The 66,616-nt window shown below is 33.3% G+C and overlaps 8 protein-coding genes across 10 annotated transcripts; 4 read left to right on the top strand and 4 right to left on the bottom strand.

Annotated features, from left to right (window-relative positions):
- Positions 1-6,027: 6,027 nt before the first annotated feature.
- LOC109789767 (ethylene-responsive transcription factor ERF003) lies at positions 6,028-7,276 on the top strand. Its single transcript, XM_020348799.3, has 2 exons — positions 6,028-6,293; positions 6,388-7,276. Exons 1-2 carry the CDS (start codon positions 6,148-6,150, stop codon positions 6,854-6,856), a joined length of 615 nt encoding a protein of 204 aa, XP_020204388.1. The 5' UTR covers positions 6,028-6,147; the 3' UTR covers positions 6,857-7,276.
- Positions 7,277-12,053: 4,777 nt separating this feature from the next.
- On the top strand, positions 12,054-16,665 carry HA9 (H[+]-ATPase 9). The gene is made up of 14 exons (XM_020348798.3): positions 12,054-12,205; positions 12,291-12,410; positions 12,528-12,626; positions 12,718-12,855; positions 12,951-13,265; positions 13,441-13,767; positions 13,856-13,975; positions 14,085-14,207; positions 14,281-14,385; positions 14,478-14,787; positions 14,885-15,399; positions 15,494-15,667; positions 15,749-15,931; positions 16,023-16,665. The coding sequence occupies exons 1-14, from the start codon at positions 12,164-12,166 to the stop codon at positions 16,299-16,301; spliced, it is 2,850 nt and encodes a 949-aa protein (XP_020204387.3). The 5' UTR covers positions 12,054-12,163; the 3' UTR covers positions 16,302-16,665.
- A 4,274-nt stretch (positions 16,666-20,939) lies between these two features.
- RTL1 (RNAse THREE-like protein 1) lies at positions 20,940-23,734 on the top strand. 3 transcript variants are annotated; one of them, XR_014430088.1, is made up of 5 exons: positions 20,940-21,215; positions 21,285-21,438; positions 21,733-21,844; positions 22,513-22,869; positions 23,184-23,734. XR_014430088.1 is itself a non-coding variant. In XM_083065380.1 (4 exons), the coding sequence occupies exons 1-4, from the start codon at positions 21,129-21,131 to the stop codon at positions 22,676-22,678; spliced, it is 519 nt and encodes a 172-aa protein (XP_082921506.1). In that variant the 5' UTR covers positions 20,940-21,128; the 3' UTR covers positions 22,679-23,267. The 3 variants fall into 3 exon arrangements, 1 of the variants encoding a protein (XP_082921506.1); XR_014430089.1 differs by having other exon boundaries at positions 23,084-23,267; XM_083065380.1 differs by having other exon boundaries at positions 22,513-23,267.
- A 2,289-nt stretch (positions 23,735-26,023) lies between these two features.
- Positions 26,024-29,737, bottom strand: LOC109789773 (putative receptor-like protein kinase At1g80640). The gene is made up of 10 exons (XM_020348805.3): positions 29,321-29,737; positions 28,481-28,651; positions 28,122-28,363; positions 27,894-28,026; positions 27,731-27,794; positions 27,548-27,644; positions 27,359-27,458; positions 26,689-26,807; positions 26,511-26,600; positions 26,024-26,414 (listed from the first exon to the last, which is right to left on the bottom strand). Exons 1-10 carry the CDS (start codon positions 29,418-29,420, stop codon positions 26,262-26,264), a joined length of 1,269 nt encoding a protein of 422 aa, XP_020204394.1. The 5' UTR covers positions 29,421-29,737; the 3' UTR covers positions 26,024-26,261.
- A 6,055-nt stretch (positions 29,738-35,792) lies between these two features.
- LOC109789769 (uncharacterized) lies at positions 35,793-40,174 on the top strand. Its single transcript, XM_020348800.3, has 5 exons — positions 35,793-36,130; positions 37,985-38,035; positions 39,039-39,101; positions 39,223-39,291; positions 39,495-40,174. The coding sequence occupies exons 1-5, from the start codon at positions 35,891-35,893 to the stop codon at positions 39,777-39,779; spliced, it is 708 nt and encodes a 235-aa protein (XP_020204389.1). The 5' UTR covers positions 35,793-35,890; the 3' UTR covers positions 39,780-40,174.
- A 2,345-nt stretch (positions 40,175-42,519) lies between these two features.
- LOC109789770 (RNI-like superfamily protein) lies at positions 42,520-44,882 on the bottom strand. The gene is made up of 2 exons (XM_020348801.3): positions 44,791-44,882; positions 42,520-44,421 (listed from the first exon to the last, which is right to left on the bottom strand). The coding sequence occupies exon 2, from the start codon at positions 44,419-44,421 to the stop codon at positions 43,018-43,020; it is 1,404 nt and encodes a 467-aa protein (XP_020204390.1). The 5' UTR covers positions 44,791-44,882; the 3' UTR covers positions 42,520-43,017.
- Positions 44,883-52,930: 8,048 nt separating this feature from the next.
- On the bottom strand, positions 52,931-54,133 carry LOC109789765 (uncharacterized). Its single transcript, XM_083064933.1, has one exon. The coding sequence runs from the start codon at positions 54,131-54,133 to the stop codon at positions 52,931-52,933; it is 1,203 nt and encodes a 400-aa protein (XP_082921059.1).
- A 4,557-nt stretch (positions 54,134-58,690) lies between these two features.
- On the bottom strand, positions 58,691-60,824 carry LOC109789772 (transcription factor bHLH18). Its single transcript, XM_020348804.3, has 4 exons — positions 60,660-60,824; positions 60,100-60,564; positions 59,171-59,554; positions 58,691-58,909 (listed from the first exon to the last, which is right to left on the bottom strand). The coding sequence occupies exons 1-4, from the start codon at positions 60,693-60,695 to the stop codon at positions 58,814-58,816; spliced, it is 981 nt and encodes a 326-aa protein (XP_020204393.1). The 5' UTR covers positions 60,696-60,824; the 3' UTR covers positions 58,691-58,813.
- Between the last annotated feature and the right edge of the window lie 5,792 nt (positions 60,825-66,616).

Here is a 66,616-nt window from a genome sequence, read left to right as displayed (position 1 = left end):
TGTGGGAGCCTTAGAAGAGAAGGGTTTCACGGTGCACGCAGAAGGTGGAGTAATGAAGATAATCTCTGGAGCTCTGGTGGTAATGAAAGGAGTTCGGAAAAATAATAGGTTGTACTATTACCAAGGTACTACTATTATTGGAACTGCAGTAGTGGCATCCAGTGACGAGAAGGAGTTGGAGTCGGCCAAGTTATGGCATATGCGGCAGGAACAAGATGGTCAAAATGTGGTTGGATATTGTGATTCCAACTATGCTGGAGATCTGGATAATCGTCGATCAACTACTGGCTATGTTTTTACTTTGGCAAAAGCACCGGTATGTTGGAGGTCTACTTTACAGTCAATTGTAGCTTTGTCTACAACAGAGGCAGAGTATATGGCTTTGACAGAGGCTGTGAAGGAAGCAATTTGGCTTCAAGGGTTGCTTGGTGAATTAGGAATTCTACAAAAGCATGTGAAGGTGCATTGTGATAGTCAAAGTGCAATCATGTTGGCAAAGAATCAAACTTACCATGCAAGGACGAAGCATATTGATGTTCGTTACCACTTCATAAGAGAGATTATCGAAGAAGGTGGAGTGGCTATCCAGAAGATAAGGACCACAGAGAATCCAGCTGATATGTTGACAAAGGTAGTAGATTCAATCAAGTTCCAACACTATTTGGACTTGATTAATATTATCAAAATTTGAAGACTGCATTGGTAGACACTATCAAAGATGAGAGATTTGAAAATATGAAATTTGCCAAGGTGGAGATTTGTTGAATATGGTGTGGCAAATTTAGTCCCACATCGAATAAGTTTTTTTTGATGTGGCCAAATTAGTCCCACATTGGATAGGTTTGGGAATGTGTAGTGCCTTAGGTTCTATATATAGAAACCCTTCCCTTCACTTTGAGATCATCCCAACTACAAGTTCATTTGTAACTTCTAAGGCTTGTAGTTTTCTCTTCTCTCTCTATTGTAATATTTCTTAGTGAAATATATTTGGTAGTGTCCGAGGAAGTAGGCATAATTGGCTGAACCTCGTTAAATTCTTGGTGTTCTTTTTTTCTTGTTTTGCTTTTGGTTTAAAATTTGCTAGACGTTTCCGCAACACTCTATGTCTCCATGAAACTTTTAAAAATAATAAAAATTATATAATAATGAATGATTAATTAAAAATATGAATGATTATGAGACGCCATTTATAAAAGAGGATAAAAAAAATTTGATTTATAAAAGAGTAATACTAGAAGTAAAATTGGATCAAAATTGTGTACACCAAAAAATTCAACCTCCTCTATTATAATTATGAAATTAAAAATTGAGATGTTACCGAATTATAAGAGAATCCAAATCCGTCGATAGAATATTGTACGTAGCAATATATAAACTATCACTTTTTATGACAGAATATTGAATGGAGCAATATATAAAGTATGACGTTTTATGATTAGGAACTTGATTTGTGACTTCATATTTTGGTTCTTGTGATTATTGATATTATGCATACTCTATGGGTAAGAGCATTCGGCTACTATGTAGCCGAAATCTCATCGGCCACCGAATGACCGAACCTGATGGTCGACACCCAATCGGCTACCAGGATCAGCCTACACTCAAGGATTACCCGTAATCAAGAATTAAGGGTTAATCACACTAATAAACCGATTAGGGACATATTACCTAATACGGTAATCATGTTGCAGGGTCCATGGAGATCAGGGTTCATAAATGTCAGTATAAATAGTTTATGTCACGAGGTAACGTCACTGTTCATTAATTACTATCGATATTTGTGTTTATCCTAACTTGAGCGTCGGAGTGACTTTTGCAGGTACCTTCCCTCTCACCAGAATATTCGTTTGGAATTCTCGTTCAGTCCTTAGAGACAAGAAGATTACTAGTGTGTCCTTAAAACAGGTGCAAATACTAATTTTGAATAATGGGGTGCTAGCTAATGTAAGATTTGGCGAGATCATGTAAAAATAAAATCACCATTATAAATCCTCACCCCAAAATCCTAAAAAATTAGAGAAACTTGACTTCTGGCCTCTTTCTCTTTCTCTCTCTTATTCATTTATCATTCTGTTTTTCACATGATCTGCGGTTCTTCCCCTGTTTCTGTCATTCACTTTTCTTTTCATTTCCAACTCGCAATGCTTGACGTTAAATTGAGTAGCCTATTTGTATGACACGTACATATTGAAATGATGACGATGTTATTTTGCTATAGATCATTGGTGAATTTCTTTGACAGAATACAGGTGCGTTCATTTATCCCTGCTATTTGTATCACATGTGAAGATTCAAATGATGCCAATTGCCAAGGATAATATTTTGCTATAGATCATTGGTGAATTTCTTGTATAATTATTGTAGGAGGCTTACCCGTTCATAACACGATCACTGCATGCGTTATCATCATATTTTAATGATGAAGTTACAAGTTTATGTTTTTGGTCATATACATCTTGTTTATCAAATTAATCCCACGAATGGAAAAGCAGAAGAGGTTTAGTTGGTGGGGTGTGTTTTGCGTAATTTTATGTTTATGTGTTCATTCCTACTCAAATTACCACGCCCCTTCGAAGCAGTGTTTGGCTTAAAAAAGAAAATAACATATGATAATTTAACACAAATTAATTAGCATTAATTTATAGCCTAACATGAATTAGATTATATTTAGAAGATAATACTTATTTTCCGTCTAGTTATTATTTTAAGTACAGATAAATTTATGCTTTTACTAATAAATACTTGGAATTAATAACACATTGAATTTTTGTTGAGATCTTTTAACAGCAGGGGAAACGAAAATGTGCAACACATGCATATTAATAGTTAATAGCTCCTAAAATCTTGCAATGAATTACTTTATGCTATGTTGAGTCGATGATATTTTAGGATGGACATTAAAGTTGAAAGTGAAAGGCACTAGTACTACGTACATAAGAAAAGACTAATTCAAAACCTTGGAAGGGGCCTTAATGCATGCATGGACATTTGATGATCGAACAATTTATCTTTGAGTAGATGTGAAGAAAGGAACATACATCATACATTTCCATGGAAAGTCTATTTTCATTGAAAATCATCACTAGCTGCTTATTTATGATTTCTATGCATAATTATAAAAGCACGCGTAATATTTGCTTTTTCGCTTCGTTGCTCTAATGCTGCCACTCTAAATCACTTTTTGCCCATCTAGTATCTAGATTCTAGAAGTAGAAGTCAAGTATAAAATAATGATAAAAAAAACACTAATAAGAGGTTTGTTAAGAAATAAAACTCAGCCTCAAAGGGACAGGCAATTTTTTATATATAATTATTTAAATATTTAATTTCCAATAAATAATGATTTCCACAAAAGTATTTGCTGGTTTTGTACATAAAACTAAAAATATTTTATATTTTAAACAATAAAAATAAGAAAATTTAATAAAAAAATTCTATTACAGGCTGTCATAATTTCAATAATTCGTTGGACATCTATTAAATATATTATTATAATAATTTTCTATTAAATATTTCACAAATTCACACATCAAACACTCTTCCCGTGTTTCATTTAGGGGGAAAAGCACTTTACCATTTTAATTACATATATTTTTCATCATATTAAGTAAATTGGATGAAATAAATAACTCCTTTTGTTTTCATCTAATTTACTTTTAACTTTAACAATATATGAAATACAGGTGATTTATTTATTTATTAAAAGAAATAAGACTCATAAAAAAACTTATTTATTTTATTCAATCATAATTCTTGATCAAAGATACTGGAACACAGACATTTTGATAAAATATCTTTCATGTGTAAATAGAACTCATCAAAAAGTGAGTACGAGAGTAGTGATTAATTTTAAGAAGAGAAATACTAATTTTTAAGTCATCACAACATGTCTCCTAATGTGATTTTTTTTATATATATATTATTTGAAATTTATTAAAAATTATAGGTCTCATTTTTTAAAATAATTTTTTAACTTTTAATAAATTTTAATCAATAATAAAAAGTGTATTAGAAGGTATATCATTAATATTTTTCTTTTTCAAATGTTTACAGAAATAAATTTGGATTTCTCCATATATATTAATTGTGTCCCTAGCATTCTAATTACGATGGTCTAATGAATAGCAGAAGATGATACTTTCAATTTTAGGGGTATAACTATAAATCGTGGAAAAATGGTTTTCGAACAAAACTTGTGCTAATAATGAGTGCTACATTGCAAGTACATGACTTTATATAGTTGCGGAAGGTTATTCCGTACTCTCACACCTGATGAAATTTTCAACGAACAGTGATCTGCTCGAAGAAATTAAACAGATTACATTGGAGAGCAAGTACAAGGTTTCTGAAAAAGTTTTGCCATTGCGATTTTGTACTCATTTGTATTTTCCTATAATATGAAGATCGTAAGGGTATCAGTTATTTAAAGCTATGTTTGGATAAAAAAAAATTAAGGATTCTATTGCATATCGCCAGATTTCAAAGTATAAAATGAAGAAGGAAAATGTGTTCCTTTAAAAATAAAAATACTTTAAACTCTTTTAACTACAATTCAAACATGCACTGAATTCTTGCGCAGGAAGTTGATAAAAACCAAAGACTTTTATCATGATAAGGTTGGTATGTAGAAAGGGATCATAGCAATGTGATCAGTGAAAGAAATTCTATTGAGGGAATAAATTATTAAGGGAAAAGTTCCGTACATTATTTTTCATCTAAAGAGGTAATGGTATATAAAGAGAGATGATATTCCTTACTAACAATTTAATTTTCTTTCGTAATGAATGACTTGGTTTTCTTTAGCAGTGAGAATTGCATGCATACCCAATTACCCATCTTATGCTAACTCTTGTGGGTGGAGATGAAGTAAACAGAGGAGCTTAGATCAAGTTTTACACAAGAATTATTTTATGGATTGGAATAGATAGCAAAAAATTTGAAGTTCAAACTTTATGTTGACCAACTAAAAATTATTTATTAAGTTTAGAATATAAGAGTAAAAAGAATTTAATATATAACTATTTTTTGGAGTTAAAAATTGATCTGTTATTATAGATGGGGCCTGCATGGTTATATTGTGCGAGAGCGACACAAGCCTCGAGAGTGGAGAGAAGGAAGAAAGTAAAGAATATGGGTGGTACATTAATGTCAAAATCAATTATGTTAATGTGTTCACTTCACTTGGGTATTGCCTTATGAAAAACAAAAGGAAAGTGAGGTCAAATATAGCAGCTACTACCCGCAACACGCGCCAGCAGAGGATGGGCTTCAATTTTTCATCAAACATTGGTTCACTCTTTCATCCCCTTGCATTGTGATATATGGCTAGGTTTTCTTCAGTTAACAAACCTCTGATGTGAGCCACGTACCTATGTCGTCCACAAACATATATGTTCAATAATATATGTGCCAACAACCTCGCAAAGGTTATTATTACTATTAGTAAGCAAATAAATACACTCACACTCACACCACTTGTGAAGGTTATTATTAAAGTACCTACCTAGCTATACTCCTTATTTTAGCCATCATCATTGTCTGTCTTATTCATACCATATCATATTGCATATATTCAATTTTTGGAACATAACTCTTGTGCACGCAAATAGATATGTGACACTGAAATCAAGTCAAAGCACAGTTAACTGTATGTATTTTTTCTTAATATTGTATTTCTACGTACCAACTTAAAACCAATCATTCTCTTGATATCATACCCAATGGAGGAGGAGAATGATGAGAATATTTGTAAAAGTATAATATATGGATTCTCTTGCTCCCAGTGGACAATTATCCTCATGCACCCACCAGTACCACACACACGCATGTATTCGAAAATCTGGCATTCATTAAAATTTCATGGAATGAATCTCTTGATACCATGGAATGCACGGAATAACAGGGTTTTTGTGGTCTAATTTTAAATACACAATTATAGCTGTATTTAGGAATGAATCCAAGGGATCGTAATTATGAGTTGCATAAAAAGAGGTAGGATTAATCCGATCCAATAAGATTGACCCACATGTGAAACTAAAAAATTACCCCGCTAGGAAAAGGAAACAATTATGTGGACCCATATATGTAGATTCAGAGAGGAGAAAGCCGCAAAAGATGATTATATAAATTGGTGCCACCACTCTCTCCATGCCCACTTCACTTTCACATTCTCAAAGACGCTTCAAGAACAAGTTTGAAGCAATCTCCATCATGGCTAGACCCCAACAACGCTATCGTGGTGTCCGCCAGAGGCATTGGGGCTCTTGGGTCTCCGAAATTCGCCACCCTCTTTTGTAATTCTCACTCTTTCTTCTTCAAAGTTAAACCTTTGTTTTTATTTATTTATTTTGTATACTAACAATGTTGTTTGAATGTTTGATTTTTAAGGAAAACTAGAATATGGCTAGGAACGTTTGAAACAGCAGAAGATGCTGCTAGAGCGTACGATGAAGCAGCGAGGTTAATGTGTGGTCCAAAAGCACGCACCAATTTCCCTTACAACCCCAACGAGCCACAATCTTCTTCTTCCAAGCTCCTCTCAGCCACTTTAACCGCGAAGCTACACAAGTGTCACATGGCCTCACTCTCCCTTCAAATGAACAAGCAGAAACAATCAGCAAAAGAGCCTCAAGGGTCATCAAACTCGAGCAACGCCATTGCGGGAACAAGTTCTGACACGGGGTTTAGGTGGCCAGAGAAGAGACACGAGGAACTTCAATGGCTAGAAAGGCAAGTTGAGGTGGCAGAACAACACCAACAGTTTCAACCAGTTCTTGAAGATGATCACATTGAACAGATGATACAAGAGCTTCTTGATTATGGGTCAATGGAGCTTAGTTCTGTTGACTCGGCCTAAGTAGCTAGCATAGGCCAATGCAGAAGGGATCCATGGATGGTACTATTAGTAATGCGCCATGTAATAAAATATAGTGAGCTTTTAGACTTTAGTACCATATTCACCATCACTTTTATTCACTTCTCCAATTAATGGACAAGCATGTGGAACCTGAATGTCATCAATCATACAAAAACCGACGCATGCATATATGATGTCGACTATGTTATAGAGATATATAGTATATTGGTAACATCAAAAGACTACAATTTCCCAACTTCTATTCTTGTTTATATCTGTCTAATGCAAAGGTGCCCAAAATTCTTCTAAAGTGACATATACATGTGGGACCTCTGTCTGTCTTAGATTTTTTTTATTATTTCTTTAATAACCATTATTATAAATTATTGATTATGAATGCGATCCATAGAGTTTCTAAAATACAGAGTTTGATTTTGATTTTCTGACTGTGTATATGAAAAATACTTTATTAGAATCTAGAAATAAATTAATCTCCAATGTACAACTACAAACCAAAAACTAAGGATTATGTAGCATGACAGACATGAAAAATAACGGAAAGAAAATGGTGCTAATCATGTTATTAGTAGTCAAGTTCATTTTTGTTAACCAAAATTGAACCATTGCATGATGAAGGTAAAGACAAATCATTATTCACAAAGGGTTAGTGCATGGTTGTGAGAAGGCCACAATTTTGGCAGTAGCAGGCGGTGGAGTGGATAGTAACAAGCACCATAAACCATGATTAGAAGAGTGATGGAAACAGAACAAGCAGCATTGCATTGCATCTGAGGGGAGATTATGAAACTCAGTCGAAACAGAAAGTCAATTCTTTGGTGTGTGTGGAAGAAATGAAATGTCTACAAATACTGCCAAATATGAATGACAAAAAAGGAAGCCAAATTGAAGTGATAGAGATGAGCATCACTGGTTTAACAAAAAACATTCTTATTGTTTTCCCACTTACTTTTTCAACTTGATAACATACTCGACGCACTTTTCTATTCTCTTTTGAACTATCCTTCCATCTCTGATCCTTTGTTTTCTGTAAAAGCACAACTTTTGACCCACATACGCGTCTTTTTTCACTATTCACAAGACATATCCATTCACCATCCGCATACACTGCTCCTTTTTTTTTTTTTTTCCCGGATTTCATGAGCCCCCTTATTATATTCTCTCTCATCACAATAAAATTGCTTATCAAATATCAAATATATCATAATTTTATTGCATTATTTGTGTGTCCACAATTCACAAAAATTTAAAATATGTACTTTTTTCTTTTGTTTCACACACACAACTTACAAACAAGATATATAATCTTACTCGAAATATAGCTAGTTGAGCATAAAATATAGTTTTTCACTTCATAAGGTCTGATTTCTTTCGGTAAAGTGACTAGAGCGAACAAGATAAAGAAAATACATGTATTTAACAACGTCAAGTGGAGAATTGAGCTGATCAGAATATTGCAGTCACGTCAATTGCAAAATCAATGACTAATTAAGTATAAAACATTATATTATTGAGGTGATGTAATTGTAACCACAATCTCTCACTCTCTTCTCTATCACTTTATCAAATCTCAACATGGTTTACTGTTTTTCTTACCATTATTTTCATATAAAAATATTACAATTTTAATCTACCGCGAGAACATTTCTCTTGGTGATACTGATACCGTAGCCTAGACTTAAAAGTTCACATGATGCAAATGAATCAATAAACAATATCTTCCACATTTCCATGGTCACTTTTGTTTTTTCAGAAGAAAAACACAAATTGGGCCTTATCTGTCACTTTTGTGATGCAATTAATTCTTCAGCCGGCAACTTTAAGCATGTGCATGGAGATTGTCCTCCATGCTTACAATCAAGACAATGTTTGTAACCAACAATGCGGACCAGTATGTCCCTTTAAATGGTAATCATGCCAAAGTCATAATATGATTCTTCTGCTTGCACAGGAACAGTACTCACTACAGAGAAAATAGTGTCAAACATTGCAGGTACTACTGATTATCCATTGGGATAAAATAATGCATATTTTCTAGCCATTTGAGATCATCTTATACCTTTTATTTTCCTCAAGTATAAATGTATAATTTACCAGACTAATTTATCAAGTACAAAATTTGAACATGAAGCTACAAAACCAAAACAAGGGAGGGAAAAAAAACAGTTAAAATTTTGAGGTTTAAGACTTTGGAGACCCAGACAAAGTTGATTCTGTTTGTTTATGTTTAATGTAATTATGTAAACAAAAATGGGTTTACTGTTTTTTGTGGCTGTTATAATCTTAAAATTTTCTGCTTCATCATTTTTCACTACTACAAGTTGATCTAACTTTAGTAAATTAAAATCTCTGTGAAGGTGGGTGGGACAAAAAATTCCACTATTATAACCTCATGCCTAATGATTATTTATTTATCTGGTAATTGATTTTGTCTCCCACAACCGTATAAAAGCACAAATTTGATAATCTTAATGACATGACTATGAAAACTATATATATATATATATATATATATATATATATATATCGGTGAAGCTGAATGATAATATCTTTGATGGGATGTTTGGCCTTAACTTCTCTTCCCCAAATAAAAGGAAAATGGTAGCATAAATCAAGGTCATATCTTAGTCAGTCTAAGCTATTAAGATGCTAAGCAATAGCCCTTCAATCGGTTTGGCCTGAATTATATGAGTTCTTCGAACAATATGATACTATGATAGTGACAAATGAAAAAAACTATTCTAGTTAAAACTGTAACGAGAGTCAAAATAATTATGATGAGTACACTTAAATTAATCAAAATAATGTTTAATGCGGCGAGTCATGCTAAGAAGACTTGCATATTTTTATGTGAACAAACTATCCTAAAGATCTAGTCCTACTCCGAGTTTTTGACTTTTTGGTTCATTGGAACCAAACAATTTTATTTTTTGTTGAGCTATTGAGGATGCATTTATATCACCCCTGTAGCTCTTACTTCTAAACTCGACTAGATTGATTCTCTCTGAATATATATTGTATTTTAATTAATAATTAAGGATGAAAAATTAAAATAACTCTAATTTATGGTTAATCTAGAATTCAAAAATGAAATCACAATACAAAATATTAAAGTTTGTACTGACTAAATAAATTCCATAGTATGTGTTTATATACTATTCCATGCCTTGTAGATTTTAATAGTATAAGTATGGGGAAACGTTTTTACATTGTGATCCAAGTACAACTTAGTATATAAGGTATCTTCGTCGAGTTTTTAAATAATTACCTTAAATGTTATATTTATCATTATTTATGATTGGTTAATAATGTAAAAAAATAAATTATATTACCAATGCATAGAAATTTAATTCTTATAAATCATATAATATTGTATTTTATCTTAGTGATATAAAAATTTTCAAATATTTTTATTTATCTTGGTAATATAATTTAAAATTAAACTCATTACAAATTATTTATTTCATTCAGTCTTATTCATTTCAATTAGAAATGATAACAAATGATAAAGGGTTTTCATATTCAATATTGAATTGTTGAGTACAACAATATTTATTATAACTAAATTTTATGTTCATGATAAATATTCTATAATGCATTTTCTCTACATTTAATAACATGTAAGTCTAATGTTACAGTGTATTGTTGAAACATAAAATTATTCATTTATTCATTTTCATATAATACTAATTGAATTTAACTATGATATATAACCAAAGCAACATATATCTTCAATTTTAAACGAGACAAACATTTGTATTTATACAAAAAAAAATTGAAATTATTTTTTATTGGTATATATATTATAATTTATTACTTTTATATTCAAAACTCATTGGCAAAAATAAAGTAAAAATAAAAATGTTTGATCGGGCAAATTTTCATATTGATCATATTAACATGAAATCGCTCACAGTACTGCTATAATTATATGCTATAAAACTAGACTTATACCTTCAACAATTATATAGTTAGGTTAATTGTTTTTATTTATTTATTATTTTTTAATTATTAATAAATATGAGATATATAGTCTATAAAGAAATATTTTATAAATTATAATATTTGATATATTTTATTTTAATAATAACATCATAAAAATTGACAATTAACATGACTAATTTTGTTAAAAAAAATACACATAATATTTTAAAAATAAAATTTACAATGAATTGCTTATAATAAATTATAAACTACCAAAAACTTTATTTCTTAATTAGCATAATTTTTATATATTCAAATTATATTTTCACATAAACCAAATCTCTTGGCCTAATTGTTGAAAGATATGTTCTATGACACATGGGAGTCAACATGATTTAATTCCCATCTATGTTATAATAATGTTTAGTCAATAAAAATTTTACGAATATATATTAGTTTTTTGATTGTCAATTTTAAGACATTCCATGAACCATATTCATAAAAAAAAAAAAAAAATTATATTTTCACATACTAATAAATTCGTTCAACGCTCATGTAGGTTTCTCCATACTTTCCTATCCTTCACTTAGGAGAAATTATTTTAATATTTTACAAAAAGGAAAGCCTCAAATGCAAATGATCTCATGTGCAATTAGTGTGATATATTTCTGAAAAGTGAAAAACATGCTTTTAACTGCTTATGCTAGAAAGTTGTTCTCAGGCATTTGGGCCGAGTTTCATATCATATCATTGGGTCGGAGCCTATATTGGACTCAACCTGCAACGTCCATGAATACAATATGATTTGACCACGTACGCTAGTGCATGCATCGTGCATTGAATGCAATCACGTTATGAATGGGATTACCAATTTGGCATATTATCATGCACGTGGCGTTTTTCAATTATAGAGTGTAGAAAATAATACTATATGCTATTATCATATTCATATCGAAGGGAATGAATTGACACGTGCGAAGCGCATGACCAGGGTCAAAAGAAACACCACGAGTCTCGCTAATTAATTTACTACTATTTTAGTTTTCCATTTTTTTATATTTGAATTGGTAAGATATAAAAGTTAAAAAAAAAATGAAAGAAAAAGAAGAGACCGAGTTTGTTTGTGAACGAGTGGGAATGAGTGATTTTAGAGTAACGTTAACAGGAGAAACTCTCACTCAGACACGCACTCTTAGCCCCAAGTGTGAGAGAATGGTGAATGATCACTCATCTTATAATTCTTGTCCTAATATAAATACACACATGCTTTCACGCTTTTCTCAAACTAACTTCTTTTCTTCTCTCTTTTCTCTCTTTGTATATCATCTCAGCAACTTTGTATAATAACAATAATAAAACAATAACATGGGAGGTCTCGAAGATATCAAGAAGGAGGCTGTTGACCTCGTTAGTTTTCTCTTTCCTTTTCACGTGTGCATGTCTTGTTACATTTTTGTTATCACAATGTAATGTGTTTGTTTTCGCCTTCCAGGAGAGGATACCCGTTGATGAAGTGTTCCGAGAGTTGAATTGTTCCAAGGAAGGCCTCACAAATGATGAAGGCACCAAAAGGTTACAAGTTTTTGGACCCAACAAGTTGGAAGAAAAAAAGGCAATCATCAATTCATTCATTTCATTCTAGAATTCCTATTTGAGTCACTCACTAAATACTCTATAACATTACATTCAATGTTTACTAACTTTTGCAAAACGTTATTGTTTCTATCAGGAAAGCAAGCTTCTCAAATTCTTGGGTTTTATGTGGAACCCCCTCTCATGGGTCATGGAAGCCGCTGCTATCATGGCCATTGCATTGGCAAACGGAGGGGTATAGTATTACCTACCTCCTGGCATAGTTTGAAATAATATATAACATTTTGCTTTAATTTGGCATTCTCATTATCTCTTGAAACATACAGGGTGAGCCCCCGGATTGGCAAGACTTTGTGGGAATCACAGTCTTGTTAATTATCAACTCAACAATTAGTTTTATTGAAGAAAATAATGCAGGCAACGCTGCTGCAGCCCTTATGGCAGGCCTTGCTCCCAAAACAAAGGTATGTTAACTACTCGCAAAGTCACAACATGAGTATTATTGATTGTAACAAGTGTGACATGCAATAATGCATTTGTGGTGTTTGATGATTTGCAGGTTCTGAGAGATGGAAGGTGGGCAGAGCAGGATGCTGCTATACTGGTGCCAGGAGATATAATCAGTGTGAAATTGGGAGATATCATCCCAGCTGATGCTCGTCTTTTGGATGGAGATGCCCTCAAAATTGATCAGTCTGCACTCACTGGTGAGTCCTTGCCTGTTACCAGAAACCCTGGTGATGAAGTCTTCTCTGGCTCCACTGTCAAGCAAGGAGAGATTGAGGCTGTTGTGATCGCTACTGGGGTCCACACCTTCTTCGGTAAGGCTGCTCATTTAGTGGACAGCACTAACCAAGTTGGCCATTTCCAAAAGGTATTCTTGTCAAATTTTAATTTTGTTCTATCTATCCAAGGCATGTAATGTAACATCATTGAGTTACATAACATTACATATGTCTAGTATAGTGTTATTCCTTCTTGCTTTTGTTTTGTCTATTTGCTGAATTGAACTTCACTCGTGTGCATTTTTATGGTTACTTAACTATCAGGTGTTGACAGCCATTGGTAACTTCTGTATTTGCTCAATAGCTGTGGGAATGATCATAGAGATTGTGGTCATGTATCCAATTCAGCGCCGCAAGTACAGGAGTGGAATTGACAATCTCTTGGTGCTACTCATTGGAGGGATTCCCATTGCCATGCCTACTGTCTTGTCAGTAACAATGGCTATTGGTTCCCATAGGCTCTCTGAGCAAGGTGCTATCACAAAGAGGATGACAGCCATTGAGGAAATGGCTGGCATGGATGTTTTGTGTAGTGACAAGACTGGCACACTAACATTGAACAAGCTAACAGTGGACAAGAGTTTGGTTGAGGTAAGATGATGGCAGGCAAATCCTTGTCTTATTTAGAATGGTATTAGTTGTTTAGAACTCTTTAAGAAGCGGTTTGTCCATATTGCAGGTTTTCGCAAGGGATTGTGACAAGGATTCAGTAATTTTGCTTGGAGCTAGGGCCTCCAGGGTGGAAAACCAAGATGCTATTGATGCTTGCATTGTTGGAATGTTGGGTGATCCAAAAGAGGTTTGTAATTAATAACTACTTATCTTGTCCAAAATTATATAATCATACAAACATATGAAACTTTTGATGATCATGATAGATTATAACAAATTTGTCTTGGTTGGTACAGGCAAGAGATGGCATTACAGAGGTGCATTTCCTGCCCTTTAATCCAGTGGACAAGCGCACAGCCATAACATATGTTGATGCTGAGGGTAACTGGCATCGAGTAAGCAAAGGAGCACCAGAGCAGGTAAGTGGTGCACAACACAGTTCATATTTGTTGTTTCTCTGTACAAAGTAACCCATTTTGAATTTGTTGGCAGATTATTGAGCTTTGCAACCTTCGGGCAGATGTGAAGAAGAAGGCTCTTTCCATCATTGACAAATTCGCTGATCGCGGCCTTCGTTCCCTTGCTGTTTGCAAACAAGTGAGTTGAACTTGTGGTTCTTTATGACATGTCCCATCTTGAGTTCAAGTGATGGTTTTGTGACAAATTGGTTTGCATGTTTGATTCATCAGGAAGTGCCAGAAAGGAGCAAGGAGAGTGCAGGAGGACCATGGCAGTTTGTGGGGTTGTTGCCACTTTTTGACCCACCAAGGCATGACAGTGCTGAGACCATAAGGCGTGCTCTCAATCTTGGAGTTAACGTGAAGATGATCACTGGTGATCAGCTAGCTATTGGGAAGGAAACTGGTCGCAGGCTTGGCATGGGAAGCAACATGTACCCTTCATCCTCTCTCCTTGGTGAGCACAAGGATGAGTCCATTGCTGGCCTTCCAGTTGATGAGCTTATTGAGAAGGCTGATGGCTTTGCTGGGGTCTTCCCTGGTAATAATTAATCACATGCGTAATTATATTACTCGTGACTTGACTTTCATTGATTTGAGTCTAAAACTTTGAATGGTGTGGTGTGAAATTAATCCAGAGCACAAATATGAGATTGTGAAGAGACTTCAGGAAAGGAACCACATATGTGGCATGACAGGAGATGGTGTAAACGATGCTCCTGCCCTCAAAAGAGCAGATATTGGAATTGCTGTGGATGATGCGACCGATGCAGCTCGAGGTGCATCTGACATAGTCCTCACCGAGCCTGGCTTGAGTGTGATCGTGAGTGCTGTGTTGACAAGTAGAGCCATCTTCCAGAGAATGAAGAACTACACCATATATGCTGTTTCCATCACAATCCGAATTGTGTTGGGCTTCATGCTCATTGCCCTCATCTGGAAGTATGACTTCTCACCATTCATGGTCTTGATCATTGCCGTACTCAATGATGGCACCATCATGACTATTTCCAAGGATAGGGTGAAGCCATCTCCTGTGCCAGATTCCTGGAAGCTAAGAGAGATTTTCGCCACTGGCGTTGTGCTTGGTGCCTACCTAGCTATTATGACTGTTGTCTTCTTCTGGGCTGCTCATGCATCTAACTTCTTCTCGGTAAGATCAAAATATTTTCTTCAAAATCAAATATTTGTTGCATAACCTTGGCTTAACTTAACCTTAACTTCTCTATACTTTAAAAAAATGGCAGGACAAATTTGGCGTAAGATCTATCAGGAACAGCCACAATGAGCTCACAGCAGCTGTTTACCTTCAAGTGAGTATTGTGAGTCAGGCTCTCATCTTTGTCACACGGTCAAGGAGCTGGTCTTTCATTGAACGTCCTGGCCTCTTCCTTCTTGTTGCCTTCTTCATTGCACAGCTGGTGAGTTTTAATGAAAAGGGTTTGGTTTCATTTTCTGATCTTGCATGTATTAACATTTGTGTTTTATGGACTATTTCTCAGATTGCCACACTCATAGCTGTATATGCAAACTGGGGCTTTGCAAAAATTAAAGGAATTGGATGGGGCTGGGCTGGTGTCATCTGGCTCTACAGCATTGTTTTCTACATTCCGTTGGATATACTCAAGTTCATCATCCGATATGCATTGACTGGCAAGGCATGGAACAATATAACTGAGAACAGGGTAATTAACGGCTTAATCTCAATGTTATGATGTGAATGTGATCAAATATGTGGTTCCCTCTGACTGTGTTGTTTTGTGTGGTGTGATGCAGGTTGCTTTCACCACAAAGACAGACTATGGAAAGGGAGAGAGAGAAGCACAATGGGCTGCAGCTCAACGCACATTGCATGGCTTGAATCCTCCTGAAACTGAGCAAATATTGAATGAAAAGAACAACTATAGGGAACTTTCTGAACTTGCAGAACAAGCCAGGAAGCGTGCTGAAGTTGCAAGACTAAGGGAGCTTCACACATTGAAGGGACATGTTGAGTCTGTGGTGAAACTAAAGGGACTTGATATTGAGACTATTCAGCAGCACTACACCGTGTGAGAGTGATTGTTGGAAGATAGAGTTAGAAGAGAAAATAGAAAAAGAAAATAGAGAATTTAATATGTAGCCCTTTTCGTCTCAAATCTCATTTGGATTTTGAAGCATGAAAGGGTCCTAGAATAATCCAACACTTCGAGACCGTGCCACACAGTCCATGGTTGGGGAGCAGTTCTTCATGTTTTTTGCCGATGTTATCATCAATTTAATTAGAATAAGCCAACACTAGAATAATCCAACACTTCGAGATTGTGCTACACAGTCCATGGTTGGAAGCAGTTTTGTTTTTGCCGATGTTATCATCAATTTGTGTTAGCACTAGCATTGTTTCATTCATTTCCAATCAATGAAGATTTCTTTGTCTTCACTTTTTCTCTCCCTTACGGTATCCTATCTCCCAAGTAGTGCCAGTATAAGATTCACTTTTTTAAGGGTATTATATTTTAAACCGTTTTTTTTTTTTCGTTTTATATATAAAAATGATAATCATTACCAACAAAAATAACATCAAGTTATTTGTTACCATAGTGCTTCTCTAGTGAAGATTGCTTAAATTACCTTAACAAACAAGTAATTGTAAATTGTTACCGATTAATATTCAAAATTTTAAGATAAACTAGATATTTTTTTTAATCAATATTCAAAAAATTTATATTAATGTTAGACTTACCGAGATATTTACAAACTACAAGTAAAATAACATTTTATTAATCAAATCAATTTTAAAAATAAAAATTGTAAATGCATTTGCTTTTTAAATTTTTTTAATAAAAATAATTTCATTAATTAAATGAATTTAATTTGTATTTTATAGTTATTATGTTAAAAAAATTAATTATTTTTTTAATACTTTAATAACCTTAAAGTTCTCTTATTAAAGGAGGAATTTGAAGCTCTTTGCTTAAAATGTAAATTAATAAACATTTTCTTCATCAACTATTCACTTATATTTACTAGAGAAAGTGGACCATACGTACAATCAATGAGTACACTTATATTAATATTTTATTAATAAGAATTAAATAAAAAGTTAATCTAAATTTATATCTATTTAAAAATATTAATTTATGTGCATTAAATATTAAACCATTGAAGAAATGAAAAGGATGAAATATAAATTTTATTTAACCATAAAAAAATATATTTATCATAAACCAACACTTGGTGCCTGATAAATCTCTTAGCATGAGCCAACACGGTTATCTGTTCACTGACTCGTTTGGCTTTCAAGAGGTCTTGCTTATTCTGTTATTATTTTATTTTATTTTTTTCAATGGTTAATATGCTATTATTTTACTTTTTTTTGGTGAATGCTTATTCTGTTATCAACACTTTTTCCTATTAGCATCCCCTTTATTCTGTTAATAAGTTATTATATCAAATTAGACATAAGCGAGTTATTTCAATTTTATCTAATTAAACGTATATCAAATATATAATTTTATAATTTTATGTGTAAATTTAAATATAATTTATTCTATCAATAATTATTTTTTTTATAATTTTTATTTATTTATTTTTGCATTGAAATAATATTTAAAATAACATTTAATCTTGTTAGCATAATTATCAACATTATATTTCTTTTGTAGATATTTTATATTTTTTGGAACATTTTTTTAAACATGTTTTTTTTATTAGTAGTTTTTTTTAAGCAATTTTTATTAGTAGTTTTAAGACATGAAACAACGCTATTTTTAATATGAGTGTGTTATATTATGAAATAAACAGTTATATATATTATTAAATTGATTGAAATTTAATTATGGTTTTTTAATTGATTAAAACTAGGTTTTAACTTAATATAAATTGTAATATAAAAATTATTATTGTAATTAACTTTATTAAATTAAGCGTAAATTATTATACTTAAATATGTAAAAATTAGTTTGAATTTATCCTTTGTAAAATATGTAGAAAAAATAAGAATGAATAAGGTAGAAAAGTAATAGTGTTATAATTTTATCATATAACCAATTATTATAAACTATCAATTATAATAAAATTATATTAGTTTTGATTTTAAGTGAGAGCATATAAATATCATATTTATAACAATAAATAAAAGAGATAAACTTTTTTGGTGTCTACCTTTAGAAAGTCAATTATATTTTTATTTTATATTTTAATTTTTAATTTACTAATATATATATATATATATATATATATTAAGGATGAAATACAAAGGGGAAAAAGCATGCATAAAAAAAAACTGCTCCTTTTACTAAAAAAATTGTTCATCTATTTAAAAATAATCCACATTTTTTTCACAGACGTACAATTTTTTTTCTTCTTCTTATTAGTCATTATAAACATAAAAGTATTATGATTTTTAATATTCATAACATACAAATCCATAAATTGAACTTTTTTTAATTAAACATAATTAAGTTGATTTATATCTTTGAATTTAGACAATTAATTAGAATAATATAATTATATACAATTAATGATTGTTGATAACATTAATTAAAATTAGGTGTGAAATAAATATCACATACTATATCGTCTAATAAAAATATAATTAATTATAATTAAAAGACATTAAATAATTCTTTTTAGACATCTAATTGTAAAATTTGTATTTATAATTAGTTATCATATGAATTCAATATCTATTACAATATAAATGCTATTTTTGTAATCAATTTTTTTGAACTAAGTGTGAATGATTATAATTAAGTATATAAAATTAGTTTGAATTTTTTAAAAAATGTATGATAAAAAAAATAAAGTGATAAAAATACTATAATTCTACCACGAATTTCAAATTATTTGTTTTAATATAATACTTAAAAAAATATAATTCACAATTGTAAAATATATAATTTATTAATATAATCACTAATTATTTGTTGGTGTATATGATTTTTCAAATTAAATATAATTAAAAAATATTAAAAAATTGGATTTTAGGTTAAATAATATAGTGGTATAATTTAACTAATTGAAATCGATTTTTTTTAATTAAATATAACTAAGTTGATATATATCTTTGAATTTAAACAATTATTTATAATAATATAATTATGTACAATTAATGATTACTGATAAAATTAATTAAAAGTAGGTGTGAAATAAATATTACATATTATACCATCTAATAAAAGTAGAATTAATTATAATTAAAAGACATTAGATAATGATTTTTAAACGTCTAATTATAAAATTTGAATTTATAATTAATTATCATTAAATGTGAATTCAATATCAGTTACCATATAACTGTTATTTTTCTAATATTTTTTTAGAATTTATATTTATAATTAATTATTATTAAGTGTGAATTTAATATCAATTACAATATAATTATTGTTCTTGTAATCAATTTTATTAAATTAATTAAGCATGATTGATTGTACTTAATTGTAAAATTAGTTTAAATTTGTTACAAATATGTTAGATAAAAAAGATTAAAATAAAAAAAAAATTATAATTTCATCATAAATTTCAAATGATAAGTTTTAATATACTACTTAAAAAAAACAGTACATATTTCACATATAAAAAATATATAAATAATTTGTCAACATATTAATAATTATTTTTGCAATACAGTAAACAAATATGGATACTAAACAATGATTCATTCCTCCTTTTCATTTAATGCTAAGATTTTTTTTTTTTTTAATGATGGTTGAAACAATAGATAAAAATAATTAACTAGAAAGAATAAATAATATCATCTTTCACAAATTTAATTTTTTAAAATAATAAAATAAAGAAAAATTACCTTTAATTTCTTATGAGAATTATAAAGATAAAAATTCCAATTTAGATTATTTACAAAAAGAATGAAAACTAATATCACTTAACTATGAGAAAGATTAAGATTATGATAATAATGAGAATTGTAGTTTAAAGTATTCATGAAAAGAGTGAATAAATATTATTTTTAACAATTTTTTTTAAATAATAGAAATAATGAAAATTAGCATTAATTTTTATGAGGATTGTAACATAAGATAAGAATTGTGATTTAGAGTTAAAAATAAAGGAAAATGAAAAATTAGAGGAAAAACAATAATATCTATTATCCCTTCAATTTTCCTCTCTTGTAGCATAAGAAAAAATGAAGAAAAATGAAAAAATAGAGTTAACATCTATTGTCTCTTTAATTATCCTCTATTTTATTAGTTAATGTTTCGGGATTTTTTAGACTAAGATAATATCTTGTTTTGATGATAATTTTTTTGCCTTCTTTAATAAATCATATTTTGTTTTTATGACAGTTTCTTTATTCTTTGAAGATTTCTCTTCCTCTTATACAAATAAAATGACGAAAGAAAATGGACAAACAAATAAAAAAAAGAAAGTTATGCATAAATTTAAAAAGGAAGTTAAATATATAAAGATGATTATGAAATAAAAAATGAGATATTGATTGATTTTGAAGTTTAAATGACAATATAAAGAAATAAGAAAAAATTGACACAAACAAATATATTAATATTTAGGATATGTTAAACAAGCGATTTCTATCATGAACCAATACATCATATCATATGATTAGTGGACCAATAAAAAAAAATAAAAATATTTTTTAATGTAATTCATGGGTAAAAAGTAAAAAATATCGTGAAATAATTTTATTTATGAATATATTAATTATATTTTTCCATGGTATATGATGATTTTTGTGAATTGTGTGTTTGTGATGGATGTGGAGGTGAAAGAGAGGAGATGCAGGATGAAGAGAAAGAAAGTGGAAAGACTTATACAGCCTAGTCATGGCATGTCATGTTAAATAAATAGTCGATATTATAAATTGGCGGATGGAATGATTGGAAAGTGGAAACTTGTTTGTTTGGTGGGACAATACAAATAAACATGGAAAACAATTGCTCCGACGCACCCAAACGCCGTCAATCTCAAACACCTTCCCCAATCGACCCTTTCCAAATCATTAAGACCAGGGTATTCCATTTTCTCTTCTTTCTTTCTTGAATCTTGATAATTGGGGGGTTCAAGTTCTTTCTTTTGCAGGGCAATCTGGGAATGAAGCTGGTAGATTCTGGTAAAAAGATTGTTAAAAACCCCTCTCTGGGAAACATTGACGTTGAAGGCGCATCTTCAACTTTATCTAATACAGAGAGCCAGTCTTGTGGCGGCACAACCTTTCCAACTCAGACAGAACTAGGTAAAAAATACAATTGCTTTTGCATTGTTTGATAGTTTTCTCTTTCAAGTATGCTGCTTCTATCTTTGTGCCGATGTTAAGTTCTTTTTGGGTCACATAAATTTCCTATCTTTTTGTCATTACTCATTAGAATGTGGTAGCTCTTCAAGTTGTTTGTGGATAGAAAAATCATTGAATTATTGAGTTAGTTCTTTAAAAACTCTTTAGGTTTTTGACTTGTTTTGTCTCTTTAGTTCTACTTTTTTCTTCCAAAAATATTTCTTTATCAAAATTATAATCCCTTTGATTTTTTAGGTGCAAGGAAAGGAACTGCTAGGTCTAATTTGTACGAGATCTGTGCTGCCAACCATTGGAAGCCTCCGATATTTGAATGTTGCAAAGAGGAAGGCCCAAGTCATAAGAGAATGTATGCCTACAAGTTATATGATATTTGATTACGTACTTGGCCTCCTAACAAATATTTCTACATTGTGGTGTTTAAGTAGTGTTTGTATTAAATGACTAATATCACGGAGATGTTTGGATAAATTTCTTTATAATTACTCCTAAGAAAAGAAGAATAATTTTTTTTTCATAAGTTAAATTAGTTTATACAAAAATTGAAAAATATATTTTGGAGAAGCTAATATAAGAAAAGTTTTATGAATTAGTTTATATATAAGCTAATTTTAGCTTTTTGATAAACTTTTTTTTTTTTCTCTCTTATTTTCTTTTCCTACATGTACTTATAGAGAATTTTATTTAAATTGGCCTCAATTGGCAAATAGTATGATTTTAATAATGAAAGTTTCTGGAGGGCTACGTACATAGGCCGCATTTTGAGTGTTGGCACGTCTTAGAAATTGTAACAGCATGCAGATTTGTTCTTTTCATTCTTGCTCATGATATTTATTCCATTTCGAGCTGTTATCCTGCTTATATTTGTCCTAAATCCTAATCCAATCATTGATAGTAAATGCATGATATTCCTAAACTATTTTGCTGCTTCTGTTTGTCCCTCATGATGAAACTGAAGAAATATAATTATAAATTTTCCTTTTGTTATTCTCAGTGACTTGTTGATGTTTATCTCAGGTTCACCTTCAAGGTTATCATTGAAATAGAAGCATCAAGAAACATTATAGAGTGCTATGGTGCACCTCATCGAAGAAAGAAAGAAGCAGCAGAACACGCAGCTGAGGGAGCATTATTGTACCTAAAAGTATACAGGGCATGTTTTGAAAAACCAACAAATAAATAGTACATTACTGTTGGATATCATAAACTGCAGAGACTTCCTCTGCCACCAAATTCATTTCATTCTTCAGTGATACTCTCTAGACTCGGTTGCCAATGCTCAGAAGACCAAATTACTTTCTTAGGAGAGTTTCTTGATCCATTCCCAGTCAAATCTTGTGTCCTCTTCCTGGTTATTGTATTGCCATCACAAAGGTGACCACTGCTTGATGAAGCTCTTGTTTCTTTTGTCATATCACCAACATTTTCTTTAGTCGTGCTTCCATTAAACATGCTCACAAAACAACTTTCATGTGATAAACCACCATTCTTATGATTATCATTTAGGCTCAAATTTCTTGCATGTGATCTGATTTTGGATTTCTTGCTCTTATTCTTGGAATGTCGCTTACTGCCTTTATTCTTGAAGAGACAGCAAATGGGGAGCACACCATCATCTTTTTCCTCTTTGCTGGATTGTGTGTTTCTAATTTCATAATCTAAAGAACTGACTGAAATTTCTCGGCCAGGAGAAGGAGAGCGCCTTGGAGAAAGCCTTTGAAGCTTTCGTATGGTGCTCTTTGGTACTACATAGTACTTTTGTCCAAGCGCGAGCACGCCGTCTGGTTCAATAACTGCCCATGGTTGCTTGAACACATATGGATATGCAACGTAGCACCTTGGATAGCGGCACATGATCTCGGCTGCAGTCACTGGTCTATCATGGAGTTCAACGTGACCACCAGCGTGGACAATCTGCAGAAGCATGGTCTTTGAATTTTTAACACAAATCCATCTTGATAATGGCATGGTTTCCCTTAGTCTTGGGAGTGTAGGGTGGGGTGAGGGAGGTAGAAATGAGAGCAAGCTGTTCTAAGCTCATTGGGGAGAGTATATAAGTTGTTCATCAAGGTCCAAATGAAAATAAGTAAATAACATCAAGACACGCAGTTTACCTAGACATCATCCAATGTGTAAACTTTCTCCCTTGTCTTGGCTGTTGCTGATCTCATTCATTGGTAGTATCGTAAACATTTGTTTCTTATCGAGGCATAGTATATTGAATTTGGATTATGCATAATTTGTGTCTTGTTTTCATTGACTATAATGCATCTATGCCCTACCAAGCAGAATCTTTATACAAGATTCATATAAGATGCCCCCACTACTTCGTGTGCACACTACCTACTTTTCATTTACTGGATCTCATTATATCACCCTGGTACCACAGTTGAAATGATCTGAATTGTGTAAATGGTAATGGGACCAGGTAAACTTTTCTGCGAGAGATATTAGGGAAACAAGTGAAGAAATTCTAATAAACTTACGGAAAGAAAATTGAAATTAATTTCTCTATAAATTAAAATTAACTTATGCACAAGTTTAAAAATAAATTTTTAAAGAATTTATAGTTAATTTTTCTTTTTTACAAATTAGTTTATGTATAAGTTAATTTTAATTTGTGAGAAATTTTATTTCATTTTTTTTTTCTTATTTTTCTCTCTTAAAAGTGTTTTTGAAAAAGTTCAGTCAAGCATGCATGCACATAATCAGGAGATAACGTAAGTTACGATTATGGAATCATGATAAATGGTCTATACGTTAAGATTTATGTATTTGTTGGAGATTTGGCTTGGAACGAGAAATATCAACGATGGCAGTGACTAAGTTTTTCGTGGCCAATTCAGACAATCTATGTCAAATGAACATTATTGACAAAATCCTAACCAGATCCATTTAGAACTTATAACGCATATGCTTAAGCTGAGTAAGCAATTGTTTGTCGGGAAAGTGACTAAACTCGTTGAATTTGATGATTACGAAGCTACATGAGATTCTTAGGAAGATGGTTGGAGGAAATTTATATTCTTCGTGGTGTTTATATTTGTCAAAGCCAAACCAATGATTAAGCAAGCGTGCGGGTTAATTTATGGTACCAAGCACTCAATCGTGAATCTCGAGAAATGTAGTGGATACATAAAAAACAAAGTCAAGTGATATATCTCTGTTTTCTAGCCCGTTCTTGTTTTCCATGAGTTTCACTTGAACAATTTTTTTTTATTTGGGTGCCCTGTTCTTATCAAATTGCTTCCTGTTAGACAAAATGCACAATCGGCTATGTTTCAATTTCAAATACCCCTGATTAAAAGAACGTGTACATGTTAGTAAGGATCAAATGGATCAACTAATACAATATTGTTTTAACTTACCAACATCCTAGCATCCCAATGAAAAAGTCACAATATACATCAAGTTGTGAGTTTGATCCTTGCAACTTTGAAGGATTCCCATCTTCAAGGTTTTTTTCTCAATTATCAAGTGAGAGAATGTTGTGAGAAATATTATATATATATATATATATATATATATGAGGGGGGTTATAAGTGTAACTTTTACCAAGTATTACACCACTCAATAACTCTATATTAAATGTGAATTTTATAAATCCAACCGTTAAATTGAAAGTTCATATCTCTTAGATCATATATACAAAATTTTATATTAATCCAAGATGATTTGATATTTCATTTTTATAAAACAAAATTGACATAATATATTCATTTCAAAATATATTAAAATATGAACACTTTGATCACCTTCAAATTGTGGTTCAATTTTAACAAAATTTGATATACACCTATAAAGTGATATGATCTTTTAATCTAATGGTTGGATTTACAAAATTCACATTTAATATAAAATTATTGAGTGGTGTAACACTTAGTAAAAATTATACCGCTATAATTATAACCTCTATATATATATATATATATATATATATATACACATACATACATACCCTAAGTCTTCATTAATCCATAGAAATAAGAATATTTGTTGGTTCAAATGGTGAAAAACTTCATTCTTCTAAAACAAAATAAGTGTAAGGAATAAGGTGAGTTGATTTGAATAGAATATATATTGTGTTCCGAGTGTTCTCACACATATATTTTCATGTGTCCCAATATTGAAACTTGCACCGTCCTTTCATTGACCCTAATGTTATTTGTTGTATATTGGAGGCTCTCACACATACATCTATATATTAGTAATATATTATTCACTTTAAACTTAAGTCTTCATGATTTTAATTTTAATTATCTCTTAAAAAATCTTTTACCAATAGAGATATTTGTGTGATTAAACTCATACACATCGTTTTATTCTAACAATGTAAAACTTTGATTATTTCTCGACAGTATACAATAAGGTATAGTTCGTTCTTCATGTTCAAATGGCAGATAGAAGACTAGAACCGAAGTCAAGCTTAATGAGAAGCCCATATATATGTTAGTTCTTTTTTTCTTCTTAAGATTAATGATTCATATATTGACAGTTTCATTGGTCCTTAATACTCCCGCAACACAACTCACAAAAAGCATCTTTCAGTTAGACGGCCACAAAAATTTAATCCTATAGTGTCCTCATAACTTGTAAAGATGGTAAGATCACCATGATTTACGACTAAAAGAAGAACCTAATCGCAATCATGAATAATTACAATTGTATATTCCTCTTTGTAATAATTATAATTATAATAATAATAATAAATGTTAAAAGAGTGCACAAATACCATAGTTGAAAAATGAAAACGCAATTGTCCAACATCATTGAGAGTTGTCTGAGCTGATTGGTTCTGTAACTCTTAGTGACCCTCCAAGCTCAACGGGTACCAAAGGGATGAGAGAGTGCAACACATCTGTTATTAATGGCCTATAACTTGGTTCTGCTTGCACGCAGAGTACAGCCACTGCAGCAACCTGTACAATGTTAACATAAACTCATGAACTTATTAAGATGTAGCACTTATCACTAAGCAGAAAAATTGGTGATTACAGCGATGATATTCAATGAACCTGATATAAATGCTTCAAATCCATTGTGTTTCTGATAACAGGATCCAGAATACTTGGAAGCTTTGATCTGTCAGTTAGCTGGGGCATGGCCTGCAAGTTGAAAGGTTTAACCATCAAGTTAAGCAGAACTGGAGTTTTCACAGATTTCTCCATTGACAAGGCATGAAACAAAACATACCCATGATACAAGGGATTCATATTGATCCGTGGACATGTTCTCCATGGGTTTTTTCCCCGTTAGAAGTTCCAGAAGAACAACCCCAAAAGCATAGACATCACTCTTGTCAGTTAATTTACCTGAAAAGCTGACTATTGTTATTTACTTGTATTCATTTTGAAGGAATATGAAAAAAAGAAAAAGATCAAGGTCCATAGTTCTGATCAGCTTGAAGTTATTACAATGGTAATCAATTCACTAATATCCCCTACTTTTCCCCAAAAAATAAGCCAGTACTTATATAACAATAAAAAATATTCCCACCTGGCTCAGTCAGCTACATGAATCAATTGACAACATTAGGATCTACCAATTTTTCTTATATTGGGTTCTAACAAAGTTTTCTAAGGCTAGACAAATGCTTATTTATGAGAGTACTTAGCAATGTCAACAATCAATTGACAAATGCAGGAAAAGAATTATGTAGAAACTTAGGAAGAAAAGACTTTCAAAAGAAAAGTGAAGTAATCGAACTGGAGGAGCAGTCAAGCACCTCAACAAAAGGTTGAAACTTGAAAGGGTGCACGGAAGTAATGTTTCTAAGGAAGGATTAATATTACAACTACAACTACTTGGTTCAAGCAAGGAACGGCAGTTATGCCTTTTTATGATGATAAATATTCTTGTATACCATGTGATATGTACTCGGGGGCCACATATCCTAAAGTTCCTGACATCTTCATGTTCTTGTGTTGCATTCCAGAAACCATAGCAAATCCAAAATCTGATAACTGAATCAAAAAAAGTCAATAAAGGAAAGTGAATCATATAATTAACTAATTGACAACAGGTAAGATTCATAGGTCAAGCACAATCTAACCTTGGCATTAAAGTTAGAATCCAGAAGAACATTAGAAGATTTTAGGTCTCTATGAACCACAGGAGGATTGGAGTGCTCGTGGAGATATTCTAATGCTCTAACAGACGGAATATGCATTAGACAACATAGGTAAGACAAGGGACATTAAATTAGAGTCAAGTAGAATGTGCATCATAAACTCACCTGGCAACATCAACAGCAATTTTTAACCTGAGATGCCAAGTTAAAGATGAACCCCGATTAGGCCCTGCAATTGTTGATACCAATGAGCAACATGTGATGATTAAGTTCCCAATATAAGATTTTTTTATTTTCTTTTCTTGATCAACATTAATGAAAAATGTACCATGCAATTGAGTTTCCAGAGATCCATTCTCCATCAATTCATAAACAAGAAACCTCGATTCACCATGAATACAATAGCCCATAAGTTTTATGATATTCTGATGCCGTATCTTGCTCAACCAACTCACTTCATTCTGCAATTTAGGGCAATAACTAAAGGCGAATTCAGTAAAGTGAAATATCATATCCCGGAAAATACATACTCAAATCTAATTCTAAGGTCCATCACCTCAAATTCTCTATCAGCATCACTATCTGCTTTCTTCACAGCTGCTTGGAAATGTTCATCAAAACGAGCTCTGTAAACAATTCTAGAACCACTCTCTCTCATAATATTACTTGTGCTAAAGCTGTTTGTTGCAGCCTCTAACAGCTGATAGTCAAAAATAGCAACTGAACTCTTCTTATCTGCCATCCTAGAGTAGTTAAGTTTTGCATTAACCGAGCTTAATGCTTCCCCTTTTGCATCCTCTACAAGTTCAATAAATAAATGAATACGAACTTGAAAAGGAATTTTCTGTGCTTACCTCTGTGCACAAGCAAAAAAGAAAACCTAAAGAAAAGTTTCACGAGAGAAAATAGTCCTACCAATGGTTTCTTGGCTTTTACTACTGGAGCATATTAAGTTTTGATGTCGACGGAAACACACATATAATAAGAATAGGAAGACTCCACCCAGAAGAGCAGAACAAGCAATTAGTGCGATTAGAATTCTCTTATTCAAATTCTGGTGGTGCACTATGTTAACCTCCTGAATTCCTGTTCAACATAAGGCAACACTACAACTCATTAAGCAGCATATATTGAACTTATATAAGAATTCACATCAAATAAAATGTTGATGAAGGATTACAACTCATGGAACTGAATCTAATATGAGCAAGTTGGTAGGGAGATCTCCAAAGTCAGAAGTAACATGTTAATGTCCATTATAGTGTGTTTGGATTCAAGTCCAATCGTCCATGTTAAAATATCAGTTAACGTGATTTTAGATATAAAAAATCAATTTTACAAATGTTAATCCAAAGTTACGCCAAGAGAGAAAACTGAGGAAACAATTTTATTTGATCAGAATTTACCACTACCAATGAAGGATTTATGATTTTTCAAGGACTCAAGTACCAAACAATCCAAAACTTATCATCCTTTAATTTCAAGATTGCATTTTTCAGAAACCACATTTGCGTATATCAAAAAAATAATCACACGGACCATAATTCAAGGAAAATTCATGAGAGAGAAAATAGGAAGTAGAAACAGTACAGTGAGGTCTTGTAGTTTGGGGTTTCAAGTTCCGAATTTTGTAGTGTTTAGAATCAATGCTAGCTCCAAGAAAAAAAAGAGAAAAAAAAAGGCACTAACAAGCATGGAGCTAGTAGAAACTCAAAAAAAGGCTAAAAATAAAGAAAGGAATCGTTGGTAGAGTACCTGGAGATTCAGCTTGTGCATTTGCAGCATGAAGAATTGGTGAGGAAAGAGAAATGCTTAGCACCCAAATAGGCAACAACAACAGAAGAAGAAGATTCATTGGGTGTGTCCTTATTGAAGGAGAATGAGTGAGGAATAACTTGTTGTCAAGAGAAGCTTCTTTCTTTTCTTGTTCAATTTTGAAACAATTTTTAGCAGTGCAGAAATGGACAAAAGCATAAAGGTTGTTCTTTCAGGAAAACCGAGAAAGCACTTTTTAATCCATTTTTAATTTGATGATTGATGAAGGATGATGAGGGAGTTCAAACATAACAGGGGCAATGTGGAACCTGAAATCACGTGGCAGTTATCTAAAGGTGAGAGATGAGAGTTCAAAAGTTATTGGGACACACAGGGTTTGTGAGATGTGGGTCATCACCATTTATGCTTCACCAACACAAATTAATGCAAGCATTTTTCCACGGAACATAAAGCTCCAACCCTTCTCTTTAGCTATTTACCTCTTCTTTTTTTTCAAATAATACACTTGTCCTCTTAACTCTTTCAGGCTCCTCATGTTTGGGAACTTGTTATATAAGTAGACTCTTCATTAATGGAAAATTCGGTATACATCATAATTAGAAATAACGGATCATTTTATTTACTTATTTGGTATATACAATCTCTTAATAATTCTTAATGCTTAAGCACATATGTACACATGGATTACTCAATTTGGAAGAGAGAATGGACAGTTATTATGACTGATGCTACTAGAGTACTAGTATTTATTACTTGAAAAAAGTTACAGTAAAACCATAGTTAGAAAATAATTGTTAACAGGATGTGACCAATGAGACTCCCTCTTGGTTAGAATTTAGCTAACATTAGATTGTCTCAATGTCAGCTGTAATTTTCATGAAACAATACAGCTCACCAGGAAAACCCAGTGGCGAAGGAAGGGGGCAAAACAACAAAGGAATACAATAATAATAATAATAAAGGAAAGGAAAATATAATAAAAAGTTAGTCATAATTATAACAGTCATGTAATGCATATTGTATAATTACTTTTGTCTAGGAAGGTCGGGGGAAATATGTGGGACGTGTGATAACATCACATATGTCACGTGAACGCCTTATATTGTAAAAACCTTTGAATCAAAAGAGGGGGAAAACAAAACATAGGCAAAATATGCTTTTGTTTTCTTTGGGGGTATATGCTTGTGTTCATTTTTTTTATCATTTAGAGCAGTTAATTAGTCCTTGGTCAACTCGTTACTGCCTTAAATATCCCGTAAACTGTTGTTTTCTTGTGGAATTCTATTTATATCTATAAATGTATTAAATGGAATATTTTATGCTATAAATGAAGTTTTTATATAAATAAACAATTTTCTTTAAATAGTGTTAGTTACTTTTTTTCTTTTGGGTAAAAGTAGAAAAACACTACACAGATGGTCACTTTAGGGATTGGAATTGAGTGGAGGGACCAATCCACAAATAAATAAAAGTTTAAGTGAAATTATAAAAATTTTCTAATTAATTCCTATGAGGAAAACTATCCAACTAGAGATTTCAATCATTTCGTAGATCTAGCTTAGAAATGACAAAGAAAACTCACTTTGTGCCTTGGGGTATTTCAATAATCTTATTCTTCTCTAAACCATTACTTGCAAAGATTGTTTCACCTTCTATTTGACACTAAGAAACCCTTAGCTTAAACTGAGGACATATATGTACATGATATAACAGAAATACAAAAAAAATATATATATAGCAAATCCCAAAATGTATAAGAATATCAGAGAGGAGAGGAAGAGTAACTGATGAACATCAATTTTCATAATAACTACTTTTTCCTTTCACGTTTGAGGGAGAGAGGGAAAACATATAAAAAAATAAAAATAAAAAAAAACAAGGCAATTGTATAATGATAAGACAAATGAGAGATTTCCTTAGAAGGCAGAAACATAAAAATTATTGGTGATTTAACAATCTCTCCTACAATGCAATCCCATGATTTTTCTTAGAGATCAGGATGTGAGCATGGATTCAATCTGACTGGTATTATCAGTAACCAAGAATACAGATGAGTAAAAAGAGAACGAAAGATTATATTGTTCTGAAAATTAGACATGATGGTGATTATCTCCTTCAAGGCTACAAGTTATGAGTATTAATTATTAGAGTTCATCACTTATACACTATCAGTGTAAAGTTTTTTTACACTGACAACCAATTATATCTTTTAATTGTGTCATGTTACTATAAACATATATTTACTTTTAACAGTGACATGACACAATTAAAAGATATAATTGATTATCAGTATAAATTTTTTTTATATTAACAGTGTATAAGTGATTAACTCTAATTATTAACCTAATTATTCACTCTAATTGTCGAGACAGACAAAAGTATGCAACAGACAAAAGTATGCAACCAAACCCGTTGACTAAATGTTCTTAGAACCATTATCTTTATTAATTTCCCAGAAAGTATGCAGTCGAAAATTAATATAGGTAGGTTTTTAAGAAGTCTTGATCACTGCCATGACATGCATCATTAGTAAAAAGTCTGAAAGAAAAACATATATATATGGAACAAATCCAAGACCCCCTTGCCTTCTTTGACCAATTAGTCCTTAAAAATAGTAATTAAAAAATGGGTACCATCTACAGAATCTCACAGAAGTTAAAAAAATATATGTTAATCATATGCAACGACAAAAACTTTACATGAATCAGCACTCAACATATGAGTAATGGATATATTAGGCATAAGAATAAGGAATATAATACATACTTTTACTTCCATTGATGGAGAAACCATTCCACGGATAATAATTGGTATATACTATACTTACCATTTGAATTAAATACTCTTTAGGAGGTAATTCCAACCAAATAACCCAATATATAAAGTCTCAGCATTGGAAAGTTTATACAATTAGTTAACTTTCGGTATAATTGTAATTATAAATAATGAATGAATAGCACATGAACGCGGAGGAAAAAATATAAGGACTTGGATCCAACATGGAGACAAGATTGTGTGTTTTTCTTTCCAACTGGGAATAGGATATACTCTGTTAAGCAAGCAAAGAAGATTATCATTATCCAAATCCAATAATATGTATATATAGACAGACTCGAATCTATTCCTTCTCAAGTCAAACTTGTTTATGGTGCAAGGCAAATAGAAATTGAGTCTTGAGAGAGTAGGTTTCACCAAAAGAAAAGGACAAATTAATTATTGGGGGATCAGTGAACGAGGCATATATCATAATACAGAAATAAATAAACAGTTTTTCAAATGAAATTTTGACTCAGATTCTTAGCTTGGGAAGGGAGACATTCCAAAGGACCAACACTTTTTTTCCACATCAACCTCAAACCCTTTAACTTTATCCTTTTGCCGCAACCTTTTTCATGGGATGAAGTTCCTTTACCACCTTCAAATGTTTCTAAGTAACACAATACACATGAATTTGATTCTATATAGGATTGCCAAGGCAAATTGTGACCTGTGAAATTAGCCACCTACGTCCTTAAAAGAATAGTTATAGCACCCTAACATGTTTAGATATTTTTATATGATACAGTTTTTTGAGGTATATTTACCTGTCTGAAAATATACACATTTTCGCCTAAATTCCATGAATCTCCCCATGGTGTTTGAGGTATACACATTTTCACTGTTTGGTGTTTATATTCACATATCAATTTTTGCCGAAAGCATTAGACTTTTTCGCTTAATTTTCGTAGATTATTTGATTTGAGACTTCTAAATTAATATAGTTTACTCTAAAAAAAAATAATGTTAGTAACCCTCTTTCTAAATTGAAAATTTTTCAATTATTAGTTGAAATTCATTAAAAATCAAAATTTTATGGATTTCCCATATTATTTAACGAATTTCTCTTGATTTAGTAGTAGAATTAATTAAATTTGTAATTTTTAACTAATAATATAGAGTATTGATAAGAGGATGTTACAAAATGTCACCGACATTTCTCTCATCCAAATTGCTTAAATTACATAGTGAAAACTAAATATACTTACTTAATGAGTTTATGAAATGTCATATTTAGAGTACTAAAATCTATTTAAAGAATTGACTCTTATTTTTAACAAATTAATATTTTTTTTACACGCATATTAGGGATTAATCAATGGTTATATGCTCTATCAACCATTCACATATTTTTAGTGCATTTAACTCTATATGAATCAAAGTGAAATATATATATATATATATATATATATATATATATATATATATATATATATATATATAGACTTACGTCCACTTATGTTTTAGTTAAATATTATAATTTAGTACTTGTGTATATTATAATTTTAATATTTTTAGCATGAGTAAATTTAAAATTTAATATTTTTATGTTATAATTTATCTTTTTTTATTATGATTTTGATAGAAGAAACATGATGTTTTTGTAATAATAAATTTGTTGATTAGTTACGTGATTATCATCTCAAACAATTAACATTAATATAAGATAACATTTAAAATAAAAATGTTGTGTTGTTACAATGCTATTAATCTAAAAACCCTAAACTCGTTACTGAGTAAAAGTGATAAAAAAAATATTATCTTAAACAAGTGATCATTTAAGCACCATTTATTTATTATAATAATAATAATAATAATAATATTATTATTATTATTATCATCATCATCTAGTAACATGTCAAAAAAAACACAAAACTCTTTACTCGACTCATATAATGTCGGGTTTTGGTCGAATTTGATAAAACCAAACACTAAAAAAATTCAAAATCATTACATTTATTTGAATAAGATTATATTTACATGTTATCATATTCGCTTACACTCCTATTAGTATTAGTATTGCGAACCTATTTTGAAATAAGATAATTGTGGTCTATATTTAAAAAGTGCAATTTACAAAACCGTAAATTCAAAACAAGATTCTTAATAAAACTCATCATCATATTTCCACTTCAAATGTAAATTACATAAAATCTTCCATCTTCTTTTTTCTTTTGGTAACTGACATTCCCATATGGTTGTTGACTCAAAGAAAAGAACAAAGACGGTAAGAAAAGTGTGTTGTAAATTTTAACCACAAACATACTTTAGTGTAAGGCGTGAGTCATGAGTTGGTACGAACAAGGAGGAGTGTTGTCTTTGTAAGTGGAACCCCATGCATACTAGTCATACCCATTGTAAATGCTACTTCATGCCCAATTTTGGATTTTCCAAGAAGTTTCTTTCCTTTTGTTCGCAAATTTAACAAAACTTGTCGCTTCTACGCACCTCATTTCGTCCAATCAACCACTACCAGGCTTTTCTTAAATAACACCACGCCTATATTTTCTACGACAATAACTGTTTCTTCAACTGATCCAAGATTTGGGTGTTGACAATCAGGGGTTTTTAGACTCGAATTTAAAAATATTTTTAATTATTTAAAACATAATTATCAAATATTTTCATTTTTTAATTTAATAAACATTTTCTTTCATTAAAATGCTTTATTTTATTGTCTCGACCGATGTCATAAAATCAACCATTAATATTCTTCATAAAAGGCTTCATTGTCTTTAATAAAGTGCTCAAATTTATGGTTATTATTATTAACAATAAATTTTAGGTGAGGTTCTACTCATCATTCACTTGAAATCTCGAATACGCCATGGTCACACACACATGACACAACGTGTGTGTATATATATAATTATATATATATATATATATAAAAGGACGAATTGTATTTCACATTCTTGTACTAGTTCATACATTTTTAACTTATTTTCCTATACTTTATTGCATTGTTAAATTCTGCCACGCGTTACTTCTGTACGATTTAAATTTACTAATCATAAATTATAGAAAGTACTACTACTATAATGTTATGAAAATGTAAAAGGAAATAGACCAACAAAGATTAGAGGATAATCTGTTCTTCACCCTGAGATGGGACCAACAATCCATAAACCAACCACTGGGACCCATTAATAATAAGGTAGGAAGAAGGATGGTCAAATTAAGAAGATTGTAAATTAATTACCCCCTTCCCCGTATATTCACATTTAAATTCTAACCATGAAATGGTTTATTTATCCATTTAACGATTGTAATATTAAATAAATAAATTAAAAATAAAAAAGCAAACCCTAAATACATTTGATTAGAATGTCATATATGAATACTTGGAAGCATGTCTCTTTTAGGGGGTGTTGAATTAATTATTTTTAAAGGAAGTTTGAAAGAGCAGTGAAGAAAGAAGACTTAAAGTGTGTATTTGAAAAAATAACTTGATTAGAGAATTATTTAATGTTGATGTTGGTACGAAATTAATAATAAGAAGTGTTGTAAACGTAAAATGGGGTTAGACACGTGCAGAAAAGTGGGACCAGGAGAAGGAGAGAGGTATGAGGTTTTTTCTTTTTTTTTTTTTTAAAAAAAAAGAAAGATAAATTGGGCGTATTTATTTATTATTGGTGACTGGTGAGGAGTGTTGATTTGCATTTGCAAATGCAAGACATGAAGAAAAGTGTTAATTGATTGATTCATTTAACAAAGGAGCAGTGAGCAGATATGTGTGACGACGAGTGGGTAAAGGTGGCCATGGCCGACGATTCCCTCGTCGTCGAGCTTCTCCTCCGCCTCCACCGTCCTCCGCCGCCGCCTCCCTCTCTTCTCCTCCGGTGGACGGTCCGCCAGCGCCGCTCCAGACACAACAACAAGAAGGCGGAGTCCACCCGCGCCAGCCCCACCACGCCGCTCTCCTGGAGCGCCGCCTACGAGGACTCCACTCCCCATACCTCAAGATCTAAGGTTCCATCCTCTCTCTTTCACTCTTCTCTTCTAATCACCAAAACTAATTGCAACATCTCTTTCACTTGTAACTCACTTTTTTATTTACTGTCAACCGTCCACCGCCACGCCATTGCAGTAGATTCTCCGTCAGGGGTAATTAGGTAATATCACAGGGATAGGGGCACCTTGTGGTTTTTTAGGTGGCGTGTTTTCGTGGTTTCAAATTTCAATGTTTCATAGTAGTTGTCAACTTTTTTTTTTTTTTTTTCTCAACGGGTGGGTGGGTAACTTATACGCTGTCGTCCCTTCATTGTTGCTTTTCCTGCGCCCGCACACGCACTCTTTTTTTTTATTTTTAATTTTAATTAATAATTATATGCGTCGTCGTTTCACATGTATGTTAAAACTGACAAACGTCGGTCACGATATCTGTTTCTGCTTTACAATTTAAAGTTTGAACAGCCTCAAATCTCAATGCTCATGTCAAATAATAAGATAGTGCATGAGCAGGACCAAAGTCAAAAGTAGGAACCCCATTTGATTTTTCTTTTTTCTTGTATAAATGAAGGGAAGAATGGGAGTTTTTGATTGGGAACTGTTATCCAATAGTATAACAAGCTGTGAATTATTACAGTAGTCTTTGGGTGCTTGGTGGGGTCCGAAATGGGAGACGAGGATGGTCTAAGAGTGTGACAAAATAAATGAAATGGGTAACCCTTACTTACCCTGTAACCTGTCTCGTGTGATGTTTTTTGGGGTCCAAAATAATTAGAAAGTGAGAAAGGATGAAGGAGCAAAAAGAAAGGACAAGGAAATTGGAAAGAAAAGAAAAAGAAAGAGGGTGTAAATGCTGCCACCAACGATTATAGCGATTTTGGTAGTTCCCAAAAGAAAGTGGGGACCACGTGGTTACCAAATTGGTGGGACGAGCCCGAACTACTCGGCCTGCCTCGTTAGCTATGTGTGTATTAATCTCTACCAGTCTTCTACTCATTACTTTCATTTTCAAACACACGTTTTTATTTTTTTTAATTATTTGGGACATGAGTGCAAATAAAGAATTTAGCTTTACCCATTTACCTTGGATGGAGATGGACCGATTGTGATGAGAGTCATTTTGTTTTTATTTACCCACCCTCAATAGGCCAATATCAATATCAATTTTTTTTTTTTTTTTTTTATCGTTTTGATGGTACGGACTACGGAGTCACAGCAGTGTAACTGTTAGGTGTAAATAAGATTTCCTTGGATTGGAATATGGTATATGTGCACTTCAATTAATGCTAAGTTGTGTGCCCTAGTCTAATAATTGTTATTAGTAAAAGGATTTAGATGGATGGACATATTAATTTCATTATTTGTTTAAGGTCTTTTAGTAACGCTTTTGAACTTCTTTTTTTTTATTAAAAAAAAAAAAAAAAGTTTAGAGAATGGATTATCCTCGATTATTGTCCCTGATATTCAGATGTCATGGAATGGTAACCATTCTTAAAGTCAAAGCTCATGTGTTGTTTGGTTTATTGCTTATCTCTACTCTAATGTAAGGTTTAACTAAGGGTTTTTTTTTTTTAAAAAAAAAATTCTCTTCTTAAGGGGAAATTGGGTTTTAAATGTAATTTTTGAAAAGCTTTCAAAATTAGAAGTAACTTTATTCTAATGAACAAAAGTTCAATACGGGAGATTCTACTTTTAAGGAGAAAAGAAGACAAAAAAGTAGATCCTACACTACCTAAATATTTGCTCTTCTCCTTGGTGGGCTTTTTGCCTTGAATATTATCGTATTTTAATTATAATTATAATTATAATATTATTTCGCTCAATAAATCCGTATTTTTCTGGATCCTAAATTTTCTTATGTTTGGTATTTTGCAGGTTGCAAATCCCAGTGAAACAGCCACTACCAGAAAGTCAAGAAGAAAAAAGGTACATGCATCTGATCTTATTACTGGAGGTCCATATTCCCGGATCTTCTAATAATTGGGGCGTTTCTTAAATAAACTTTTAAGGAACACAATTATATCAACGGTGATGCGCGTGCTGCGTGCATCGTGATATTTGATGGTATTATTATTAAAAAGAATATATATATTTGTATGTTATGTAAGAATTATAGGAATATGAATGAAGGGTAGGGCGATAGATGGGATAAGTACATCTGTAGCGCTTGTTTGGGAAAATTGGGTAGACCCAATCATCATGTAAACACTATCACTTTATATTAAATAATCATATAAATCTTTGTGCCATGCGATAATTTGTCTGGTATTGATTGGTCTAGACTGCCCAACTTGTGTAGATAGGATCCATGCAGACATTTTTGGTATGACAATATATGCTCATATGGCAGCAGAGAGACCAGGGTGGAGGTGAAGGAGGAGCTTAAAATTATGTGACCTTAGCCTAGTTGGAGAATTGTTGTTAATTGAACAGTCTAATAAACTAGTTTACTTGTTTTCATTGAGTACATTGAAAGCAAAGTGCAAATGATTGAGATTAAAACAAAGTTTGATTGAGTCAACAACTATGGATTAGATGGCCAATATACAGCTTAGTTTTTGTACTTTTTTGCTTACAAGACAATTTTGCCAGTTACATTAAAGACTGTGTCTCAATGGGTTGTTGGTATTTTAGATGCTGCCAAAAAAATCTGTATCTGGTGATTTTATATTTTGTTGTATAGACGTATACTTATACTTTTTAGAACAATTGTCAACTTGTAGTTTATGTTGCAGTTTCAATATTATCAGCAAACACAATTGGAAAATAGCAAGTTAGTCTATTTGTATAGTGCCATGGCCCCATGTTTTGCATGTTCTATTGTCATTACATTTATGGATAAAATAATAACCGTCTGTTCTCCCTCTGTGTTTTCTTTTTGTTTTCTATACCTGCTCTTAACATATCTCAATGTTTATCGTGTCTGCAGACCTTAGCTGAACTAAAAGAGGAGGAGAATTTGTTGTTGAAAGAAAGAAAAAGTTTGAAAAATGTATGATTTTGTCCTAATTTTCATACAAAGCTTATTTTTGCTTCACACGGGTTTCAACCCTTCTCTTTGGAGATATAATTTCTATGGTTTGTTTATTGATATTGTGTGAATTTGGGAACAGGAACTGGCATCCTTGCGTCTCAGTGTTGAGAAACATAGAGCCACAAATGAAAGCTTAAAGAGAATGAAGGTGACTACGTTGGCCTTCTCTTTATTACCTTTTTCAAACCCCTCTCGTTCTTCCTAGTTCACATGCCTAACATAAGAAGCTGTGAATGACTGTTGCTTTCTGTATTTAAAATCTATAAACTTGTTGAACGATGAACATATCTATCTATTGAGATAAGATATGATGCATTAGAAGCTAACATGTCTTAACCTTTTGTCACACAGCTTGATTTGGAGTCACGGCAAGACTCAAGTGCTGCTGCTACTACGGCCTCTGAGGTGTCTGGGAAAGCTTTCAGTGGCCCTTCTCAGTTTGTAAAGTCAGAGTATCATCCATCAAATTCAGTCTCCCCAAAAACTGTCACACATGACGATTCATTAGTTCATGCGCCAAATGCTTCTCCCAAGGCACAAGACATTTGTAACCAAGATTCTACATTCGTGCTCCCTGATCTAAATTTGCCTGTCGAGGAGGATGTCAGTGCCAATGCATGTCATGCATTGAATTAGCTAATAAAGGATAAGATCTTCAGTGATATTCTGCATACTGATAAGTTAGTCCGAAATCATCTAGCAAGTGTGCCTAAAAGCAGTAGTATAAGGTATATCATATCAGTCCTAACAAATTAGGTTTTGCTAATGTAATTGTAGATGTTAAACAATTCACTTTTCCCACTTGGTCAAAACTGATGTGGAAATTGTTTTTATTTTTTTCATTCATGAAACTGAGGGTAGTGTAGAAATCCTAACACATCAGGCTTTTAGTTCCATTCTTTTTTTCTTCACAGGTTTCTACATTGTCCGAAATTCTGTGGCAACTCTCTATCGTCCTTTATCATAGAAATATTTTCTGATAAATGTAATTACGTGTTCTATAGATAATTCAAGAATTTTGGTTCTTGTGATGAGGTTGTCTGTATTTACCATAATTTGTTTTCTTCTTTCTGATTTTCTTGAAAAGCTATTATACAACGTTGAATATAACGCTTTCGGATTCTCGTTGCCTTCTGAATGGTTTTTAACTTGCGCTTTATAAGCTTTTAAATTGTAAAATAGAATGATAATTGGCCTTATAAGAGCGTGGCAGGTTTATTTTAATCTTTATTTAACTTTAATTATGATAAGGTTGATTTAGACTCAAAATAAACAAAGAGAGAGAAACCGGTAGACTTGATGAATGATTCGATGAAAATTACAGATAAAGAAATAAAAATGTGGTGCTTGTAAGTTGCAAGAGAAATAAATATATAAGAATAACTTAAGAAATCAAACAGTTATATATGAATAAAACTTTTATTGTAAAAGTGAGATTAATTTTAGAGCTCAATGGTGTTGCACTTTTAATGTAAAAAATTTTACATTATTAACCAATAATAAGTCATCATTCATATAATTTTTAATATAACTACTTTAAAAGTTAACAAATTTATAATATATGATAATTTAACATTATAAAATTCAACAAACTTACAATAGATAATATTTTAAATTTGAATGACTTTAAAGTTATTTTATATGACCGGTGCATAATTTTGTTTTTCTTAATTTTATTCATCGGATCAAATTGTGAAAGATTAAGATAAAAAAAAATGATGTAACTAAAAACGAAAATCTAACTATGTATCAGCATACTATCTCAGTTTACTCGTTTTATACTCTTATTCTTTCATACAAATATTTTTCTCACTTGATATATCCAGATAAAAATTATCCAAAATATAACTTCAATTAGAATGATCCAAGATATAATTTAAATATATGTTGGAAATACATCATCAACTTAAATTTTAAAAATTTAAATCGGCCCAAATGAATTTTTAAGTAAAGGAGATTAGTATTTAGTAGGATGGAACGAATTACAAGGGGTCCAAGTTCTCATCAAACAAAAGCTGTATGCTTCAGGCTACTTTGGGCCACGGTTTCAGGGAACTCAAATATTTTCCACCGCCGAACCATAGCAGAGTTTATGGGAATATTAAAATTCCCCATTTTCGTAAGGGCGAAGCTATCTCCCAACAAAAAAAAAATATTTACTACTATTACTTTCTATAAAATAAAATATCGCATTGACAAAAAGACTTAATTTATTTTTCTTATTTAAAAATAAATTTCTCTCAAAACTTTAGGTCTCAGAACCAAGTACCAACCCTCAATAAAGTATGCTACAATGATGTCTTTATCATGTTCGTATCTATTTAGTGCTGTGCAAATTTGTGTAAAGCTTGGGAATTGTGAATCTGTCTAAATAATGCTCCCCTTTGTGTCACTTTGGGTCAATTTCCGGTACTTTTGGATATTCTTTCGTATCCATGTTTCCGCGTCGTAAAAATGACAACATATTGCTACGTATAATCTATCTCCTCAATGATGTGTGTCCTCGCCCTAAAGTGTCTCCCAGTTTATCGTGTTAAAAATATCTTATAACTTATCTTCCTACTCATCAAAAAATGAAATATCTTATAACTTTGTCCAACATTAGCACATTTAACATTAGGTCTTTTAACATTTGTTTATTTAAGCCAGACCAGCCCAACCTAGCTTTGGACCAATACAAAATTTTATTAAGATTATTTATCATTTGAATAAAGATTCATCTCGTATACATTAATGACCGGCCTAGCCTCTTTATTTGGAAATTGGCCAAACAATGCTGCCTAAAATCCAGTCTGTTATTCTGTCATTTCTGTGCTGAAAAGCTGGTGCATGCAAAAAAAAAAAAAAAAAAAAAGATGGTGTCCATAAAAAGAATTTACAAATAGAAGGACATGAATAATTGAATTAAAGAAATTCAATCAATATTAGAAATTCAATTTTGTCAGATGTTACACAAGTTCAGGAAAAAAAAAACAGTAATTCCGTTTTATTGTGAATCAATGGTATCTTAAGTGAATAACAAAAAGTATTTTTCAGCCATAAAGATCATCTATAAGGGCTTTGTTAGTAATATAGCTGCATAAATTAAGAAACTCAATTTCAATATGAAACTTTAATCCGACATAAGCACAAAACTTGAACCACAACAGACGATAATGTAGATTGCTAAGTGAACTATTTTATTGGTTTGATTCAAGGAGAGGGGGGGGGGGGGGGTGGTTGAGGGGACAGAAAAAATCTTGAATACCATTAAACAAGAGAGTGGCCAACACATTGATAGTTATTCCAGAATAGAAAATGCTTAGATGTACTCATAGCTAGTTGCCTAGTTTAGATTTGGGTTTGGGTGCGCAAGGCCGAGAGAAGAAAATATACATGGTGAAAAATACTTTATGAAGTCTTTTGCATTCACTTCAATACATTGCTACAATAATGGTATAGGCTCTACAGATGCCAATGGTCAAAAAGATACATATCTTAAAGCTTACAAAAAGTTTCAATTTCATAAATATAGTGAAACATTTGGCTGGATTATATAAATCATATAATGACAGAAAGCCACTTATTTGATCACAAGATGTACAAAATAATTACAACAGAATAATCTTAGGTATGTGTGTGATGATATATACGACATATAGATATAGAGAGAGCATTGTAGATAGCCAAGATTGAACCTAAGCTCGTAAAAGGTGACAAAGGACATCGTGTCCCTAAACTCCAACAACAGGTTTAGTGTGTGTTTGGTTTCAATTTTGAAACTCAATTTTTTTGTCTCTCTCCACGTCCAAGTAGCAATTTAAGGAGAAGCTATTATTTTCTCCTTCCAGTCAAACGTGAAAAATCACGTTTTGACGTTGTTCCAAACACACAGTTAGTACATCCAAGATAAGTCTTGCCTGAAAGACACTGATTTAGCAGCTCCTTGGACACCTCTTTCCGAAATTTGAGGACAATCTTCAATGGCCAAGGAATCCAACTTCAATGATCCAACAAGTGGCTTTAATCCATCATCAGAGATCCCCAAACACTTGCTTAACCGCAGAATGCACAATCTAGGAAACTGACTCACAAGCTGTAGCCCTTCATCACTAATCTCTTGGCACCTCACCAGCTCAAGCGATTCGAGATACTCTGCAGCGCAGAGAGCTTCCATTCCAACATCATTGAAGGAATAAACATGATCAAGCGCAAGCTGGCGAACCGGGCACCTTTGAATCAAACAAAGTATCCCACTTAATGTGAATGAGGAGGATGAGGGGAACTCCCCATCAGAAAAAGATATCCTCACTGATTCAAGCTTGGAGCAGTTTTGAGCCAAGGCTTTGAGACTCTCATCAGTCAATCTCAAAGGATTATTCACCAAGGAGGGAAGTGAAAAATCAGATGGAACTCGAACTGAAACCGATCGAAGGCCACTTGATCTCTGAGACAAACATATAATGTCAAAGTCCCTCACCCCAACACACATGTCTAAGTGAATTTTCTCCAAGTTCTTGCACTTCCTCAACACACAAGCAAGCCCTCTCCCAGGACTAATGATGCAATTCACCAAGCTAAGTTCGTGCATATTCTCACAAGGGACATGCTGCTTCTGCCACCTATCCACAGACAACCGATCATAAACCTTCATGTATCGGTAATTTGCGTCGACCTCGAACTGCAACCTCCTGAGTTTGTGCCAGCCATGGCCAAGCTTAATCAAGTCCCCTTCACCAATGGCCCTGCAATTCTTAATGGAGAGATCCTCAAGAGTTCCAAGCTTGCCAAGGTATTCAAGCCACTCCACACTGCTCACATTAAGGCACCTAATAAGGTGAAGCCTGGAAAGGTTCTTACAACCCACAACAAGGGAGAGAATGCCACAGCCAGTGATCCTTGGAGTGAAATTCAGCCTCAGAGATGATAACTTGGTGGAAGAAGCCAAGTAACGGAGACCAACATCAGTGATAAATGTGCAGTAGCTCAATGAGAGATCGCAGAGTAAAGGGCAGTGATTTGCAAGAATAAAAAGACCCTTATCATCCAATTGTTTGCCCAGTTTGGACATCCATCCAGAGTATGTAATCTCCACTTTGGACAAATTCTGAAACCTTATGCATAGACAGGTCAAAGCTTCATCCGCAGGATCCATTCCACACCCAACCCTTATACAATGCCTCTGTGCATTGTCCAAATAATAAAGGCGTTTACAAGCAAGAGAAACAGCGTTTCTGTCGCTTGTTTTCTTTATCCTGCTCAATATCTCCCATACTATATGCTCTGGTATATTATCCATCTGCAAAATTTTTAAAAAAGAATAACAATGTAAAATTCTCATTTCATACTCATGTATACTATACTAGTGACCAAAATTTAAAATTGGAACAATCCAACATAGGATACATATCATGTGTGTCGGTTATCTATTGCCCAGAAGAAGAAACACAATTAAAAATTGAATAAATGTAATAAATAGGTTAGATCTGACTGAAATTTGAACGGGGTGAAGGTAAAGGATGGATTTTGTGATGGTTAATTAATTGGAATTGGGATTGGAAAAAGCAGAATAAGGAACGCGAGGAGGGTATTGAATGAGGTGTGAAATTGAAATTGAAATTGAAATTGAAATTGAGAAAGAAGGAAGTGTGATGGATCCATTGCCTACCTGTTGCTCTTCACAACGACGAAGGAACCAAACAATATTTTCTTTACATATGCCTATGATTATGAACAATGGAATGATAGATAGCAATAAGTTAGATATTTTTGTCGATTCTTCTGGGATATTTTCTTTGTCAAGGCCCAAAATAATAAAGCCTATTCCATTTTGGGCTTGAATTCAAACAGTAGAGCCCACTAGCTTCTTTTCTAAAATAAAACAACTCCAACCGAGGTTTGACCAGCTTTGAACATAATTTCAATTTTCAACGAGTGCATACATTACTGCATATTCCACCTTCTAAAATGAGGATCAACAAGTGCTCAGAAAAAGTATATAACACATGGACAAATGATATTACAAAAATGTTTTTACAAATTAAATCTAATTAGTATTTTATTGAAATGTTTATTATATAAATAAATTATATATAAATATCATGTTTGAATATAAATTATATATAAAAGGACCCAACCAAACAAATAGGACCACCGACCACATCATGGCTGAGAGAAAAAGGAGACAAGGCCTTTTGTTCAACTGTCTTACCATTTCGGAATTATGCTCTCTACATTACCATAATTGCTCAGCTAAATCTACACCAATATATTTTTCATCAAATACATTAAGATTCCAATGTTGTTCATACTTAATTTGTTTATCATATGTGCAAGGAGGAACATTATTAATATAATTTTGCAAAATTAATAGCAGATGGGTGAGAAATTCAAGGTAAGTGTGGAGGATCTAGTCAAAATCAACCGAATCTATTGCTTTTGGTTTTTATACGATTATAGCACTCTACTGTTCTACGCCAACTCTGTGCTTCCTTTGATTTCTCATATGTCCACGTCTAAGACTTGCTTAGTTAAATCAATGATGAACCATTATTTATACATATATTTTATTTTCTATCCAAATCAAATTTTCTCATTTTAATATATATGCAAATCTTATACTATTTCTAGCGATTATTATAAGACTCGAAATTTTAAATTATTTTGATTCTTTATAAATGTATTTATTGACTTTGAAAAATGAATAAAATTTATTTAATTCATATTTTATTAAATACAAATAGTCTCATTTTTTAAAATGAAAAAACTTTTGAAACATTTATTAAGAGTATGTTTGGGACAGCGTATAATCTCCACTTTAGTTATTTTTTAGGAAAAAATTTGTTTATAGAATAAGTTTTATGTTTGGCACTTCGACTTAAAGTTGTAAACAACTTTTTTTTAAAAAAAAATTGAGTTATTTTAATGAAATTTATGATTATTTTTCATCATTTTGTCTCTTTTAAGTTGATTTACTACATCAAAATTGATTACTATGTTGTACTCGGACGAAATTAAACATCTAAAAAATAATTTTTAGCAAATTTATCTGTTCTTACCGGAATTTGACCGTAGGGGTGATCCGTCCAGTCGGTGAGCCTCCTTTGCTTGATGTATTGGTGCTCCAAGATGGGGGAGGTAACTGCAAAAGAGACTCTGATGCCAAAGTTAGAGTTTGTATGAGTAATAGTCTCGTATAAGTAATGCACGTACCTTGGAGTGAATTAGGTTTGCTTTGGGCTCTGGGCCTGAGATAAGATATGATAGCGGATCTCGTCTGGGGCGAGATCCTCGGTAATCAGTGATTAGATAATGGATCTCGTATGGGCAAGATCCTCGGGAATCAGTTGTAATTCACCTGAATGCCGAGCTGACGTCGCACGACGCGTGCCTGAGATCATCTTGCACTGAGATGCCGAGCTTGGAGCTCGGCTTCGCCGTACGGTCTGTACACTAGCCCCCCGAGCTCCGAAGACCGTAGGTCGAGGAGTTAAGACCGAGCTCGCCAGGGGGAAGTGACCCTTCGCGTATGTCCGCCTGTCGAGATGCCATGCGTGCAAAAGTCGTTTCGTATTTCGAAACGCGAGGTCGGCGCGTTAGTGGTCATGATGATTATGCAATGATGGCTTTCTCTATCATAATGGGTCTCACTTAATCCGTGGTCAGGCGTGTCCCTTGGGTGACACGTGTCATGACCGTTTTGAAATTCTGGGGGAGAGTTTTTTCTTTTCTTTCACTCGCGCCTCTTGGCCTTTTTCACTTTGCTCTTTTCCATTATTGTGGCTTCTTGTGCACGATGTTGCTCTCGCTTTCGTCCATTCTCCGTCTCCATTTCAGTCACCGTTTCCGGTAACCCCTTCGTTGTTAGGGTTATTTTCTGAAGAGGAGTATCAGGTACTTCCTTTTTACTGTCTTCTTTTCTCTTCTTCCCGGTTTTTCTTCGAGTCTTTCTTTTCTTTTTCATGGCTGGGGGGAGTAGTGCCGGTTCTTCTGCGCCTTCTCAGGGTAAGGCGTGTGGTAAGGCGGTGGCTGTCGGGAAGGCTACCGCCGAAAAGAGGGATCCACCCCGGGGCCCGGAGCCAGGCATTCCTGGTTATGACTGGGTCAAGTGTGAGATGGCGGGGGTCCAAAGCGTCTTTCGGACCTTTCTTGATGTTAACAGGATCTCTAGGTCGTGTAGGGTTTGTGACCCTTCTATCTCCCATATGATTCGGTTTGAGCCTTGTCAGGCCGATGAGGGCGTGTACATGGGGAAGTCTACTGACCCTCCCCATTTCTATATGTACCTAAGCTTTTTTAGGGATTTAGGTGTCTGCCTTCCCTTCACCCAATTTGAGTGCGATTTTTTGAACTTCATCAACTCGGCTCCTTGCCAGTTGCACCCCAATAGCTGGGGTTTTTTGAGGGCTTTTCAAGTCCTGTGTACAGTGTTGGGGATAGAGGTGTCTCTTCGCGTCTTTCTTCATTTTTATCAACTGAAGCTAGGCGCTCCGCCTTATGGTATTTTGTCTTTGAATGGGAGTAGGGATGGGAGTTTGTTTACTCTCTACTCCCAATCATATAAAAACTTCAAACAGGAGTTCTTCCGGGTTGCCCTTATGGGTATTCACCCCTTGGAGGATGAGGTGTTCCACTTCGGCGGCTTGCCGAAGTTTCCTTTTTACTGGTCTTCCAAACCGTCTAGGTTTCATGGTTTGGGTAACCTGGAGGTGACGGCTTCGGAGGCAGCCGCCATCGAAAACCTTGTCGCGCTCCCTCGCCCGCTGGATTGCAAGCTCGTTCTGTCGCTTGCGAATTCGCCCTACAAGGAGAAGGGCTTAGAGAGTGAGTATTTCGTGTTTTGGTGGTTTGCTAGGGTTCGTGTAATTTCCTTTTGTTGATGTGTTTCCGTTTTTGTTTGCAGGTATTATGGGAAAAACTTGTGGCGCGAGCTTAAGCACCGCTACAACGTTGCTGAGCTCGAGGTTCCCGAGCCTCTGGAGGAGGATGTTACCCCCTTGAAGGCTAGTCGAAAGAGAAAGAGGGGGGGAAAGAGGCCGGGAGAACCTCGAGCCTCTGACTTTGTTTGGTTTATTGAGGCGGAGTGTATCCTTTCGCAGGTCAGGGTGACCGCTGCCGAGGTGGGAGACCAAGCTGCTGAGCGAGTTTCTCGAGTTGCCGAAGTGGTGAGTATCTTGTTTCTTGGGTTTTTCGTTAATACTTTTATTGTGCTTTCTGGTCGCTTGACCTGGGGCCGTTTTTTGCAGGCAGGAAATGCCCTTGAGGCGGCGACGCAGGCTGCCGAGCGGGTTGCCCAAGCTGTTGAGGTAGGTAGCGTTTGTTTGCTTGATTTTGTGGTTCCCCGTATGTCACCTGGTTTATTTTTGACATGGGGTTGATTTTCGCAGGCAAGGTCGGGGGTCCCCATTATGGACTTTCTAGATGCCGAGCAGGGGACGCCGACTTCCGTCGCTGCTGAGGCCCATGGAGGAGGCCCTAGTCATGAGGTTCCTTCGTCTGCGGCTGTCGCTTCGGCATCGCCTCTTGGCCCTTCGCAGGAGATTTCCCGGAGCCGATATCTGACTCACCGTTTCGGGAAGGGTCTTTCCAAAGTGCGGCTGGACCACATGAGCGCCTCCGCCGACATGGATTCGCTATGGAGCGCGGGGGTGATCGGGGAGAAGTTCTGTCCTCAGGGTTCGTTGAGCTCCGAGGACCAGGGGTTGATAGACGGGGCAGTCCCGAAGAGAGTTTTGATGCGGCCCAGGTCCTTCTGCAGAGGGTTATGGGCATATTGGGCCATTGGAAGCCCAAGTGGGGCCAACAGCGGGAGGATTTGGTCAAGCAACAAGAGGACCTGGCCAAGTTGAGGGGCCGGCTTCAACCCTGGAAGGAGGCAAACAAGATCCTGAGGGAAGAGAATAAAGCTCTTAGCGCAGCCCTTGATGAGGCGAAGCGGCACGAGGCTGAGCTCCGCTCTGCGCGTGGCGACCTTGCACGGGTGCAGAAGTCTCTTGAGATTGCGTTGCGATCCAATGAGGCTTATGTCTCTCAGGTGGGGGAGCTGCAGGAGCTCGTCGCCTTCAATCGAGGCCGTGCTCGCTCCCTGGAGGATGAGGTGACCTCTTCTTGTGGCCTAGTGCGGGCTCTAGAGGACGTTGTGACCTCCCTTAAGGGAGAGTTGGCGGCAGCGGCTGAGGAGCGCCTCCGTAGCGAGGTCATTCTTGGTGGCCGTGAGGACGAAATTGCCACCTTGAAGGCAGAGCTCGCGGAGCTGGGGGCGGGGAAGGTGGCTACGGACAAGAGGCTCGCGGAGGTCGAACGCTCTTTTGTGGTTGAGCACAAGAGGGCTTCCAAAAGGCTACTCGTCAGGCTCGGCTTCTTGCTCCCGGATTCGACTTTTCTTCCATGTATGTGGAGAAAGTCGTCCGCTTTGGGAGGCTAGTCAAGGAGGACGATGCCGACGACAGTTTTAGCGGGGGTGCTTCAGCCTAGGCCGCCTTCGTAATAGCTAGATTTATTTTTCTTTGGCTTGAATTGATGTACTGAATTTTGAGAACTTTGTTTGTATATATATATATATTTTGCTCTATCTTGTCCGTATTTCCGTTCAATTTTGGCTGTTCGCGCTGTTTGAGGCACATGTTTGGTGTCTGTTATATGCTTTTGTATATGGTGATACTTCTACCTTGAGTTGGTGAAGTCGAGATTCGAGGTCGGCCTTAGTTTTTGTTTAGTAGGACTTTTTGTGGGAGTTCGAACCCGGCCGTAAATGAATGTGTTAAGATTCGTATTTGACCCCGAATTTTGACTAAGTAATTGTTGTGAAAGTTCATAAATGACCCTAGACTGTAGTCAAGGTCAGAATTCAACCTTAAGTCGGTCGTGCTGGGGTTTGAATTCGACCCCGGTATTGAGAGTGGGGTGTGTTTTGCCAGGGTTCAAAGTCGTCCTCAGGTTAGTGGTTTGGACTCGACCTTTATCGGGAGTGTCGAGGCTCATATTCGCCCTTACACTTCGATTTTGAGCAACTGATTGATTTTATTGTGGTTTGGATTTGACCGATTTTATTAAGGTTCGGGTTTGACCTTGAAAGTGCCGAGGTTCGTATCCGACCTTAGGCTTTGGTGGGGTTTGGGTTTGATCTTAGATTTGAGCAAAATGATTTAGCTAAGGTTCGAACTCGACTTTTAAGCGGGGACATCGAGGTTCATACCGACCTCGGTTTCGAATAAAACGAAGTTTTTGGCGAGGTTCGTATTCGACCTCGCATCCGGATGCTGTGGTTCGTACTCGACCTCCTATGCTAAGGGAGGTTCGGGCTCGACCTCAGACTTCTGTTTGGGTGAGCGTTTCTGTGAAGGTTCGATGGCCTTGCTTTATTGGCGCCGAGGTTCTGAGCCGACCTCAAACCGGAGTGTAGTGAATTGGATAGGTTGTCCGTATCCGCCCTCAAGTTTAGGGTCATGTATGCTTCGTCACGGTTCGAACTTGACCTTAGGTATACGGCTCGTACTAGGCTTTTAATGATAGTGTCGAGGTTCATACTCGACCTTAGATTTAGGGTGGTGCGTGTTTCATCGAGGTTCGAACTGGATCTCGGATATGTGGTTCGGACTCGACCGCCGAATAAGTTATTAAGGTTCGAACTCGACCCTTGACAAGAGCGTCGGGGTTCGTATTCGACCTCGAATTCGAGTGAAGTGATTTGATTAAGGTTCTGAATCGACCTTTAAAGAAAGCGTCGGGGTTCGTACTCAACCTCGGAAATGTCGAGGTTCGGACTCGACCTCAAATTTGAGATATGCTATTTAGCTAAGGTTCAAACTCGACTTTTAACGAGAGCGTCAAGGTTCGTACTCGACCTCAGGTTTGAGATAGATTATTTAATTAGGGTTCGCACTCGACCTTTAACGGAAGCATCGAGGTTCGTACTCGACCTCGAATTTGCTATTTGATTACGGTTCGGAGTCGACCTTTAAAGAAAGCGTCGGGGTTCGTACTCGACCTCGGAAATGTCGAGGTTCGGACTCGACCTCAAATTTGAGATATGCTATTTAGCTAAGGTTCGAACTCGACTTTTAACGAGAGCGTCAAGGTTCGTACTCGACCTCAGGTTTGAGATAGATTATTTAATTAGGGTTCGCACTCGACCTTTAACGGAAGCATCGAGGTTCGTACTCGACCTCGAATTTGCTATTTGATTACGGTTCGGACTCGACCTTTAAAGAAAGCGTCGGGGTTCGTACTCGACCTCGGAGATGTCGAGGTTCGGACTCGACCTCAAATTTGAGATATGCTATTTAATTAAGGTTCGAACTCGACCTTTTAACAAGAACGTCAAGGTTCGTACTCGACCTCAGGTTTGAGATAGATTATTTAATTAGGGTTCACACTCGACCTTTAACGGAAGCATCGAGGTTCGTACTCAACCTCGAATTTGCTATTTGATTACGGTTCGGACTCGACCTTTAAAGAAAGCGTCGGGGTTCGTACTCGACCTCGGAGATGTCGAGATTCGGACTCGTCCTCAAATTTGAGATATGCTATTTAATTAAGGTTCGAACTCGACCTTTTAACGAGAGCGTCAAGGTTCGTACTCGACCTCGGGTTTGAGATAGATTATTTAATTAGGGTTCGCACTCGACCTTTAACGGAAGCATCGAGGTTCGTACTCGACCTCGAATTTGCTATTTGATTACGATTCGGACTCGACCTTTAAAGAAAGCGTCGGGTTCGTACTCGACCTCGGAGATGTCAAGGTTCGGACTCGACCTCAAATTTGAGATATGTTATTTAATTAAGGTTCGAACTCGACCTTTTAACGAGAGCGTCAAGGTTCGTACTCGACCTCGGATTTCAGCGTTTGTACAGTTAGAGTTCGTTTTCGTCCTTTAGATAATCAGGAAAATAAGAATATGAGATGAGCGAAAGGAGTAGTTTTATTTATGGTGCTTGTGTGCCTCGTTAAAAACCCTCTCAGTCGAAGGCTGAGACGGAAAAGAGTGCACAACTTTGTTCACACTGAAAGAAGGAGAGAGACTTAAAAACTTAAGGGGCTATGGTGGGGGGATTCCCCTTGCTTTGCTTGCTCGACGAGGAAGTCTTCAGGCTCTCGGCGTAGCATTGCCGAGCTGTTTTCTGATTAGCTTTGACGGAGATGACTTTACCGTCCTTGCCCGGGAACTTCATGGTGAGGTGTGGGGTTGACACTACCGCTCCGAGTTGGTTCAAGGTTGGCCTCCCTATGATGATGTTGAGGAAGTGTTGGCTTCCACGAGGAGGTACCGGACCATGACCCGCCTTGTATCCGGTGGAGTTCTGAAAGTTGTCAGCAAGTCTACGTATCCCCGGGTGTGAACTCGCTCTCCTGCGAAGCCGACTAGGGGCTCCGTGTGAGGCTGGATGAGAGAGTGAGGGACGTCTAGTTTGAGGAACGTTGGCCAGTACAGGACGTCAGCCGAGCTTCCCTGGTCGATGAGTGTTTTCTGCACTTTCCAGTTGGCTATCTCCACAACGATGACCATGGGGTCGTCCTGGTTAGGGTTGACGACGGCGTAGTCTTCGTCGGAGAAGGAGATCGGCGGTGAGCTTTGGTGCGGGGCCGAGGTGGTAGAGTGGACGCAGTTGATGTTCTGTAGGTGTCTTCTTCGGGCCGAGCTGCTGGCGCCTCCTCCCGCAAAACCACCTGCAATCGTGTTGATTATTCCCCGCAGGGGGGCTGAGTCTGTCTCTTGACTTATTTCGGCCTGTACCGCGCCATTAGAATTTTGCTGCGACCCTGTGGGTAAGTCTGTGCGAGCTCCTGACCCGCGACCTCTCCCGCGTCCTTAGCCTCTAGAGCCACCTCGGGAACCTGGCTGTCGCTGGATGTAGTGGCCGAGGTGGCCTTCCTGGATGAGTTCTTCGATGTGGTCCCGGAGCGTGCGGCACTTGTCAGTGGTGTGGCCGTAGTTCCTGTGGTACCGGCAGTGTTTGGACTTATCGGCGCTGTTGGGGGTGTGGCCGGGTGGTGGAAGGGCTAGTAGGTTATTGTTACTGGCTTCTTCCAGGATGTGGACTCTCGGGGCGTTTAGGGGAGTGTAGAAGTCATACCTCCCGCTTCTGTTGGCTCTGGCCGGCTTCTTGAATTGGCTGTCATTATTGACTTTTACCTTATATTTGTGGCCCTGTTCCGGTTTTGCGGGGCCCTTCCCGCGAACTTGGTCGCGGAAGGCCGAGTGCTCTTCCATCTGAATGTAGCAGGCGGCGCGGGCACGCAGTTCATCCATGTCGTGGGGGGCGTCGCAGCATAGGCTGTCGACGAACGATCCGGGTTTCAGTGCCATGAGCATGGCGTGCAGGGCGACCTCCGGGTTTAGATTCTGGATCCGAACCGAGATGTTGGAGAAGCGCTCCATGAAAGCTCGCAGAGATTCATCGTCGTTCTGCTTGAGGTTGGCCAAGGCGGCCGAGGTTGTGTGGTGAGGCTGGCTAGTGGCGTATTGTGCCATGAATCGCCGCACCAAGGTGGCAAAGCTGTCGATGGATCCGGCTGGTAGTTGGGTGTACCAATGAAGCGCGGGTCCCTTGAGTGAGGTCGGAAAAAACCTACACAATATAGCGTCGCTGTTAGTGTAAAGGTTTACCTGAGTTGTGTACCAGTCTATGTGCTCGTCGGGGTCCGTGGTGCCGTCGTAGCGGTCAAGGTGGAGGGGCTTCCACCCGCGGGGTAGCGGGGTCTCCATGATGCCATCCACAAAGGGATGACGGCGGAAGGGTTCTTGGCCCTCGGAGACGTGGGTGGGGGCCCTACTGGTACCCTGTCCTGTTCTGTGCGTTGATGCATGAGACTGGTGCGTGGCAGGTCGTGAAGTTGATGCCTTAGTCGTCGCTCGGGATTGGGAGGCTGAATGTGTCTCCTCCTCATGATCATCACTGTCGTGCGGAGGTTGATTGGAGTGATGTCGAGGGAGCTGGGCGCGGATGCGCTCATTCTCGGTGCGTAACGCTGCGAGGTCTGCTTCATTAGCGGTGCATTGCTGCGAGGTCATTCTCATGTTGGGCACGCATGTTCTGGAGGTCAGCGTTGTGATGTTGTCGCATCTGCTCGACTTGGTCGATCAGCCGCCTCAGGGTTGCAGCGTCGCTGTCCATGGTAGTTGAGTGGCTTGCGTCGTCTGCTGCTCGTTTGATGTGGCTTCTAGTAAAAACCATGCAGGTGGCCGATAAGAGTTGTCTTGATCGGCCCCACGGTGGGCGCCAAATGTTCTTACCGGAATTTGACCGTAGGGGTGATCCGTCCAGTAAGATCGGTGAGCCTCCTTTGCTTGATGTATTGGTGCTCCAAGATGGGGGAGGTAACTGCAAAAGAGACTCTGATGCCAAAGTTAGGGTTTGTATGAGTAATAGTCTCGTATAAGTAATGCACGTACCTTGGAGTGAATTAGGTTTGCTTTGGGCTCTGGGCCTGAGATAAGATATGATAGCGGATCTCGTCTGGGGCGAGATCCTCGGTAATCAGTGATTAGATAATGGATCTCGTATGGGCGAGATCCTCGGGAATCAGTTGTGATTCACCTGAATGCCGAGCTAACGTCGCACGACGCGTGCCCGAGATCATCTTGCACTGAGATGCCAAGCTTGGAGTTCGGCTTCGCGGTACGGTCAGTACATTATCTAAGCAAAATCTCATTAATTTAGTGATAGTTTTGAGGGAAAAAATTAAAAATTTAAAACATATTTATTGATCTAAAAAAGATTAGAAGGGTTGACTTAATGGCAAGAATTGAGATAAAATTTACAAGATTTTAGATTTGAATTTGTTGTAATCATAATATTGGATAAAATAAATTAACTTTTATTAGTCTTGGTAAATTAATTCAAATTTTATAATAAGGATTAGAGAAAGTAAGAAATAATTGTGGGATGTAATAAAATTAGGGAAGAAGTTAATTGAAAGTTACAAAATTAGTTGAAAAAAATGTTATATTTCTATTCATATGCATGTGTAGTTGAAAGACTTTGTGATTGACATACTCTCTCTAATCCATAATAACTACATTTTTATTAAAATGACCTACTCTTTCAATAAATATATTACTTTTAATGATGGTAGTTGAATAACTTTTTAAGAAAAATAATTGATATTATATTAAAAGTTTTTTTTACACCTCTACATTAGAAAAATTATAACATCATTTATTTTGTGATATTTTGTAAATATTAAATATGTAATAATTTGAAATTATTAAAGTAATAAATAAAATAAAGACAATGGAAAACTAAAAATATAAATGTGTTGGTTTGAGCTGCACTCGTTTTTATGTCCAAGACCGCTATAATTACACTTAAAACATTTAATTGTATAAAATCATATCTATTTTTTAAAAAACTTTGGTTCTTTTATGATTTCAACACATCCTAATATAACTTTTTCTTTCAATTATACTTTTATATGTAAGATTAATTTAAATATAGCATTATTTTTTACATTAATATAAATGAAATAGTTTACAATATGGTAGAAATTGTAAATTAATATATGAGGTTAATTTAGTTTAAATATATATAAATTAAATATTTTTAATATGTGTATAAAAACTTAGAAGTACTAAAGTTTTAGAATGCACTTAGGTAAAAAAAATACTTAATTTTTTTAGAGAAAAATATAAGTAAATTTCAATCAAGTTAATTTATTAAATATTTTCAATCTAAAATTATTTTTAAAATAATAAGTAAAAATATTATCTACGATAAATATAGTTAAAAATATTTTTAAAAATATCGTATATTTTTTTATATAAGATTATAAAAATTAAATGTACTTAATTAATAATTTATATTTTTATATATAGTAATAGTAATAGTTTTTGTTAAGAAGTCCTGAATCACGTTGAGCACGTGTAAGCCTTGACAGAATTTGCGGCGTGTTACTTATTTTGGATTTTAGCAAGGCAACGAGAATCACGTTTGCTTTCGAGCCTTTTCATCAATGAATGGTAGCATTTCAGTGGGGTCACATCAATGAATGCTGTTGTGATTAGGTATCCCTTAAACATATTCATCACTCTCTTAATAATTTTTTATACATAAATTAAGAATAACAATAAATATAACTAAGTGTGTGTTTGGATTTGCGTTTGAAGAATTGATTTATCAAAATCAATTTTCTGGACGCAGAAGCTATATTTTTCAGCTTCAACCAAAATCAATTTTCACCCTTAAAATCATGTGATGAAAAAAAATCCAAACATCCTTTCTACATGAGGAATCACGTTTTTGCACGAAAATACGCACGTTGAATCAATTCAACGCGTATCCAAACAGGCACTAAAATTTATAATTTTTAAGTCATCAAAATTCATAATAAATTAATATTTTTTGATACATAAATCATATCATAGTTAAAATTTATAATAGATATTACCTTTATATATTATTATATAAGATTATTTTTATTTATTGATAATTTATTTTAAAAATAAAAAATAATAAATTGTATAAGATAGGAAGTTAAAAAAATTATAAAAATATTTTCATTAAAGAAAATTAATTTAAAACACATTCGTTAAAAAATGATTCTTAAAAAAATTGTCGTTCAAGATAATTATTATACTTTATAAAAATAGAGAAATTAAAGTTTGAAATGTGAATTTTTCTTATATCTTTTCAATAACTATTAACATGCTTTTAATTGTTAAAAATATAAATGAGAAATTTTAGTTGAGGAACGTAATACTTTTTTATATAAAACTACGATTACCGTTATCTTTTTATGTGACCAACCAAATAATCGATGAACCGATCACCTGATTAGTCCAATTAAATCACAAAACTGACTTGAAAAATTGACAATAAACAAAAAAAATTTAAAAATTGGTTAAAAAACAGAAAAACTGATCAATAATAACTCAAAATTCGATTTGTAGAAGGTCAACAAATTTTCAAAAAATAATATTTTAACTATCGAATTTTAAACGTACCTTCATCGCATCGGATGAAAGCAACGTTATCCGCCACGTAACTTCTCTCACACACGGTTGTGAGATTTTTCTATCTTTCGAAAAGAAGTTTACACTTTACAAATACAAAAGTATAAATGACTTTTGCAGCGTGGGGTCATGGACTTATATTTGTCCATAAAATATATATAAATAAATAAAAAGTTGAAGATCTTTCTTTCCTCACAAGGGTTATATACTTTTTTACTATTTTTTATTTTATTTTCATCTCTTTTTTGTATTATCTTTATTTTATCAAAATAAGATAATGTACACACATAAAAAATAAAATAAAATACTACTATCATCAAATCTCAAAAACATAAATCTTTTTAAAATTATTTGACCGTGTGACCAATTGACTTACAATTTTCATCGACAGATCGACTTACGTATATGATCCTCAATCTTATGCCTGGTATGGCTTGATACTTGAAAAGAAAAAATAAAAAAAGTTAACAGTTCACTGTCACCACAATTTCTTCATCATCATGATCGATGTTGTATACATAGTCACAATTACAAACCCAACGCCTTTATGCCATGTTCAATACCTGCTCTGTCTAATAATTGGAGTTTAGTTGTCTCTTATAATTATAGTGAATTATTTGGGATTTAGTTTTTAGTATATAATTATTTGACCAACTTTATAATGAAGTTGAGAACGAACCGGACCTAAATTAATTATGAAAACAAGCTTAACAAAAGCCATCCCAATTATTCACCATATATATGAACTCATTAAATATATTATCGCTTCTTAGTTATCATCGATCGATGTTTTCGTTTATGTTATAAACAAGAGCACGACCTGAGATTGTTACTCCAGGCAAGCCACCAAATGATAAAGTCATAAAGATCAAAAAGGAACTAAATGTACGTAAAGGCCAACAAACTTGCTAAACTTAAAATGTTTCAAAGTTCACACACGATTTGGACCACTCTTAGCGTCACTCGAAGAATATATTTTTCAAATCACTCGAAGTTGAAAAAGGATTGAAAATATCTACCAAAAGGAACATTAGAGAAAAGTAAGCAAGCCTATTTGAGGGTTGATCGAAAAATGCAAGAGGTAGTTACTGGAAGATTTGAACAAGTTAAATTACGAGGAGTTATATCTTTAACCCACATAAGGGACGTAATGGACAGCGGTTATGCGTCCACGATGAATTTACACAAAATTAACCGCTCTCGATGACCTTTATAAATAGCAAAAACAACTTCGTGTAAGAGGTCAAAAATTTCATACTTGCATTTTTGTAAGCACTCTCTGCGCATATGGCTTCCGTGCATAGGATTGCTGTTGGGTATGGTTTCTTGGCCACAATTTGTTTTCTTTTCATAGAATTAGTGTGGTTTAACTTAAATTCTGTAGTTCGTAGTTTGTTGCTCTTAAAATCATCATTTTGTAACTCAACAATTATGTGAAGTGAACCGTAATTTGTATTGCTAATATATATATATTGTTCACTCCATTCATTTAAATGTTTATATGGGCGAAAATTGTTATTTCATAATCGTATATAAAACTTTGGAAACCAATGCTTGTTAATTACTCTGTTTCATCTATTTCCGTTCTTAAGAAAGTTTGATTGTAAAATACTTAAATTGAAACGAATGTGTGCAATTCAAATAAAAAGAACTCATAAACCAATTTCACCACAAACAACCACAAGTAAAACCACAAGTAAAAAAATAAATGAGTCCATACACGAGAACATGTTTGATACACTAGTACGGATCGGTATTGTTGTTCATGTGACTCAACAGCACTTGCCTTAGGTTTTTCACCAAATCATTCACCGTCATCCCGTACGCGTCACCCATCTGCAAGACAACATATTCAACTTGTCACAATTGCCCATGGGTCGGGTGTTGGAGAATAAAGTCCTACATTCGACACTAGAAATTATTTGGATCAACTCTTGGCATGTGAAAGTGTGGTCATAGCTAGATAGATATAATAATTATGCGTTTAGATTTGCGGTAAAAAGATTAATTTACTTGAATAAGACAATGCACATATTCATTTTTTTATGGAACATACTAAAATGTATAATGTTGATGTAGAAAATGAAAGTCAAGTACCTGAGCGATGATAGTAATGCCAAGAGTTGAATTCCCAAAGGGCATTATGCTGCTGGCGGTGACAGACAGATCAAGATTTTCAAGTTGGTCCAATATTTTGAGCTGAACCCCATCTTCTTTCTCACAATGGATCTCAATGAGTACTTCATTCTCCATCACTCTTGCTTCAACATCGGGGAGCATTTCGCTTGCTCTACTATAACTATCCTCAGAATTTGTTTCACCTGAGGTAGTAATAGTATCTTCATTTACACACGGACTAGTCTTCTTCAGGATTATCATTGATTCTTTCACTCTATTGTTTCTCTCTTCTAGCTCCGTCACACGTTCTTGAAGTTGTTTCACATAATTAATTGCCTCGCAAAGTATAGAACTCTTGTCCGTCTATTCACAAAAATATTTCACCACAACACGAGCACTGTTAGTATCGAGGATAAAAAGCTTTTCAAAGGTCAATTTTATTTTTTAAAAAGGTGATATTATATAATATAAATTACATATTTCAGTGTGTTTTCATCTTTCATTATTCAGTTTGTTTTTAAAGGGTAGTATGTACTATCTAGCTCGTCTCTCAAGGTGATGTTAATTATTTACAATTCTACTTTTTTTTTGGCTTTATTGTTGTTTTTTTTCATCTGTGTACATGTATAATGTATTGTCTCGAAAATTTCAAGATCACAATACATCGCTGGAGCCTGCAGCACAGCTCATCGATGCTTGTGAAGATCAAGATTTGCTTGTGAAGATCAAGATTATGAGGATGGAAAGAATTACAACAACATCCTCATAAATAAAAAAAAAAATAATAATAAAATACAATCTCTAAATAGGATTGCACTATTCCAGTTAAAAACATATTAACAAGTTTGTTTTTTATACTTTTACTACTTTATAGAGTATTATTTGGCATTTTCCCAGTGAGAAATTACCTTCTTCAAACCAGGAATAGTTGCTGAAAGTGCTATGAACCTCTCGGTGAGTTGTTGTCTCCTTTTCCTTTCTGCCATTATGTGATCCAGAGTCTGCGAGCCAGTTCTACCCCTCTTGCCTTGTTTTGGTTTTTTGGAGGCCAAATTGGAATTGCGTGTTCCTCCATGGCAATTATTAGCATGGAGTTGGAGTTCAGGTGTTGCGGGTATTATGGTAGAGTTATCGAAAGACAAAATGTATGCCCTGGAGCTGGAGCTGGACCTGGGGGCCCTTTTCCCAGGCCCAACAGTAACCGTCTCATCCGAGGATAAACTGCTTCCGTCTCCGCCAACCCTCTTCTCAACAAAAGGTTGACTTTCACTCTCCGATGATAAAGCCGGTTGACTCAGAATCTCTCTCAGGAACTCTTCCTCCTCCACCTCGCTCAGCCACTCCTCTAACAGATCCCTATCATATTCCATTTCCTATATAACACACAATCATTTCAAAACAAATTAAACAATCGCTATCATCATTCTACACATATCAGTATGATCATAGCTAGAGCTAGTGTTATTACCATGTCAAGAGCCCAATTTTCCCATGATTCCTCCATTCGATTCTATGCGCCAGGAACAAGAACCACAACACCCCAACTGCCTTAAACACCCTGCCCATTAAATAACAACAACTATTATATACCAATTCTTTTTTCACCAAGATAAATACTTATCACTTCACACTTTTTTCTAATATTATCTTTCAATTTAATGTCTTTTATGTAATGTATATAGATACTTCCTACTACTATATGATTATAAAAAAAATATATATATATATATATATATATATATATAAATGTTTAGATTTGGTAGATAGACATTAAGTGTTTGGGTGGTTGTATTAAATACCAATTCAATGTTTGCATTTGTACATAAGTTGTTTGGCATGTGTAATAAATGAAAAATTTTAACGATAAACTTATACCTATCTTAATAATTTATTTTTCTATACTAATAACAAAAATAAAAAAACTTTATTTGGTGTTTATTTTTATCGTTGTTATTTTACACTTAATAACTATACATATTTTTTAATAAAAATTATTATAAGAAATTTATTATTATTATTTTACAAGAAATTAAATAATAGAGTATTAGTATTCCTTAACGAATTTAGAAACATTTGTTTAAAAAGTGATGTGGAGAGTGGACGGTGAGGGAGAGAGGAGAGAAGAGAGAAAAGGAAGAGGCATACACATACTCGTTTAACATGCTGTTTTTATTTGGAGCCGTTGGATGAGGGATGAGGGATGATGCATATGTGAACGCAAGATGATCATGTAATGTAGTACAACATGGATGCCAAGTGCCAACTCATATGACATATGACTGGCAACCTCCTGCAGGGGGAACTGTACTACAGTAGTAATAGTAACTATTAACATCGGGGTCCCAACTCCCAATCCCATAATGATTTTTTACAAACATACATAAAAGATAAAACACATTAAATAATAAATACTACATAATATCACTGAAAATAAGTAAAAAAGAATGATCTCGTTAGCTACCTATATTGCCTTGCCTTGCCATGTTCAATTTCACACACTAACCCTTACTTACTATGCTTTATTGTCCTTTTCAATAATTACACACCTAATTATTGCCCACTTCTAACCAAACTCTGCTTTTTTCTCCAGCGTTTCATAAATCAAGCATGTGAACTAATCCAATTGGCTTTCAAGGTTCAATCATTCAATTATTATTGAACTCTACTGTAGTCCAACCATTATTATTAATATAATCAAATAAATTATTACTATTTTATAAGTTCTCAACAATCAAAACATAAATAAGAATTCAAATCAATATATCATTATCTTATGTTTAAATTTTAATATAATACATCATTTTCATTAACAATAATAGGTTTATATATAAAATAATAAAATAAAAATTAATATAATATGAAATTATAAGAAATTAACATATAAAAAATTGTAAATTTTTAATATTATAAAATATTTCATAAAATAGTAATATTAATAATAATTATTATTATTGAAAATAATTTTTTTTATATTTGTAATCATTATTAATGTTTGTTTTTATCTGCCTTAGAAATATTTATTTTAGGTTAAATTTTAAAAAATCAATTTTATATATTAAATATGAATTTTTATCTTGTATGAGAATATTTTTAGAAACTTTTTTTACAAGAGAGTTTTTAAGATTTTTTTAAATTTTTTATTTAATTAAATTTTTATTTACATAAGTATTTATAAATTAAATATTAATATTTTTAAAATAATTATTAGTAAATAAAAAATATTGTGTTATAATATAAATTATTTATTTTAAATTTAAAATATAATTTACCTATTTAAATATAATATTTATTTATATATATAAATTATTATAAATTTAATTATATATAATAAATATTTAATATGTATATTTCAGATAAAATAAATAAATTACAAGGTTAAACTGGTTTTCGAAACTGACTTTGGACTTTAATCGATTATTGAATGATTCCCACTAGTTTGAAATGCTCCAATTTTATAAATGAATAATCGCACCCAAATCAAAGTTTGGGCTCTCAATAAATTAAAAACAATTATCATTTGTGAAATTTCAAACAAATTAACATGCGAGAGACAAATACATTGATGGGGTGTATATGATTTATAACCAACAAATATACTCAAATATTATAAATTAGTAAAATCAATTGTTGATTATTATGTATATTTTTTGTATTCCCATATATATATATATATATATATATATATATATATATATATATTTGTGTGTGTTTAAATATGTTTTTAATCTCTTAAATTTAAGATAAATTTGTTTTTATTTATCAAATTTAAAATTATTGTTTTTAATCCTGTAATTTTCAAAAATTTTATTTTACTTTCTCAAGTCACTAATAATATATTTGAAAGTAACAAATTAAGACGATTATACAATATCAATTAGGTTTAATGTGATATTTTCATCAACAGAGATACCACTAGATAAATTTTATGCAATAATATTTGAAAATTTTTTTAACAAAATTTCAATATAAAGACTAAAATAAGATTTTTGAAATTATAGAGACTAAAGACATTAATTTTAAATTTGAGAGACAAAAAACAAATTTAACCTAAATTTGAGGGATTAAAAACATATTTAAGTTTATATATATATATATATATATATATATATATATATATATATATATATATATATATATATATAGTGACGGATCCAGAAATTTTAGATAGTGGGGACACTACTTATTTATATATTAATAATATTAAAAATTTTATATATAATTTTTAAAAGTATAAATATATATTATAATTATTTTTTACAAGCTTTTATAATTATAATTATGATTAAGGATGAAAATAAGTTAGATTAGACTATATTATATTATAATTTAGTAGGTATGGACTTAACTTTCTTTTTTTTTTTTAAAAAATACATATCTTAAAAATGAATTTTTTTTAGGAAAAAAATGACTTATTTATTTATCATAGATATTTTTTATATATTTCATTAAAACTACAATCCTAAAAATATAGTTTATAACAATTTAATACTAATAAAAATATAAAAAATAAATATATTAAATTGTATAAAAATCAAGTTTAATTTATTTATAATATAAACATGTTTTTAATATATAATATAATATTTTAGATGATAATTTATTTTAAAACATATTTTATAATAAAGATTTTAAATAGAGCATAAATCTTCCGATCTTTCTTATTTTATTTTTTTAATTAATGTATACAATCTTACAATCTTTATTATTTTGATTTTTTTAATCAATGTATACATAAATATAAAGTATAAAAGGTAAACATATATGCCACAAATTTTATTTTATCAAAAGTTAACTTTTTAAAAAATTAATTTGTTATTAAAGAGTATTTTTTATTACATATAAAAACTAATCTCCTTCAAATATTTGATAAATATCAAATAAATAAACAACTCTTTTAAATTTATATTTTATGCATATAATAATTTAAATATATATTTATCTTATTAGAATATAATTTTTATTCTTAAAAATATATTATTTTGAATATATATATATGGTATGGTAGTGGGGCATGTACTCCCACTCTCCTCTTAATGGATATATATATATATATATATATATATATATATATATATATATATATATATATATATATAACTTCACTTATTAAATACTGCTATCAGAATTATGAGTCAGGAGTTTTAAATCTCATTTTTAATATTTTATAAAAAAAAATTTATACGTGACATCATTATGCTACCTCACGTACTCATCTACACTTCTCCATTAACATTATCTTGTCAATGTAACATTTTTCGTCAACATCATGTAAAGAAAAATCATAATTAGTCAAGACCATGTTATATATATATATAAAGTATGAAAAATACATATAATTCTACTATAAATATTAAAATGTCTTTATCATAAAATTATATATTTAAATACTAGTTGTATCTATATAAATTAGTGTTTTTTCATGTTTCTTTTTATAACATTTTTTCTTCAAAAACCATTACAGAATTTAAAGGTTTCATTTTTAAACACAAGTACAAAAATGATAATTTGCTAATGTCTCATATGTCACATTAATAAAAGATAATGTCATGATAAAATTATTATAAGATGTCTTATCAATATAATGTTATATCATCATATTTTTCAACACAACAATACAATATGTCACATAAATAAGAGTGTCACTATATAATAAATGAACTAAATAAATATTACAATGACAAAAATTGGAATATATTATATACACACTAAAAGGAAAAATGTGACATATTTATGGGAATTAACAAATATTCAAATCTTAAATATGATTTGTAATAATACTAACTAAATTTTAAGAATTCTATTAGAATTTATGACACTAAAATCAACTATTAGCTTAATTTAGTGATTTTTGATTTAAGATGTGCTTGTAATTTAATGACAATCATTTAAAGTTAAGAACAGTCAATATTTCACAAATCCATTCTATTTATATATAAAAAAATGCGTAACAAGTGATAATTGCTAGAGGATATAATTTATAGCTAAAGCGACTTTCATAATTTGAACTCTAAATTTAATATTAAATATTATAAAATTGACTTATAAAATATAAATTACTATAACTCTACAAAATTACTTTATAAAATAAGTATTGTTGAAGTTCTATAAATCTTACTTAAATTATACCTCTCGTTAACATAAGAGTAAACTATTATACTTGAGATTTAATTAAAGCAATTTCTATAAAAAAAAAATACAATAGAGATAGGTAAGGAATAATAATAATAATAATAATTTAATAAAATTAGTTATTAAATTAAATAAAGCTAAAAAATTTAAAATATAAAATTTGTATCATATTAATATGAAATAAAAAAAAAAAGAGACTACAATAATAATATTTAATATAGTTGGGAATAAAATAGCTGTAAATAATTAAGTTCAGAAGCTCCAAAATGAATGGAAATGGAATGTACAGTAGATGTGAAGCAATGGAATAAAATATAAAAATGTGGGAGGAATTGGTGATTGCTGAGAAGTGAGAGTGTGACACTGACACGCATGAAAGCAGAAAGAGGATTGGATTGATCAGGCAAAAAATACAGAAAACGAAGCTTTTGTTGACCCAAAAATGAAGAATCAGACTCTGAGACCAAACATTACTGTCTATTCTATTTTTAGACAAACCCTGGTCCCATTTTCTACACACTTACACTCACAGTCCCCGTACGTGTTCACATAGCGAATAACATTATTAAGCCAAATTCATTGAACAGTAATATCTCGTGCGTAAGACGTCGTAAAAGAGTAAATCCAATGAAAAAATCATGTCCCTAAGTTTCTCTTAATCAGAACAAAAATATTGACCATGTTTGAAGTGTTTTCTAGATCTGTCGGCATTGTTCTATAGTTACCATGTTATCAATAAGTCTACTATTTCAACTTTCGTAATTGTTCGACAAGGACATCGGCCCACATTAATTAAAGTATTTGACACTTGTCATTATATGATTTAGTCATTCTTTTTAGGGTAATGTTACATTTACTTTCTGTTTATCTTTTTTCTATCATTAATATTTTTTTATAATAATAATAAAATAATGTTGTATAAATTATTGAACATTTTTTTATCATACATGTAACATTACTTATATTATGAAATATATTTGTGAATCATCCTTTTAACTTTTATAATTTATATCAAAATTTATTCTAACAACTAGTGACTTTTTCTATGTGTCTATTCTTTTCTTTCAAAGTTGGAAAAGCTTATTTGTCAAAATGATAATCAACATACTGAAAATGAATTTCTTATCAATCGATGGATCAAGTTATCTCATTATCGATGAAAATCCTTATTCAACATTCTGAAATATTTTGATGACTCATCTACATTGTAGAAGAGCAATAAAAAATATAAATCACACTATAAGAAAAATCAGAAATTGAAAATTAATAATGGGTGAGGACTTATGGTTGTATATG

Source organism: Cajanus cajan, chromosome 10, assembly GCF_000230855.2.
Source record: "Cajanus cajan strain Asha chromosome 10, NIPB_CcT2T_4, whole genome shotgun sequence".
NCBI classification, from domain to species: Eukaryota; Viridiplantae; Streptophyta; class Magnoliopsida; order Fabales; family Fabaceae; genus Cajanus; species Cajanus cajan.
The sequence above is the reverse complement of the archived record's forward strand: the minus strand, read 5'-3'. Positions and strand labels throughout refer to the sequence as shown.

What these genes read in the sequence shown, in the direction of transcription:
- LOC109789767 (XM_020348799.3), top strand. Translation starts at nt 6,148, where the DNA reads ATGCCCACTTCACTTTCACATTCTCAAAGACGCTTCAAGAACAAGTTT. An exon ending in GAAATTCGCCACCCTCTTTT is followed by an intron (nt 6,294 to 6,387) that starts GTAATTCTCACT and finishes TTGATTTTTAAG; the next exon opens with GAAAACTAGAATATGGCTAG.
- HA9 (XM_020348798.3), top strand. Translation starts at nt 12,164, where the DNA reads ATGGGAGGTCTCGAAGATATCAAGAAGGAGGCTGTTGACCTC. An exon ending in TGTTGGGTGATCCAAAAGAG is followed by an intron (nt 13,976 to 14,084) that starts GTTTGTAATTAA and finishes TGGTTGGTACAG; the next exon opens with GCAAGAGATGGCATTACAGA. An exon ending in ATGCATCTAACTTCTTCTCG is followed by an intron (nt 15,400 to 15,493) that starts GTAAGATCAAAA and finishes AAAAAATGGCAG; the next exon opens with GACAAATTTGGCGTAAGATC.
- RTL1 (XM_083065380.1), top strand. Translation starts at nt 21,129, where the DNA reads ATGGAAAACAATTGCTCCGACGCACCCAAACGCCGTCAATCTCAAACA. An exon ending in TCCAACTCAGACAGAACTAG is followed by an intron (nt 21,439 to 21,732) that starts GTAAAAAATACA and finishes TTGATTTTTTAG; the next exon opens with GTGCAAGGAAAGGAACTGCT. An exon ending in GGCCCAAGTCATAAGAGAAT is followed by an intron (nt 21,845 to 22,512) that starts GTATGCCTACAA and finishes TGTTTATCTCAG; the next exon opens with GTTCACCTTCAAGGTTATCA.
- LOC109789773 (XM_020348805.3), bottom strand. Translation starts at nt 29,420, where the DNA reads ATGAATCTTCTTCTTCTGTTGTTGTTGCCTATTTGGGTGCTAAGCATT. An exon ending in ATTGCTGTTGATGTTGCCAG is followed by an intron (nt 27,645 to 27,730) that starts GTGAGTTTATGA and finishes TCCGTCTGTTAG; the next exon opens with AGCATTAGAATATCTCCACG. An exon ending in ATGAATCCCTTGTATCATGG is followed by an intron (nt 26,601 to 26,688) that starts GTATGTTTTGTT and finishes TTCAACTTGCAG; the next exon opens with GCCATGCCCCAGCTAACTGA.
- LOC109789769 (XM_020348800.3), top strand. Translation starts at nt 35,891, where the DNA reads ATGTGTGACGACGAGTGGGTAAAGGTGGCCATGGCCGACGATTCCCTC. An exon ending in CCCATACCTCAAGATCTAAG is followed by an intron (nt 36,131 to 37,984) that starts GTTCCATCCTCT and finishes GGTATTTTGCAG; the next exon opens with GTTGCAAATCCCAGTGAAAC. An exon ending in AAAGAAAAAGTTTGAAAAAT is followed by an intron (nt 39,102 to 39,222) that starts GTATGATTTTGT and finishes ATTTGGGAACAG; the next exon opens with GAACTGGCATCCTTGCGTCT.
- LOC109789770 (XM_020348801.3), bottom strand. Translation starts at nt 44,421, where the DNA reads ATGGATAATATACCAGAGCATATAGTATGGGAGATATTGAGCAGGATA.
- LOC109789765 (XM_083064933.1), bottom strand. Translation starts at nt 54,133, where the DNA reads ATGACCTCGCAGCAATGCACCGCTAATGAAGCAGACCTCGCAGCGTTA.
- LOC109789772 (XM_020348804.3), bottom strand. Translation starts at nt 60,695, where the DNA reads ATGGAGGAATCATGGGAAAATTGGGCTCTTGACATG. An exon ending in AAAATTGGGCTCTTGACATG is followed by an intron (nt 60,565 to 60,659) that starts GTAATAACACTA and finishes TGTGTTATATAG; the next exon opens with GAAATGGAATATGATAGGGA. An exon ending in GCATTACTATCATCGCTCAG is followed by an intron (nt 58,910 to 59,170) that starts GTACTTGACTTT and finishes GTTGTCTTGCAG; the next exon opens with ATGGGTGACGCGTACGGGAT.